Source organism: Myxocyprinus asiaticus, chromosome 23, assembly GCF_019703515.2.
Source record: "Myxocyprinus asiaticus isolate MX2 ecotype Aquarium Trade chromosome 23, UBuf_Myxa_2, whole genome shotgun sequence".
Classification (NCBI taxonomy): domain Eukaryota; kingdom Metazoa; phylum Chordata; class Actinopteri; order Cypriniformes; family Catostomidae; genus Myxocyprinus; species Myxocyprinus asiaticus.
In genome coordinates this window covers 9438242-9509737 of record NC_059366.1, presented here as the reverse complement: position 1 = coordinate 9509737, position 71496 = coordinate 9438242, and the positions used below count along the sequence as shown (strand labels likewise).

The following is a 71496-nucleotide window of genomic DNA, read 5'->3' as shown; positions in this document are numbered from 1 at the left end:
AGTGAGCTGCCAACATAGGCAGCATTGTAACACTTCATATAGTCATGCTCCAGACACAAAAGCTGTTCCAAATGTTAGGCAACTTGCTGCCTCCTAAAATATGTTTTAGCCAGATTCCAAAGCCGGCTTCTCATTGTGTGCAACCTCCAGATACAACAGTCGCAAGACTGTTCATGAACAGCATTGGGAAGTGTCACGTCTCTATTAAAACCAACTGTGTGTCAAGTCTCCCACATGCTGCCTATGAAGAAAGTCCCAGTCAGTCACTTTGAGGTTCCATGACAGTTAGGATGCTGCCTTAAGAGGAAAATGATGTAGCATCTTTTGTGTGCAGAAGCAACACAAATGTTTTGTATCCAATGCAACAGACCGATTTTTCCTTTAGCTAAAAATCAGGCTGTGCTTTCTGAAATGTGAAACACTGCCCCCAGTGGTCAAAAATGGTAATTGTTGTTGGGCATATGGGCACACCTGAGCTCCATTTTCCGGGTGAGAAAACTTGCCAAAAGCACGTTTTGAAGAGAGTTGTTTTCAGCTGAACAGGCTGTAATACAGTGAAGACCCTTACAGAGTTGAGTTCTGGCAAACTTGCTGCAAATTTGTCACTCATTTTCACATGCAAATGAGCTTGCAGCAAACTCTTTATTGTTGCCTACAGGAAGTGGAAGTGTTCTGAAGAGGCTGAATCCTCAGCAAAAACAGCCTTCAGTTCACTCAAGTGCAACAGCATTGCCAAAACAAAATAATGACCAGAAAGAATAGGTGAAGGATTTGTCATAGCTGTAACTAGCATTTTCTGTAAGTAGTGTAGAGGTTATGATGAGCGAAAGAGACTCCTCAAGTTCAAGTGAATATAGAAGATGCCACATTTCTCCACTTGGTAAGTGCTAAAAAGCTTGCCAAAAGTTTTTTGGTGATAGTAATACTTCTGAGAGCAGTGATAGGATGAATTCCTGAGTAGAACTTCACCTTTTGTGAGCCTCAAAGCATGAGCCGTTTCCCATGCAACGGGATGCATTTACAGTACAGTGACGACACAGCACCATCTGCTAGATTGAATACTAACATAGGCACCTCCTAAAGCAAACCCATTTAATCTCCGATATCTTACAAACAATACTGTATCTTGTAACCATACACCAAAACAGAAAAAGCCTTTTTTTTTTTTGTCACACATTATACATTTTGAACATACAGTGAAATTCTTTTTTTCGCATATCCCAGCTAAGCTGGGGTCAGAGCGCAGGGTCAGCCATGATACAGCGCCCCTGGACCAGATAGGGTGAAGGGCCTTGCTCAAGGGCCCCATCAGTGGCATCTTGGCAGTGCTAGGGTTTGAACGCCCTACCTTCTGGTCAGTAACCCAGAGCCAACACTGCCCCAAAAAGCTATGTTTTCTGAGTAGGGTTGCCAACTTCCTACCAGCCAATTATGGGACATTCCAGCTTCAAATGCAGATTTATTTATTTTTTCCAGCAGGTCTCCTGCACGAGATGTTGCGCAACGATTAAAGAGGTCCACCTAGAGCTTGTTACACAACTGAAAAACAGCACAGATGGATGTAAAAATGTGTTCGGTGTGAATGTCCCCTAATGCTCTTAAAATATAAAAACTAATACAACGACCAGGAAGAAAAACATTTCTGTCAGTCTCCACTTTTAATCAACACTACTTTTTGCCAAAAGAAAGCTGCAAACAATGGAGAAAGACAATATTTTCCTGTCAAACATTTTCTTCCACATATTTAAGCTTAAGCAAAGTCTCTTTCAAGGCAAGTCAGTCCACTTTGCTGCATAAAAGTACAGTTCCTATCTACTTGAAATGGGGAAGACTGAAATCTTTAAAACAGTTAGTCAAGAAAATGATCAAAGAAAGAACAGATTTAAAATCAGCAGCAAAACTGGACAACAATGGTCTCATAAATTGTGCTTCTTCAGCTCAGATCACACAAACAGAAAAAAAAAATGCTTATGGGTCATTAAAAAAATAAGGTTAAAAGATATCTATATAAGCTAGTTTAAGCACTTGTGTTAAGTTCTTAGAAATGTAATCTTGTCAAATTTGATTTCATGTATATCTGAAAAACCTTTATAGTATTTTCTACAAAAAAAAAAAAAAAAAATTGTGTTGTAACCATCAAGTATTATACTGTAATACTTTCCTTGCAGCTTAAATACAGGAATATAAACAATTTAATCATTCATTAAAAAAAATAAAATAAAGGTAAAAAAATATTTCATAAACATTATGAATTTGTGAGTCAAAAATATCAAGACGTTTTCTCTGGGTTACACCACATGACCTGAACAAAATGTGCCTTTTCATAATTTAAAAATAAATATCAGATTTTTTTATTTTTATTATTTATTTTATGAAACTTAATGCTCAGTCTTGATGGTCTAAAGGTGCCAGCTCTGTTTTATGGTTTTGATCAACATAAACAACAACATACAGTAGCTACCTACATGTTGTAACTGTAGGCTACACTTGTCATAGCAATATCTTACCTTCTGTTCACTTTTTTTTTTGTTTTTTTTGTATAAAAATAAAAGACAAAAGTTGATCTTGAACTGTTCTCTTGGCCATTTTTAAAAGTCTGCGAACCCTAGGAAGGACAAGTCAACCCATTGTTAAACTCGGTGTTTCCATTACCAGTGTTCTGTCAAAGATTGTTCTCCCTATGTTTCCCCTTAGGTTAGTGTCGAAGTCTGTTTCCCCTATTCAGTCTGAGCACTGATGGAGGGATTGTGTGTTCCTGGTGTAACTCGGGCAGTTGTTTTTGCCATCCTGTACCTGTCCCGCAGGTGATATTTAGATGTACCGATCCTGTGCAGGTGTTGTTACATCTGGTCTGCCACTGCGAGGACGATCAGCTGTCCTTTCTGTCTCGCTGTCTTAGGCGTCTCACAATACGGACATTGCAATTTATTGCCCTGGCCACATCTGCAGTCCTCATGCCTCCATGCAGCATGCCTAAGGCACGTTCACGCAGATGAGCAGGGACCCTGGGCATCTTTCTTTTGGTGTTTTTCAGAGTCAGTAGAAAGTTCTCTTTAGTGTCCTAAGTTTTTAAAACTGTGACCTTAATTGCCTACCGTCTGTAAGCTGTTAGTGTATTAACAACCATTCCACAGGTGCACGTTCATTAATTTTTTATGGTTCATTGAACAAGCATGCAAAACATTGTTTAAACCCTTTACTATAAAGATCTGTAAAGTTATTTGGATTTTTACAAAATTCTTTAAAATAGTGTCCTGAAAAAGGGACATTTCTTTTTTTGCTGAGTTATATATATATATATATATATTAGTATATACAGGCACAAGGCCACATAAGTGCCAGAGTGGCACTGGCCCACCCAGACTGACGGCTGGTCCACCCAATCAAAACTGCAGGAATATACTAACAGTTTGCAAATAAAAAGAAACTGCATTTTGTTGCATGCAAAATAGCTCACATGCAAGATAATCATATTCCTGTTATAAATATAGTTAGAATATTTTTATTTCAAATAAAAAAAAATAAAAAAATAAATAAAAAAAACACACACACATGACGAGTTCTCACTATTTCTTCCCTGTTCGTAATCTGGGAACAATTTGCAAGAATAGTGTCGTCTAAGAGAACGCTGAATATGATCTCAGACCATCTCAGGATGCAAGGACATTAGGACAACAGGTGAATTGTCATGTGTCATATTTCAGTAGCTACAACCTCAGAAATGGTTCTTGAACAAGAAGTTTCTCTTCTGTGCTTGTCTACTCTTTAGCCTCCATTTGAATGTAACTTTCCCCAACTCTATAGGACATTTGTTAAATAGGACATGCGTTTTTCACCAGACCTCTTATTTTACATAGACTACTAATCAAAATAAATATTTTGCAATATTTCAGCATCTCCATGAAGCCCAAAATGTCAGCCAAAGGAGAGTTGTCAGATTTTAAAGATTCGATCTTTGGGGGAATAGCCAACACCTGTGCAAAGCAGGAGGACTGAAAAGTGTCTAATAATGTTTATTGCATCATATCTCTTATTTTAACTTATTATATTTATATGGCCATTTCATTTTTCATTGCATCAGTATGACCCATTAAGGTAAATTAATAATAATTAACTTTATAATTGTTCAAAAACAAATAGGCCTACTTATTGTTATTGTACCTGTAATTATGCAACTCTAGTAAATATAAAGCTAACTGTAAATGAGCAAATATTGACTCATAATTGCTGAAGAAAGGTGCACACTTTATTATATTCACAATGAAATTAGGCACAGAATAGAGGTCCACCCTGTTTTACCAATTTCCACTCATTTGGAAATTTCTGGCCTTGCCCCTGACTGTACAGTTGTGGCCAAAATTAGTCACCCTTGGTAAATATGATTAAAGAAGGCTGTGAAAAATCAAACCATAAATTGAAGTAAACAAATTAAAAGGGGGGGGGGGGGTTAAAATAAATATTTTTCTCCAAAACTTTTGCCAAAATGATTGGCGCCCCTAGAAATTCTTATAGGTAAAATATATCTGAAATATATTCCCATTCATATTAAAAAAAAAATTATTACAACTGGGTGACTAGGAACATTAAATTGTTCAGCCATGACAGCCAGGGGTATAAATATGAGGTAACACACAAGCCAAATTCCCTTAGTCATCCATCAGAACGGGTAAGACCAAAGAATACAGTTATGATGTGCAGCAAAAGGTTGTTGAGCTTCACAAAATGGAAAATGGCTGTTAGAAAATAGCTAAAGAATTGAAAATGCCCATTTCCACCAAAAGGTGAATATTTAACAAGTTCCAGTCAACTGGAAATCGTAAGAATCAGCCTGGAAAAGGACTTGTGTCTATATTGTCTCCTCGCACGGTGAGGAGGATGGTTCTAATGGTCAAACATTCTCCAAGGATCACAGCCGGAGAATTGCAGGAATTAGCTGGGTCTTAGGGTCAGAAAGTCTCAAAATACAATCAGAAGCATAGGCGTAGATTTTTCTTAGACATTGGGGGTTGTAGCCTGAAGCATTTACATGTTTCCATTGATCATGGTATAAATATTGGGGGGGGGGTTGTACTTGCTTGTTTTGATTATTATTATTTACCCCCCCCCTACACCCCTGATCAGACATCACAACAAGTTGTTTGGGAGGGTTTCAAGAAAAATCCTCTGCTCTCATCCAGCAACAAACTCAAGCGTCTTCAGTTTGCCAGACACTACTGGAACTTCAAATGGGACCAGATTCTATGGTCAGATAAAACAAAAACAGAGCTTTTGGCAGCAAACACCAGAGATGGGTTTGGCGCACACAGAGAGGGAACCATATGGAAAAGTACCTCATGCCCACAGTTAAATATGGTGGTGGATCTTTAACATTGTGGGGCTGTTTGTATACTAGAAGTCCTGGACATCTTGTTTGGATACAAGGCATCATGGACTCTATCAAATACCAACAGATAAAACAAAAAAAAAAAATCAAAACCTGACTGAAAGTTTCAAATGAGCCATGGTTGGATCTTCCAGCAGGACAATGATCCAAAACAAACATCAAAATCAACACAAAAATGGTTCACGGACCACAAAATCAAGGTTCTACCTGAACCCCATAGAAATCCTGTGGGGTGAACTGAAGAGGAGAGTCCACCAGCGTGGACCTCTGAATTTGAAGGATCTGGAGAGATTCTGTATGGAGGAATGGTCTCAGATCTCTTGCCATGTGTTCTCCAACCTCATTATGCATTATAGGAGAAAACTCAGAGCTGTTATCTTGGCAAAGGGAGGATGGACAAAGTATTGAAAAAAAGGGTGCTAGTAAGTGTGCCACATATTTGACAAAAATGTTTGTTTTTTGATAAAACTTGTGTTGTGTTTGTAAATGTTTGATATCCATTAGAGGATAGATTTTTGTGAATTTTTTGAATGAAAGATCAAAAGAATAAAATACATTTTCACAGCCTTCTTTGCTCATATTTACCAAGGGTGCCAATATTTTTGGCCACAACTGTATATATAAATAGATCGTACCTGCCTGCTGCAAGGTGTTCATGTCATGTCTGTAATTACAAGATCTGCAAGACTGTAAGTTTTCATAGAACTGGTAATTACAAGTACACTCGGAATTCTATGAAAGCTCTGATTTGACAGTTGTGATGTCCAATATGGCAGCAGTTCAAGGTAGTGAACAAAGATTTCTGTTTGATATACCATTTCAGAATACCATAGATGCTTGAAGTTTTTTATTTTTTGTAAGAACAAACTGTAGAGGTGAAATAATGAAGTGATAACTTTTTTTGCTGTTATCAACAACAAAGTTGTTTTGGTATTATAAGTATTGCCATAGAATACTTAAATAATTTCTGAGGATGTGAATAGCTCAGAGTAGAATCTACGAGTTGCCATTACAGTAATTCCAACATGAATTGAATGCACTATAGAGTGATTAGTCACATGAAATTTACAGCTCAGGTTTTGGCTAAAAAAATATAAAAATACACAAATGTGTAACTGTAAGCAGAGTCCTTCACCAAGAGGAGCCTATAAAGGTTAGCAAAGCAATGCCTAACACAGCGGTCCCACAGACACTCTATGGGTGGTACCCTGACGAGAAGACAGAAGTCGTTTTTTTTAATGGATGTCTATGGAGGAGATGCTTCAGTACACTGAATAAATTGCTTTTGTGAGGAAACAGCTCATCACTTAATGAATTGGCTGCCTGTCCGCTAATCTTCAACATGTTTTATACTAAACAATCTTTTTGGAATTAACTAAGTGTGTAGTTTACTATGATAAAATAGCTGTTTTATAAGACACCGACAATTTTGCGACAGATAGGTGTCAGTTTACCGATCTCTCCATTTATTTGTATTGTATCAGCAATGATGACTTACTGTCATAACACACTTTTTGACAGTTATGCTCTCTCCTATGGCAGAGGTTGTTATCTCTGTTTAGAAGATCTCCACTGAAGGCCCATGAATCAAAGATGGCTGCATTCAGATCGCATACATGCATGCACCAGCTGCCATGGAGATGAATAGATATGCTAACAGACAGCTCTTTCTAGGAAAAATAACTGCTTGGTCCACACAGTAGAGAAAACTGCATTTCATGGGGTTTTTAAGGTAGTGTTGCTCTAATCAGCTTACAGCAACTTTTGTGACTTGATAACTAGTCACATCAGCAGTACTCACATACTATAGGTGTTGTATGGTTATCGGTCAGTTTCATCACAGGATGTGGGAGGAAACCACAGTTGTTCGCTTGCATCTTTCAAAGCACTTCAACACACACAGGCCCTTTCAGTTAAGTTTGAGGAAGCATTCAGTGCTTTTTCTTGATTTCGGTGGTCTCTTTCAAAGTTTGATATTTATAGAAACAAATCCTTGTTGTCTGTTCTAGGAAATCTAGGAAACTGTGACTGAACCAAATCATGTTATAGTCCTGCAGTGTCCTTTACCACAATGGAATATCATAGTTTATTCAACCAGTAATCAACAAAGTTGATTGGTTTCACCTGCGCTTGATCTTGGAGCATCTAGAAGATCCTGTAGGTGTAGGAAGCAATGCTGTTGACTAATGAAGAACATGACTGCACTTTGGAGGACTGCAACACGCTGCCTGGTGGTTGAAGTGTTACTGAACAGGAAGTTACTGAGTAGAATTGAGACAGCTCCAGCAGACATGAGGGTCTCTTGTCATGTTCTTGTCTTGTTTTTCTTAGCAGGCATCTATTCACTCGGTAAGACATTTTCATCAACACTTCCATTGTTTCTTCTTTGAGTGGATGAAGTTGTTTGTTTACTATTCTGTGCTTTTTTTCTTTCTAAGAGTGTCCTGTATGGTAAATAGTTAATAGTAAGGGAGACTGGGGTAAAATGTGCCACTTTTTTTGTTGAAATTCCCCACTAGGGAAGGAGAATGAGATTGAAGTACAACTAATACAAGTAATATCTCAGGATGTCTGCTGTCAAAAAGTGTCTATATTCTGTAACATAGGGACATAGAAGTATGACTTATTAAAATAAGTGGTCCAGTGAGACAACTTGCCCACCTTTAGGGTTAGCTCTGTCATGACGACCTGAATTATTGAGGAATTTTTACACTATTTAGATTTTTAAGTACAAATCAGAACATAAATGAGAAATATTGACTTAAATCTTTCAATATTACTGATTAATTTTAAATTTACTAATACACAATCCCATTCCAAGGTCTTATTTTGCTGCACATTATTCACATTTTCATAAAACAACCAGAAAAAGGTATAATATTCAGAATATTTTAATGTAGTGAAACAATTTTCAATATTTAAAAATGTAATAATATGTGTACTAGTATTTCCTACAGTTGGAGGCATTGCGTACTATCACTATTAGTTGAGCCACTGACAAAACTGCAAAGCCTCACACATTTCACCCCAGAGCTACCATTTTAGGATTTAAAGGGATAGTTCACCCAAAAATGAAAATTCTCTCATTATTTACGCAACCTCTGGCTATCCCAGATGTGTATGACTTTCTTTCTTCAGCAGAACACAAATGAAGATTTTTAGAAGAATATTTCAGCTCTGCATGTCCATACAATGTTATTGAATGGTGATCAAAACTTTGAAGCTCAAAAAAGTACATAAAGGGAGCATAAAGTAATACATAAGACTCCAGTGGTTAAATATATGTCTTCAGAAGTGATATGATAGGTATGGGGAGAAATGGATCAGTATTTAAGTCCTTTTTTACTCTAAATCTCCACTTTCAACTAGCCCTCCTATGCACGTTCTTTTATTTGCACCTACTGGGCAGGGAGGAGAGAGAAAAAAAAGGGAGTGATAAAGGAAAAGATCATATTTTCACAACAGCCAAGTAGGTGGCGATATGCATAATGAATGCGAATCGCCAAAAAACCTCTCGTGAACATGCATAGGAGGGCTGGTCGAAAGTGGAGATTTATTGTATATTTTATTAACCAAATATTATTCAATTAACCATATTGAATGATGTATATTTTAGACCTGGATACATTTGCTTTGACATAAAATTTTACCTGCCATGTAGAAAAGCTTTTAGAATAAATTTCTGATGGGCCCTTTCTAAATATATAGTCACATGATAAAAATAATGCACATTTTTCTAGATTAAAGGAATATTTCACCCAAAAATTACAATTCTGTCATAATTTACTCATGGAAATGAATACCCTCAGGTTGTTCAATCCAAACCTGTATGACTTTCTTTCTTAGTGCAACAAAAAAAAATAATATCCTTGTTGTCATCTCAATACTAATGGCAGTTGATAATTACTCACTTTAAAGCTTAAAGAGAAGACAAGAACTTGCATCTTTTAGCGCTAAAAACAACACAAGTTCTTGCGTGAATACGCAAACCACTGTGAGCGAGCTTCTGTGATAGCGCACATACAAAATGGATGTCGAGATTTTCACTGAAAAATTCTGGTTGTTTTTCACTAAAACCTATCGTATGCCTTCAGAAGACTTGGATTACTTTTATGATACTTTTGTGTCCTTTTTAAGCTTTATAGTGAGACACTATCAACTACTATGCAATTGAGAAGACAGACCAGGATATTCAATAAAACTCATAAAAAAAATCTCCTTTTGTGTTCCACATATGAAAGAAAGTCATATGGGTTTGTAACGACATAAGGGTGAATACATTTTTACCGAATTTTCATTTTTTCATCACTGTTACTTTGAGGCGACACATCTTATCCCACTTTCCCCTATGTGTTGGGATGTACACACCCAAAAAGTCTGTCCTGTCTGGTCCTCAGAGTTTTATGTTCATTTCTTCTTTCTAATGAGTTTAATACTATGCTGCCTATTTCAATATCTGTGAAAAGAACGCTAATGAGTTTTAATGTTTTTTGACTACAGAGGAAGTTCCAGTTCACACATTTTTCAGTCAGCCAATCCCAGGAGCTCTGCAAAATGTCAGTAAGAATGACACCGGGGTCAAGAATGCTGTCTTGACGGGAACCTACTCTTATAACAATAAATCCAACGATGCTTTCCTGTTCAAAGCATCAGCTGTTGATGAGGCAAAAAGACAGGTACAGTTCAACATGATTAATTGTATAATTCTCACTGTATGCACATATAGTACTCTTAATGTAATCAAATGTGTCATCTAGACTCTATTCTGCTAAAGATAGTGAAAGGTATCCGCTACGTTCTGGAAGTAGAGATCTCTCGGACTATGTGCAGGAAGATGCGCAACAATGATGACCTCAATAAGTGTCCCTTCCAGAGAGACAGTCTGTTAAAGCAGGTATGCGTGGGTTTCTATGGAACTTAAAGGGATATATAAAATTTAGTTTCTTTCATCATTTACTCACCCTCATGCCATCAAAGAAGTGTAAGACTTTTTTCTTCTGCAGAACACAAATGAAGATTTTTAGAAGAATATCTCAGTGCTGTAAGTCAGTACAATGCAAATTAAAGTGTGCCAAAATTGTGATGCTCCAAAAAGCACATAAATGCAGCATAAAAATATAATCCATACAACTCCAGTGTTTTAATCCATATGGGGTGAGAAACAGATCAAAATGTAAGTTCTTTTTTGCTAGAAATTCTTCTCCCTGCCTAATAGAGGGCAATATGCATGAAGAATGTGAATCGCCAAAAACACAAAAAGAAGAATTTGAAGTTAAAGTGGAGACTGACTGAGCAGGGAGGAGAATTTGCAGTAAAAAATATTGATCGTTTTCTCACCCACACCTATCATATCGCTTCTGAAGACATTGATTTAACCACTGGAGTCTTATAGATTACTTTTATGCTGACTTGTGTGCTTTTTGGAGCATCTAAATTTTGGCACTCATTCACTTGCATTGTATGGACCTACAGAGCTGAGATATTCTTTGAAAAGTCTTCATTTGTGTTCTGCAGAAGAAAGTCATACACATCTGGGATGGCTTGAGGGTGAGTAAATGATGAGAGAATTTTCATTTTTGGGTGAGTGATTCCTTTAAGAAGTTTAAAGTGCTTTCTTGCTCTGCAATAACTCTTGGGGATTCCCCCACAGTTAGATTAGTTAGACACACAGAATTATATAAAAATCAATTTAGAGATATGCACTCATAAAGAGCATTTTGTAGCTGGTAAAATATTTTAGAGCCGAGCTTAACTAGAAACTCGTTATTCACTATAGAAATGTCAATTACTTTTTAGGATTTCTGTTGATTTCAATTATTTCTCCAGGCCTGGAAATTTTACAATTCTCTGATATTTCCAGGTTTTACATGAATGTGTAAAATGTTCCAAAAAATTCCCAAACTTATTTGTAGAAATATTGTGTGATTCTCTCGAAACCTGTAAAGAAAATGTCCTGTTCACATTTAACCCTGAATCAATATTAAAAAAAATTTCATTATACAGCTCAAAAGTTTGCATACCCTTGGAGAATTGGTAAATATGTACCATTTTTAAAGAAAACATGAGTGAGCAGGCAAAACACATTTCTTTTATTTCTTATGGGATTCATATTCAACTGTAGGTTATAACAGAATGGCACAATCATAAAACAAAACATGGCAACAAAGAAACAAATGAAATGACCCCTGTTCAAAAGTCTGCATACCCTTAGTTCTTAATACTGTGTATTGCACTCTTTTGCATCAATGACAGCGTGCAGTCTTTTGTAATGGTTGTCTATGAGGCCCCAAATTCTTGCAGGTGGTATAGCTGCCCATTCGTCTTGGCAAAATGCCTCCAGGTCATGCAAAGTCTTTGGTCGTCTTGCATGAACCGAATGTTTGAGATCTCCCCAGAGTGGCTCGATGATATTAAGGTCAGGAGACTGTGATGGCCACTCCAGAACCTTCACCTTTTTCTGCTGTAACCACTGGAGGGTCAACTTGGCCTTGTGCTTAGGGTCATTGTCGTGCTGGATGTCCAAGAGCGTCCCATGCGCAGCTTTCGTGCAAAAGAATGCAAATTGTCTGCCAGTATTTTCTGATAACATGCTGCATTCATCATGCCATCAATTTTCACAAGATTCCCCGTGCCTTTAGAGCTCACACACCCCCAGAACATCAGTGAGCCACCACCATGCTTCAGAGTGGGGATAGTATTCTTTTCACTATAGACCTTGTTGACCCTTCTCCATACATAGCGCTTATGGTTGTGACCATAAAGCTCTATTTTGGTCTCGTCACTCCAAATTACAGTGTGCCAGAAACTGTGAGGTGTGTCAAGGTGTTGTCGGGCATATTTTAACTGGGCTTTTTTGTGGCATTGGCGCAGTAAAGGCTTCTTTCTGGCAACTTGACCATGCAGCTCATTTTTGTTCAAGTGTTGTCGTATTGTGCTCCTTGAAACAACCACACCATCTTTTTCCAGAGCAGCCTATATTTCTCCTGAGTTTACCTGTGGGTTTTTCTTTGTATCCCGAACAATTCTTCTGGCAGTTTTGGCTGAAATCTTTCTTGGTCTACCTGATCTTGGTTTGGTATCAAGAGATCCCTGAATTTTCCACTTCTTAATAAGTGATTGAACAGTATTGACAGGCATTTTCAAGGCTTTGGATATCTTTTTATATCCTTTTCCATCTTTATAAAGTTCCATGACCTTGTTACGCAAGTCTTTTGACAGTTCTTTTCTGCTCCCCATGGCTCAGTATCTAGCCTGCTCAGTGCATCCACGTGAGAGCTAACAAACTCATTGACTATTTATACACAGACACTATTTGCAATTTAAAAAGCCACAAGTGTGGGAAATTAACCTTTAATTGCCATTTAATCCTGTGTGTGTGTCAACTTGTGTGTCTGTAACAAGGCCAAACATTCAAGGGTATGTAAACTTTTGATCAGGGCCATTTGGGCGATTTCTGTTATCATTATGATTTAAAAAGGAGCCAAACAACTATGTGATAATAAATGGCTTCATATGATCACTATCCTTAAATAAAAGACAGTTTTTCTTTGCATGTTCAGTCATATTTTCAAAATCAATGCCAAAATGTCACAATTTCTGCCAGGTTATGCAAACTTTTGAGCACAACTGTATTTTGCATAAAGACAATGAAGCCTACATTTAGGACTATTGAGATTTTTTGCATGGTGACATTATTTTCAGGACAAGTTAGGGTAAACCCTTAAGTACATTTGACCCCCCCCCCCCACCCATTTCTCATTGCTGCAACCCATCCGGATTTTAATTTTACTATTCCCATTATTTTCAGTGGTGATTTTCATTACCGTAACAGTCTTTTTTTCTTTTCTTTTTTTACTGTATTACATTAAAAAAAAAAGATGCTGTTGTACAATGATTTTCTAAATTAAAACCAGCAAAAATGTACAGTATGCAGCATAAATGAGTACACCCTCTCTGAACATAAAGATATATTTCTGTTTCTAAATTATTACTATTACAATTCATGCGAAGATGACAAAATTAAACATTTATACTTGATAACAAAATTGAAAGATGTCATCAATATCTGTAAAATAATTAAATTATGCAGCTTTGCTTAAGTAAAGGGTTGCAAAAATCGCAAACCCTTGAATAAATTCAAATAGTGTACAATATTTTAGTCCTTAGAAAGTCCTCCATAACTTTTAAATACTGCTCTGACCCTTCTTGACATCAGTCCATGTCATATTGTCACGTCTATCCTGTTCCACTCCTGGAGGATGACCTCCTTGAGTACTCTGATGTTTAATGGGGAGTGATGCTTGACTTGCACCCCACAGGTGCTCAAATAGGGTTGAGGTTGGGTGGCTTTGTTTATCCATAGGAATGCAGCAGTGGCTTTGGAATAATGTTTAAGGTCATTGTCATGTTAAAAAGTGCCCATGAGGAGAGAGCGTGGCATCTTCTTTTTAAGATTTTGCAGAACATTTGTGAATTCATGTGCAGTTCACCCACACCTTCAGCACTCATATAAGAACTTTACCACCACTGTACATCACTGTGGGTACCATGCACTTCCCACTGTACTCCCATATGATGCCATGCATTTGGATTACATCAGATACAAAAACAATCTTTGGGCTCATGAGACCAGCTTATAGATTCTCAGAGGTCTGCACCTTTGTCAGTATGGGCCTTGGTAAAGTCTAAACAAGCTTTTTTATTCTTTGGGTTTAGCAGTGCCTTCATGTGTGGATGACAACCATGAATTCCACTTCTTTGCAGAGCGTGTCTTACTGTGTTAGATGAAACAGTCACTCTGGTTTGGCTTCCCATAGCTTTTGCCAGCTCTGAGGCACGTGCTTGGCGATTCTTAAATGAGGTCCATTTGTTGTCAGCATTGAGTCTGAGAGTGATTCAATGGGTTATGTAACACATTTACACTTTAACCAATTACATCTATTTGAGTGTGATGGTTCAAAAGAATAATCTGCTGAACAATGTCCCTCTACTAGTACCAGAAAACACTAAGTTTTATATTGTAACTTTCAGAAGGGTGTACTCATTTTTGCAACATGGCCTTTTATCATTTTGATAAGAACATAATTTTTTCTTGTTTAGTACTGACATGTTTCCTTAAGTGTCTGATAAACCAGAGTTGCTTAAACATTGCATTATACATGAACACCAAATATGTCTTATCTGTACAGAGAAAGAGCTGAATCTGTTAGGTTTCAGAGGGGGTGTACTCATTTATGCTGCATACTGTAAAGTGTAAACAGTAAATACTTCACAATTTTAAAAAAAAATTTAAAATGAGAATTTGGGGGTAAAATGGGCACAACAGTAATGCAAATAAAGTCACGGTGTAAAAAATCTTCATGGCCCTAAAAGTATCTTATTTGTTTCTTTTGATTTTGGAGTAAAATAGGACCAAGACATTTTCTTGAAAGGTTTTGTGAGAATCACCCTATTATTGGTGCATTTATAAACTGCATTTTCAAATTGTAAATCAACTCTTATTAACATGATTTTTCTTTTCTTTTTTTGGACTTTTAGACATTTCACTGTCATTTTGAGGTGTGGTCCATTCCATGGATGAAGACAATGTCAACCACATATTTTAACTGTCGTTCTATTGAGAGACTCTAAAATGACCCTTTCATCGCAACATCTTTAACAATGGCTTTCTGAAATGTCATGTAAGGTTAATTTGATACCAAACTGATTGTGAAAATAAAACAAGAAGCAGTGAATAGCACAGTACAGAATGTGATATTAAAAATCTTCAAGTGCGGTGACTGGTTATCATTCATCTCTAGAAACAAGTGACATTCAGTTCATAAAATGCTTGTTTAATCTGAGGCGGGGTGTAAATTATTCAGTGGCTCTTATGAAAAAGGGGCTCTCTGATGTACAGAGGCAGCTTTGAGGTGGTACACTAGATCAGGGATTTATTGCTCCTATCTCAGGGCTCTTTGGCCTTTTTGCCCTAGCAACAAATTGGCACTGATGAAAGACACTTCTAATAAATTTATTCATTATATTTTCACTACTCACTTATTACTTGCTGTGAAATATGCATATTTTTTCCTATATTCATAACTCTATATGGACAATAAATGGGTGCAAACATCTAATAGGACAGTGGTTCTCAACTGCTTTTGTTTCAGGACCAATGTTTTACATTAAGTAGCAACCTAACAAAATTATTAAAACTGTTTTTCATTAAAAAAAAAGTGACAGTCAAACCTAAAATGGATTAATATTTTGTCTAATTTCTCTCCTCATGATTATTGTAATTACCCTAAAACTCCGGCCATTACAATGACCGCCATGTTGGATTGTGATATTTATTGTTTTTTTCGCTGCTACTCCTACAGACTTGGTCCTTTTCACACAAAAAATGGCACCGGTGATCTTTAGACCGAGCCGCACATAAAATCTAATACAGAACTTTGATATTCGCCTTTTTTTTTCTTTTTTTAACTATACCAATTTGAATTTAAGGAAGTCAACAAAACAATGATTAAGGCTGTTTCCCGGCAAAGCTTTGTTCTATTAAAATTAATCTTGGTACAATTCATTAGCACCATGATCTGAGGGTACATGCCAAATTAGGTGACAGCGCCACCTATGGGGTCAAGAAGTCTCAAAAATTGCTATTTTTTCCCAGAACTTTTGAACAGTGTTGCCTAAAATCATGAGGTTGGTGGCTCTGGATTCCTTGGGTCATGAGGATTTTGATGATAGCCTACCAAGTTTTCCTGACATCTGCCATATTTCCTCTGCACCATTTTGGAATGCATACGCCAATATGCATTAACATTAACATAGACTGTTTTGTAACTGCATAAACAACAGCAGAAGTGTAACTGATCAGCCTAACACATGGAACAAACATTGTTTTAGTATTAACCCTATTATTAAGTATCAGATTAATCCAAAATAATGTATTGTTTGATTCGATGCACAACCACAAAAGATATTGGAAGCATTTTCCCCTCCCTTTTTAAAAGTTGATAAACCTAATTACATTTGCTATCCTAACTCCGCAAAATTTTACGGCTAGTTAATTTTCATTATTCGCAAAAGACAATGTTTTTCCCTTTTGTCCACCACCCAATCAGAACAGATCTGGGGCTCATTTTTGGTCCAGTTGAGAACCACTGCAATAGACATTATTGCTGAAAATTCTTTAGAAATCATATGCAATATTAATGGAAATATCACAGAGACTTTTGAGTAAATGTATGCTAAATACTGTAAAGCCAGCAGCATTTATCAGCCATGAATGGTGCAGATTTCATTTTGTGTCATACACAAATAATGATGAAACATAACAATGAAATGGAATTAATAATTTCAACCACTCAAAAAATAAACCATAACCTTCACACATTTTCATTCTAATAACCATAAATAATTATAGCTATATGTAATGTTGCAGTAGTTTATAATATAATATCCTTTCAATTTCCCAAACTACACCTCAATGCTGCCACCCAAGCAAGTTATTACGAGTCATTTTCTGTATCACAGCATCTTTAAGGAAAACAGTTGGCTCTATTTTAAGTGCCAGACAACAGCTCGGTACCAATACAAGAAAAATCTAAGTACAGAGACTGCATATGTTCTCTCATAAATGAGGGAGTCAAAAATAATCATGGCACATCTTTCGATAAAAGAGCTTATAATACACTGCACACCTCTAAAAAAAGCAGCAAACACAAAGTCATTCACATGGGTTAATGGAACACAAATTCAAGCATATTTCAGAGCTAAATTAAAACGACAGGAATCAAATGAAGGAACTCAGTTCATTTGTTGACTAATATGGAAGCATCTGATAAGTGCTCCTGTCGATGATGTGTTGCCAGGGTTAATAGTTTCAAAATCTGTTTGTTTGGAAGCCAAGGTGAAATGACTCAAGTAGAGCAATCTGTTCGGCTCGTGACGCATTTGTCGGAGCATTAGGCATGTTTCACACTTTGCTCAGATCCAGCTTGCACAGATAAGGGGAGCGGAAGGAGCCTAAATACAGGTAGCCGTTGTACTCGTGTGCTTCACTGATGTAGGCGGACACCATGCCGTGTGGATCGTGGAAGCTACGCACACACGTTCCACCATCCTGCAGCTCCACCACCAGACTGTAGCGTGGCACAAATTTCAGTAGTGTATCTTGACTGAAGAGCTGAAAACACCAAATTAAGAGATAAAAGCATAAACATATCAGAGTTATGTCATCATATGGGTTTGAAACGAAGGTGAGTAAATAAGTGAACTATTCCTTTAACACATTAATAAATTAGATATCAGATGTATAAGTGATGAATTCAAAATTCATGGTATACCTTAAATATGAGCTTCTTAATCCAGGGTCTTTGAGACAGGAAGTCCAGCATGGAGAAACCGGGGTTGGGTCGCACAGCAGACATAGCCACCCAGTAGCCACCTGAAGAACTGCGTCGGATGTTATCGGGAAATCCTGGGAGGTTGTCTATGAATGTATCCATGCCTCCTTTATTGAGACCAGACACATGGACTCTGAAGTGTACAAAGAGTGAAGTGTGCACTGCTGGTATGAGTCAACATCAAATGTGCACCACTTTAATATGAGAAGTGGAAAAATTAGGCTGATAAATTGGACAATATTAGGCCATTTCGAGATTAGCCGATTAACAGAAGCCTTCGTTTTCCCTAGTGTCAGTTCCAAAATCTGCTACCAGCCCTGTCATTGCACAATTTTCATGTGAATTCTAGTAATTTTATGAGTAAATGTTATGTACAAAAGTATGTTTATATTTCCGGCGCTTTGCAAATGTCCTTTTCTGAAATCCAAAGACTAATATAGGTACTGTACAACAGAAGAGCCAAAATGTTGAGTCGAAAATTTAGATTTTGACTATTGTTTGTGTGTAAATAAATAATGGTGCATTGCTAGTTTCAACATTACTTGTAGCTTAGACCTCTGTTGGACAAGAAAAGCTAGCTCCATACCATGTTACCAACATTTGGTTTTTGACCACAGAAAATGTGTAAAATGTAAACATTTTTGAATGGAGCCACATTGAGATCCCCATGTCCCTCGAATATGGGGCTTAAAAAAATAGAGATACAAAAAGGAAAGTTTGCTCTGAACCAGAATCTTAAAGGATACTAAGATATCTTTAACACTTCTGAAGTTATCGGCACTTCTTTTAGGAACTTTGGGAAAAACAACACAAGTGTTTTTGTTTGGCATTTACTGCAACAAGAGGTTCTGAATACAACTGATTTAGTAATAGACCTACCTATCTCTGTGAATAAAATAAAGTTATGACGCTGCCAACTTTTCTAAGGTTATTTTATGACCTGTAGTTTTGCTCCAAAATCATAGGTGAAATTTGTCACTTTGACCTCACTCAACAGAATATTGGATTACTCCACGGCATTTATATTTTGGCGTTCAACATTTATGTTTGTCTTTCAAATTATGCAATAATAAAAAAAAATGTAAAAAAGATATATTTTTACGTTTACTAAAGTATCAAGTTATTTGCACAACAACATTCTACCACCAAACTCAATTGAAAAAGCAATAACAGAAAGCAGCAATAACGAGGCCAAGCACCGAAATGGCAAGCATTGTACCACACCAAACAGGTCAAAGCACACACAGACTGAATATATAATGCAAAGCAAACCAAAACCACTTTGCAAACCACCAAAGGAACATGCCAAGCTGAGAGTCAGCACAGCCAAGTGCAGCAATCAACTACTGTAGGTATTGACGTAACTTTTCAACAAAGATGAAAATCAAAATTCTGTGCAGTCATCTCTGTGCAGCTTAGGCAGAAGATCAGCCGAGTGCTGATCTTTTACAGGTGGAGTAGCGAAAAAACAAACGCCACAGTCCAACATGGCAGCAACTGTAATTGGTGGAGTTCTAATGTAAGTGGTGCAATAAAATAAATAATCAGAAATAGTTCATTTTTGAGTTCTGGTGGTGGTGCTATAGAGTTTGGCCTAGAGACCCCATGTTTTGTCTGGGGGCTATTCATATCCACCCCTATCACTGTGCCAAATTTCAGCACTTACCTATGAACGGTTCATAGAGCTGCCATTGGCACTCAGTGGGGAGGAATAATAATAATAAGAAAACTAATGAATACTATAGGTGCCACAGCACCTTCGGTGCTTGGCCCCTAATTATTTCTTGAGTCCACGCTCCCGAGTGTTATTTGTATGCCTATGTAGAGCGTTTTAAATTAGTCTCTTCCATTTCATGTAGGTTGCTGCCTGTGTAAGACAGCAAGGCTGCTCAATAGGTTTTGGAAAAGACAATAAAAAGCTAATTGTGAATGGACCAGACTCACTTTTACCCACTGCTGTGTCTTCAAAATTTAAAACAATCCCAGATCACCACAGGGTAAAACTCCATTAATATGAAACCGTCCATCTAACGGAGACCACACTAGCTTCAGTATGAGTAGAAACATGCCATTCATCTCTCCACACAGAAGCCTTAATGATGGAGAGTGTTGCCACGGCAACTGCATGCTCTCATCATTTATCCAGGTAAGGCTGAGGAGAACAATCTGTGCCTCAAGCAGACACAAGATGTCGAGTACAGCGTGAGTGAGGACTTTGTAATTCAAGGATTTAACAGTTGTGAAGTGACAGGAAGATTTTGAAGTTATACCTGACCTCATTACAAGCTAGCCAAAAGGTAGAATCATGTTTGAAATTAGACCAGAGGATCAGAGTTTACAGAAATATAAGTGTAACAGTGATGCACAGCAAAACATCATTATGCCCATTTTTTTTTAATCAAACATTAACATCCCAGTTAACCCATGGGCTGAAGCTACTCTTTAATAGAGTAAAATTAAAAAAGGGAAGTGCAGGTCTCAGTGGAACAAAAATGGGCGTTTCCCAATCAGTGGATGTTTCAAAACCAGGATGGTCTTTTTTCAACTATCCAATGAAAGTAGGGTCTCTCAAAGTAGAAGGCTAATTGAATAAAGTGGTTGAAAAACACTCACTGATTGGGACATGCCCATTTTTGTTCTGCAAAGACGCCAGTCTCGAAAAAAAGGGAAAAACATACCAAAAAAAACTAGGCGAAGTGTGTACTTTTTTTAATGTTGAATACTTTCTCCTATCCAAGCTTATTACTGTATGCAGAGTCATTTATAAGTAAGCTATTCATAGATTGATCCACTGGTACAAGTATTCAGGAAAACTTTTTGCAATTCTGTTTATGGTGCTGAAATTACACACTGAGGCCACGTCCACACTATTACATTTTTGTTTAAAAATGCATTGATTTCGCTATGCTTTCGCCTCTCATCCACACTAGATCCACGGTTTGTACAGATGCTTCAAAGTGACATTCAAGGACTTTTCAAGCACATTTTTATTTGTTTTCAAGGACTATGCAAGAGATGACATTCATCAAACAAATTCTTCATTAGTCTTTTTCAAAAACCTGCGTCTTATTCACTAACCACCCACAATCTATTTTAGCAGGCGCAATCAGTGCTGAAATTGCGCTGCATCTTCAATATTTAAATGAAGTCACAGACATTGTTTTCCACGCAAACACGCCTCCTTTCTATGTAAATTAGGCTCATTGTAAGTTGCGCTTCATGCGCAAAAATTGCCCACCACAATTTACATCTCGCTATTCCTGCCAAATGAAACAAGGCGGTAAACCAATTTTTTTTTTCCTTTAAAGCCATACCAGCTTCTATGGCTATATTCATGGCGAGAGCCAGTTTAGTTATTCAAGAGTGAAACTAAAAAAGGTGTTTAAGATTAAACACTAAATTTGGATTTACTTGGTTAAAAACCTTTTCAAAAGTGTCAACAGAATAATACAGGTTCCTCAAGTGTGTTGAAGCATTACAGTCCAGTATGACATGTTTAATGTATAGTGGGCTCTGACAGGATGGGCACTTTGGTGAATTTTCTCCAGATAGTAAAAAAGTGGTGTGTGAGCCTTGCGTGTCCTATCCGGCATCGAGTGTAAGTGTCTTGATCCCAACGATTATTAAAGGGAATACGTGTCTTGTCCCAACAAAAGGATTTATTTCCAGTAATTTGTTGGTTAAACACTGATCCCATTCTGACTGCCATTTGTTTTTAGTGTATACGTTTAATGTTGGTTTTAGGTCTGTGAATGGAATAAAGCATTTTACTGGTTCTAAGGATAATGCTTCTTTGGCAGCTCCATCTGCTTATGTGTGTTCATTTCCAGAGATTCCTGAGTGGCCAGGTACCCAGCAGAAAATAATACTAAAATTCTTTGATTCCAGAGATGACACTTTGTTTAAAATCTTCACAATTGTTGGGTGATCGGTTCTTATAGATTCCAATGCTTCCAGACATGATTTAGAATCAATTATCATTAAAAAGGATTTCTGTGGAACAGTCTCAATGAACTTCAGTGCTAGTAATAAAGCATTTGCCTCTGCAGTAAAAACTGAACTTTGATCGGGGATGCGGATGCCTTGACACAGTTTACTTGTTGCAAAGGCACTGCCACTTGATTTCCAGATTTGGATTCATCTGTATATATTGGGATATGTTGTGGGAACACTGCTCTTATATCCAGGAATTGATGGTAAAATTCATTCGGATGAGTTTTTGATTTTTGGTTTCTCGTTAAATCCAGACGGATTTTGGGCTTTTTGAGATCCCATGGGGGGATTTCGCAAAAATGTGTCTGCTCCAGAAAGTTTAGATCCACATTCAGATTCTCCAGATAGGTTTTTACACATAGGCCAAATGGACGAATGTGACTTGGTTTTCTTTCATATAGAATTGAATGTTAAATTGAGAAAACTACTGGATAGGCTGGATTTTCTTTATTTGTTTTCAGTTTGATTGCATATTGTAGGATCAGCTTTAGGCGTCTGATTTCCAAGGAAGGTTCATTGGCTTCCACATATAAACTTTGAATTGGTGATGTTCTGTATGCTCCTAAGGCCAGTCGAATACCTTGGTGGTGAACAGTATCTAGAAGTTGTATATATGATCTCCTGGCTGATCCATAAATGATGATTCCATAGTCCAGCTTTGAGTGAATCAAGGTTCTGTACAGATTCATAAGAGTTGAACTGTCTGCTCCCCATTTGGTTTTGGAAAAAACCTTTAAAACGTTCATAGCTTTAAAACATTTCTTTCAACAATTTAATATGAAGAATAAAAGACAGCTTGCTATCAAAGTTGATACCAAGGAAACTGTTCTCTTTAACGACTTTGATGGGGACTCGGACGGAGCTGACAGAAATTCATACAGACAGTTTTTGTTTGTGAGAACTTGAAACCATTCTGAGTTGACCAGGAGTGCATTTTGTTTATCTTCAGTTGGATTTTTTCACTCGATAGTATGCATGTACTTGCTTCTGTAGCAAATGCAGATGTCGTCTACATATAAACAACAATGAACATCAGAACCAATGACTTTTGCATTGCTGTCTATTTTAATACTAAATAGAGTTACTGATCGAATACTACCTTGAGGTACTCGAAGTTCTTGTTTATGTAGACTGGACAAGGTGTTTGCTATCTTTACTCTTTAAAGTCTGTTCAATAAAAAAATTTCAATAAAGGTTGGCAGGTGACCTCTAAAATTAATTCGATACAGATCCTTTAAAATGGATTTCCATGTCGTGTCGTAGGCTTTCTCCAGATCAAAGAAGACAGCTACAACATGCTCCTTTCTAATAAAAGCATCACGAATATAGCTTTCAAGACAAATAAGATGATCTGTAGTGCTTCTACCTTTCCTGAAACCACATTGGGCATTACTTATGTGATGTTCAGATTCCAGTACCCAGACCAGGTGATCATTGACCATCCTCTCCATTGTTTTACATAAGCAGCTGGTTAAGGCTATAGGGCGATACTTTTATGGGATCACTACGGTCTTTTCCTGGCTTTGGAATGGGTATTATTTCTGCTTCATGCCAAGCGGGTGGGATTTTTCCAGATATCCAGATGGAGTTGAAAATTCTAAGGAGCATTTTCAGAAAGAGGTGGGGTAGATTCTTTAAGAATTGAGAGGACTTTATCTGGTCCAACAGCTGTGTCGTGGGATTTATTTTTATCGCTGTAGCTCTTCCATGGAGAAGGGTTGGTTGTAGGGCTCTGCATTGCTAGAGCCAAAGTTAATCTTCTCCTTTTCATGTTGAGCATGAAATATTCGAAAAGTGGGAAGACAGTTATCAATAGATGAATTGCTTTCGAAAGTTCTTGCTAAAATGTTTGCAATTTCTTGTTTTGACGTCAGAAGTGTACCATGCTGTTTGATGTGCCATTGTTTTTTCCCTTCATTACCCGTATCAAGTTCCATATTTGGTTTGAAGTACTTGTTGTCAAGTTGGAAACAAATCTTCTCCAGCTTTCCTTTTTAACTTTATTTATGATTCCTCTTGCTTGTGCTCTACTCATCTTGATTTTGATAAGATTTTCAGTTGACGGGTGTCTAAAGAAAATCCTTTCAGCTTTCTTCCTCACTTTTATGGTTTCCTTACATTTATTATCAAACCATGGAAGTCACCTATGTTTCATATTTAAAGATGTTCTTGGGATTGTATCATTAGCTATAGCTATAAGCGTTTTAGTAAAATTCTGCATAGCATCAAGGCTGTCTTATGGAAACTGTGCAAGCCTCTCATAACAGAGGGTTTGAAACTGAAACCAATTAGCTTTTTTAATTTGCCATCTTTGTACATTTGTTTCTACCACTTTTCCTTTGATGGTTATAATGATTGGGAAGTGGTCACTACCACAGAGGTCATGCCAGACTCTCCATGATAGGTCCAAGTACAATCCAGGCTGACAAATTGTTAAGTTGATCGCAGAGTATGTTACATGTCCCGGGTGTAAGTAGGTATTTGATCCATTACTTAAAAGGCACAAAATATGGTTATCTATAAAATCTTCAATCTTCTTACCTTTTGTATTGTTGCTACCCCACAGAAAGTTGTGACTATTAAAATCACCCATGAGAATAAAGGGGGGGGGGGCTTAGCAACAAGGTGATCTAGGACCTGTGTGTCAAGTTTGAGTTTGGAGGAATGTAGATAGAAACAGCTGTGATGGTTTTCTGCAGAGTCAGTCGTACTGCTGTCACCTGTAGGTTGTTTTTAATATTTCTATGACTGTGGATCACATCATTTCTTATTAAAATGGCTGTACTACCGGAAGCCCACTTGTCATTGGGACCAAAGGTATTAAAAAATATATATTTTTAAAAGAGAGAGTACAATCTGATGGTAATTGTGTTTCCTGAAGACATATGGCTATAGGATTGGTGATTGCAATTAAACGTTGTAGTTCCGTAAAATTAGCCCATGACAGTTCCATTGGATGATAACATTCTCCATTACCTGTTAGGAAGAATAGGGACAGTTGGTCTGATTTTGCCTTTAGGGTATGGACTTCTACTATGATGTTCCCTCTTTTTCATTTCCACATCTCTAGTTTGCCTGGTCTTTGAAGTTTCATCGTGGGGTGCTTTAGATTGTGAAGAGCTTGCTTTTCTATTATTTTTATTGGCTTTTTGGTTCTTGTTATTGAGCTCTGATTGGAATGGATGTCATTTAGAAGAGTTCCTGTATTCTTCATCTTTGGGGGAGTATTACTATAATTTATAGTTTATCTTTGTGCATCCAGGTAATATCTGTCTGGCAATCTATTGTTCTCACAGCTTTTTTTGCAGCAGAGGTAAAGGTTTTATTCAGAGTAAACACAGGGTCAGCAGCCACCATTTTCTTTGCTTCAAGATAACTGATTCTCTTAGGTGCATCTGATCTTCTGTATTTCTTTTTCTTTGATCCACATGTGACACTGTTTTGATGCAGCTGAGTGGTCACCTGAGCAGTTACAACATTTAGGTGGTTTTTCACAACCCTCTTTGTTGTTGCCCTCATCCCCACAGTTGCAACAGGTATGTTTGTTGTTGCAGCCATTGGATCTGTGTCCATACCTTTGACAGTTGAAACACCGCAGAGGGTTGGGTACAAATAGGTCCACCGGAACACTTAGGTATCCAATTCGAATCTTTTCTGGAAATAGTGGTTTATTAAAAGTGAGGATGTACATACTAGTTTGATTGTTCGCTCTTCTCTCTTGATTATTATTCTTTTAACTTTTGTTACTCCTTGAGTCTTGAGTTCATGTGTTATTTCCTCTTCATCCACATCGTCCAGCTCTCTAGTGCGGATTACTCCTTTACTGCAATTCAGAGTTGGATGAGAGAAGGTCTTTATCTGTACTCCAGCTAATGTGCTGGCATGTAGTAAGTTTTCAGCATTGGCCTTTTTACTGCACTCCACAAGAATTTGACCAGATCGAAGCTTTTTCACTTCTTTTACTGTACCTGCAATTCCTGCAATACCTTTTGTATAGCAAAAGGGGAAAGCTTGCTGATTGGAAAGTCTGGAGCAGCAGCTTCAATAATACATTTTGGCCAGTCATCATTACTCGGTATAGAAGCACATTTGTTTTCTAAAGTATTATCAGTGTCCAAGTCCAAAAAATGCTTTTTTTGAGGTGTTTTGTAGCCATGTTTTAGTTTTTCAGTTTCATAATCTCTGCTCCCTACCCACCTTGGAGCCAAAAAGAGAGGGATGCACAGTGCCGCGGATCTCCAGCAGATTATGCATCAGGGATGCAGGGATGATATACTCAAGCAAACTGAGCAACAAGTTTTACTAAACTGACTCTTAGCCAACGCCTACTGGGAGTATGAGAAATATTTGATGCTCAGTTACCCTACACAGAGCAGTTCCATGGCAAGTCCTGACCAGCCGATTGATTGGATCGAGCCATTTCAATCCCCTGCCTAGGTGAAGTAGGAGCCGAAGTACTGTGTTGAAATAACGGAGTCCGCAGCAAACCGCATTTCTCAGGGACCAGGATCTCTTCCTCCACTGACACGGGTCGCAACTCACGGCAAACGAGTCGTCTCTTATTCCTATTTCTTATAATAGTAAAGAGGTAAAAAAGGGATCTATTAAACTCTGGGTTCTTACAGAGTGGTGGAAAAACCTTTATAGCTGTGACCCTAGCAAGGGGGGCTTAAAGGTTGTTCTCTCTTGCCCAAGGAGAAGACCCTAGCACTACGGAGGGAAGGAGCGCGCCACTGTTCCTTTCACGGGCTACCATCATAAAGATGGGTCCCGTGCCGTACCCGGCAGAGTTTGTCATATAAAGGTTGTCAGCTGCGTCCTCCACTGTACAGCACTTAGAATCGGCCTGCAAGATCATTGCGTGTGCAATTTGCGTTAAGCATATATTCTGTGGGCATGTTTGCGCTGTTGGCTGATCTGCATAATTCCTTTAGTGAATGGCGCGCTAAACCAGTGCAGAGAGCGCGTGCTCATAAATAGCGCATTTACCGGGGCGCAATTCATCCCCCATGTGTGTTCTGTCCACACAAGCGGAAGAATGCCCATTTGAAAACCGCAACCACAAAGAGGTATGCAATAACATATTCATCAAATAAATTCTTTATTCTCTATGTTTCGGGACATAAATGTGTCTGTGAGAGCGAGAAGCAGGAGAAAGAGGATGTGGTGTTTGGCTGTAGCAGAGGGGGTTCCGTACGTCTTTCTGTAACAGGACTGTATCCGTGGTTTTCCAAATATAAATACATTTAAGTTATTTAATGATTTCCCCAACGTATTTAAAGTTTTTTTACAATTCAAGCAGTTTTTAAGTGCCTGTTGGTAAAAAATGGCTGTTTTCAAGGTTTTCAAGGTCTTAAATAAATAAAAAGCCAAATTCAAGTACTTCAAGCACCTTGTACAAATCCTACTAGATCAGCATTTTCCTCCACCGAAACGCTCTTCACAACCCCATACTTTGGAAAACGAAGACGTAAGAAACTTCAATTTAAACGGCTTACTGTGGACGTGGCCAAATGGACTGATTTTATACAATCTGGTGAGATTCACCTCCTTATTCTTGCCATGGTCGTTTCAGCCACTAAAACAGACTCCTCATCAGGGAAGAGTTGGATGCCGTTAGGGAACCGCAAGTTCTCCATCATCACAGTAACTTCCTGGGTCTCTGTATCGTACTCGAGCACACTGCAAACACAAACATCAGCAACCTCAGTCAATGCATGAATACATTACTCCCTAAAAAAAACAATCACTCTTTCAGAAATACTGCAATGTTTGAAGCAACAAAAACTGGAAAACGCAAAAGTCCAAAAAATGCACTGAGAATCAGATGTGCGGTATGCCCCAATTACCGTCCATCTGCAGTGGCTTCCATGATCAGGTGCATGAAATCCCTGCGCTGCCACCTGCTGCTCGAATCAGTGAAGTACACCTTCTTCCCATCCTGAGTTACATCCAGATCATTCACAAAGGCCAGACGTCGACCACCGATCATCTTCCCTGTGCTCACTAGAGATTTTACATCACCTAAAGGCCAAAAAAGGAGAAAAACACAGCAAAAGAGGGAGGGCATTACCATAACACCAAAAAATAACAAGCAAAAAATAAGGTTCACCAGTAACATTTTAGAAGCTTTAGTTACATCTCTTTTTTTTTTTACCTTTAGGTATATATATATATATATATATAATGTCTGTTAAATGTTCGGTTGTGTCGTGTCCCCGTCTTCCGCAACTGTTCAAATTTGTATGCTGACTTGGCATGACACATGACATGACTTTTAAGTGTTTAAGGAACATGTTAAAGGAATAGTTCACCCAAAAATGAAAATTCTGTCATAATATACTCTCTCTCCTTCCAAACACATATGATGTTATTTTTTCTTCACAAAGCAAGAGACATTTTAAAACACTCTCCATTCAGTTCAAAGTGACCACAGTTGTCAAGCTTTGTGTGAGAAACAGAAGAAACTTTGTTATTAACTCATAATCTTCCCCTCCGCTGTAGCTCTCAAATCTCATTCTTCAAACCTGTCCTGACGTGGGTAAATGGGGTGGGGGGTGAATTTAAGAATTTCCTTAAATTTTGGTCAGTTCCTCACACAAATGTTTTGTATGGCTTCCTAAGACTTGGAATATAGGGTACAAGATATCTGGACTACTTTTATGGCTTTTTCTTTTTTTCTTTTTTGGTCCTCTTTGGAACTTGACAGGTCGCTATGAACTGTCGTTGTATAGATAAGAGCAGCGTGAAAATTCTCATAAACCTTTCATGTTCCATAAAAAAAGAGAGAGAGAGAGAGAGAGAGAGAGAGAGAGAGAGAGAGAGAGAGAGAACAGCAGAATTGTTATTTTTGGGGGAACTATTCCTATAAATTTCATATAACCACGATGACAATTTAAAGAAGAATATCTGGATGTCTCATTAAAAAAAAAAAAAGATTTTTCCCTTTTTTTTACCTGTGACAGGGTTGACTTCAAACAAACCCAAATAAGCATCAGCCACAAACAAAGTTCCATTGGGTCCCACACGAATTCCCAGCGGACGTCCACAGATGTGTTCCTGTTCACGAGAACCTTAATATTGGGAAAAAAACAACTTTGGTTAAGTGCCACTTATTATAATAGCATTTGATATCTCAACATAACTCAATTATTATCTTTATTAATAGAACTCTATTGTTATTAGATAACTCAATGTCAGGGATAGACTAGGATTAAAAAAACAGGACCTATGCTGACATAATACTAAATATCGCCTGCTGTATTGTCTAGTTAATTTATCTTTGTATTTTGATATGCCGACTGGCACACCAGGAAAAGTCATAGTTCCTTTTGCCAGTCCATCCCTGCTCAATGTGTATGACAGAATTTATGAGTGTCTCTTCAACTCCAGGCACTTTTCACACTGTGGATTTCTATAAATCAAAGTCTTTTTTTTTTTTTTTTTGTCTACTAACAACGCCAACAGTGTATGAACATGCATCACAGGAGATTTATGTAATTTTTTTCCTGAACATTATGGAAATTCCAATTGTAGAATTTTGTGGTGCAAATGATATTTTAGACATAAAAAGATTGATTCCTTTGTCTTGCTAAGGCTAATTCATAACTAACATTTTATGTATCCTAAATACACACAATTAAAGTGATTATTCACCCAAAAATGAAAATTCTCTCATCATTTACTCACCCTCATGCTATCCCAGATGTGTATGACTTTCTTTCATCTGCTGAACTCAAATGAAGATTTTTAGAAGAATATTTCAGATCTGTAGGTCCAAAATTTGTAAGCTCCAAAAAGCACATAAAGGCAGCATAAAAGTAATCCATAAGACTCCAGTGGTTTAATCCATGTCTTTAGAAGCAATATGATAGGTGTGGGTGAGAAACAGATCAATATATAAGTCCTTTTTTTTTTTTTTTTCCCAATTTGGAATGCCCAATTCCCAATGTGCTTTTGTCAATGTGCAAAGTCCTCATGGTCGCATAGTGATTCGCCTCAGTCCGGGTGGCGGAGGACGAATCCCAGTTGCCTCCGCGTCTGAGACCGTCAACCCACGCATCTTATCACGTGGCTTGTTGAGCGCGTTGCCACGGAGACATAGTGCTTGTGGAGGCTTCACGCCATCCACCGCGGCAACCACGCTCAACTCACCACGCGCCCCACTGAGAACGAACCACATTATAGCGACCACGAGGAGGTTATCCCATGTGACTCTACCCTCCCTAGCAACTGGGCCAATTTGGTTGCTTAGGAGACCTGGTTGGAGTCACTCAACACGCCCTGGATTCGAACTAGCGAACTCCAGGGGTGGTAGCCAGCGTATTTTACCACTGAGATACCCAGGCCCCAATAAGTCCTTTTTTACTATAAATTCTCCTCCCTGCTCAGTCAGTCTCCACTTTCACTTTGACTTTCACATTCTTGTTATGTTTTTGGTGATTCACATTCTTCATCATATCGCCCCATACTGGGCAGGGAAAATAATTTCTAGCAAAAAAGGACAAATATTGACCTGTTTCTCACCCACACCTATCATATCGCTTCTGAAGACCTGGTTTAAACCACTGGAGTCTTATGGATTACTTTTATGCTGGCTTGTGTGATTTTTGGAGCATCAAAATTTTGGCACCCATTCACTTGCATTGTATGGACCTACAGAGCTGAAATATTCTTCTAAAAATCTTAATTTGTGTTCTGCGGAAGAAAGAAATTCATACACATCTGGGATGGCATGAGGGTGAGTGAATGATGTGAGAATTTTCATTTTTGGGTGAACTATCCCTTTAAATATTTTCACATTTTGTGTAATTTGGCAAAATTACAGTTTGATCAGAAATAATGTCCAATAAAAATATTTTGCTCAAGTGATATTTAACTTGTTTTTCTCTGTTTTCTTCAAACATCACTTGTCTCATATTTAATCTCAAGCATGCTCTTCCCTAACACTTTTGTCTATTTGGTTTACAAGTATGCTAACTTGAAAAAACTTAATTAGGGGCAAAATTGTTTAGTGTGATGGAAATGATGTCAAACTGTGGGACAACCGTAATTTTTGAAAAATGTATAGAAATCATTCACACAATAAATATTGAAATTGTTTATTTTACTCTGTTTAGATTATCATTAATAATTTGTATTTTATTAAAGCTGCACTATGTAACTTTGTGCTCTTTAGCGACATCTGTGGTTGAAATTTTAAACTGCAAGCAATTTGCGGAAGAATACTTTACGTTAGTCGTGTTTCAACACTGCTCTTCTGGCGGATGAATCTCATGATTTGAGGTTACCTGGACATCGCCTGTGTGTGATCACGACTGAAAGGTATTCAGAGACGGAGTCATAATGTGCAATTTTCATGTCGATATAATTAGGTTATACGATTAAACATTAAAAAATGAAATATTACTTGCTTTGATGAAGATGAACACCACTTATTTACATATTTTGAATGAATTGCACACTTTTCTGACACTATACTCAAAGCGCTTTTACATAAAGAACAGGGGACTCTCCTGAATCACCACCAGATATGTGTATTTTAATATGATTATTCAAGTGTTGTATCTACTATTAATGTTTGTATTTTACAACACATCAATTTAAGAGGTGAAACCAGTGATATGGCTGATACAAAGCTTTATTATTTTGACATTATGTACAGCCCAGTGTTAATCTTGTCAACTAAATCACTGACGAAAACGTTAGTTGACGAAAGGTTTTTTGATTTAGTCAACGATAATGAAAACGGAGACGAAAAAGGTGCATCATGAAGATTATTCAATTATTTTATTAAAGCATACTGTTGATGAAAATATGACAATAAATATTACACTGCAAGATATTAACAGTGCAATATATAAACAGAGGAAGAACGATCTTGAGAATCTGTAAATACTGTAGAAGATATTATATATGGATTCATTTTATACATTAATCCAATATGTTGGGGATTTCTCCACTTGAGCTGCGTGAGTTGAACGCAAAATGAACCACTTTAAAACGGGGTAAATACTTCATTCAAACACATCCTATTTATACATGAAATTCAGCATATATGGAACAACTTGCATCTGCACAGTAAAGCGGCGTGCTGGTCAAAATGTGCGTAATTTGCGTTGCATAACTTGCGTTGTGAATTCGCCGTTTCCATAAGAAACACGCTACATGCAATGTATACTTTCACGGAAAATTAAATGTCTAAAGCATGAAGATTTCAGAAACAGTAGGCGAACCTCTAAAAAGTAGATTATGTCAGTCTATACATTATTATTTCAGGAGCTCAAGTTTTTCACAACAAGGACAGTATGTACATTTATACTGTATGTTTAATACACTGTTTGGTCTGTTCCAGTTTGACACTATTTTGTCCATTTTGCATGTCATCATCAAGTAAAAGATATTATTTTTGTTGACTTATATGTCAATTATATGTAATTTGTGTAGTAAAACTGACTAAAATGTATGAATATGACATGTCGTAATATTGACTTTTTAAAAGGACATTTATGTCAAAAGACTAAAACTATGACTAAAATGAAAAACTGTGAAAAAATTAACACTGGTACAGCCTTAGTTGATAAAGCAAGTGAAACTGTAATAACACTGTAAACTAAAAACATAAAACGAGCAATAATGATGGGGAGAAAATATACTTTATCAAACGTAAAAATAATATGCTTAAATATGCAATATAAAAATGAAAAGAAGTAAATTTCAGAAGTACATTTAGAATACATGCACAGTAACTTCACAGCACAACATACTGTAGATACATCGCGATCAGTCAAAACACGGGTAATGTTCGATTCATAAAAGCATGGCAACCCTACCAGACAACATACTGTATCCAATTCCAAGCATTATTGCAGGAAAACAACTTTGCCAAATGGATAACAGATAAACATCCAGTCAGACTTCAGCGATGCCATCCTGAACTGTGGAGCACGTGCCAGCCGTTACTTCTTTCCTGTGTTTACGGACATGACGTCATGATGCAAAGAGGAACAACATAAGCCAGCAATTTCATGCCAAATCCGACCCAACATTTTTATAGGCTTACTGTAGTGATTTGGAATAAGGTAAGGACATTGTTTTGAACAATGATTGTTTATGTACTTAATAATGGCAATTTGTTCAATTTGAACCAAAAAACCTTACATAGTGCAGCTTTGAATAGATTTTCATAGTTTATTATTGAAAGTCTGGCTCTGGGACAAGGCTAAAACAGTAAAACCTATACATGAAAGGCATTTGAAAAATACCAAAAATAAGCTATAAAGTCCCGGTAAAAAGGTTTCCGATTCAGTTTTAATGAGACCATATCACGAAAAGACAAAAGTTGAAATAGTTAAATAAATAGAATAAAACAAAAATCAACCCCTGGGACTGAACGTTTTCAACTCGAAAGTTTCCAAAGTTGAAGAAACACCCACATATGGAAGGAATTTATCCACTACATGTCAAAATGCTCTTTAAATGCCCTGTCTCCAGCTTTTAAAACATACTCAAGATCTTCAAACATTTCTATGGGTAGTGACAACACGGCAATTTCTACAAAACATCTTTAACTTGAACTTGCAACATCATTAAAGGTGCTGTAAGCAATTTTAGCATTCTGAAGCTTTCTCGCGACTGAGCTGTTGAATTAGCCGTGCCCCCTCATTCCAAAACCCCGCCCTCCAAAGCTAATTTTGAGACCAAAACCAGGCAAAAGAGCAGAATTGTTTGTTCTTTTGGCTGTCAAATTCAACAGTGGCACAATAGCGCCCTCAACTGACAAACATTATGAATCATGGCCTCAATGATCCGCTTCAAATACAACACTATGAGAACGAGCAAAATGATAGACAGGTAAAAACCGTCAATGTTCGCGGTTCGCGGACACATTTTTGTTTGCCGTTTACAAAGTCTACAGCTGTCACAGAGACCGGTGAGATATCTCAGGACACTTATTTCATTAATATCTTTAACGGAGTAGGACAAATTTTTGCATATTTTTCCATGAAATAAAATCTTGAACATCTATTTGTTTGCAAAATGCCATTCTTTTTTATAAAGGAGTTGATTTAAAAAAAAAAAATTGCAACAGTTAGTGGATCTATTAACAAAGATTCATAACTTGTGCAACAACATCAAGAATCCTGATGTTTTCAAAGGACAAGGTCATTGGTAATGGTGTAATACTACATTACGCAGTCTTTGAGGAAGTAGTCGGGTATTTTTGGTGCTCTTACCACATGGTGGCTTGCCAAGTGTTGTTATAACATGAATGTTCCTTCCCTCGATTTTCACAATCTTTCCATCAGCAGTCCCAGTGTACAACACATCTACAAAACAAGAATGAGTTATGTTTCAACAGCATGACATGACCACTTTGAAATGGGGTAATATACTGTACTATATACAGTAGCAACAATGAGTATTTAGACACTTAAGCTACACTGAATTTAGAATGAATTTACATCAAATATCAAACCATAAAAACATGATCGAACACACACTCATAGTTAACTCATATTTAATCTATTTTGGCCACTGCGGCTGCTGTCTGTCCCTCAGTGTATATTGGCAAACACTTGGGACAAACTGGGTGAAAGGTCAAGCACTGACTCAACTGCTTTGCAAATACTGACCTCCAATGTTAGCGATGGATTCTGGGCCGATAAGCTGTTCCTCAAACAGTCGCTCTGCCTGTCTCAGTTTTAAGTTGGGCTCATAACAGCCGGTCATAAGAGGTGGTTCATTGAGACTGATTAATTGTAATTGGAGGGAGAAAAACACAAAGACACACACATTAGTCAAGCCTCATGTTCAGAAAGGCTTTCAGTTCTGCAGAGAGTCTATGAGCTGCAGTGCCCTATATATTAACTGCACAGCCATCAATTATTAAGCATTGACACATAAAGGAGAAAGCACTGTGGGACTTAAGGGGGTTAAGAATGAATATTCATTATGACACATCATATCACATTGAAGGGGTGTTCCCATTTAGCCTTAAATGAACAATTCAAACAAAAATGACACTTCTAAAAACAATTTACTAGAGCTGTCGATTTTACGTATTTAGTGTGATTAATTAAATAAAACATAACGAACTAAAATGAACACTAATTACATAATAAGGAATATTCCTAATATCGGAGTAATTCAAGACTGAAGTACCACCAGTTTTCAGCAGGAGGCAGTAAGTGAAACTCCAGCTGTTTAGGCAACACGCAGCTGTAGACGACAAACCACACTCAGCTTGACACTACAGACAGCACAAGATGAGGACGAGTTCTTGCGTTCAAACACAGCTAAATGATGCAAATTCCCGAATGCAGGAATATCTAGACATGTTTTCTAAGTTTCAAACTATGTTTAACTTGACACAGCGACCTAAAAACACTGTTTATGATGAAACGCAACCAGATTGACAAACTCAATTGTACAATTGATTGTTGTGGACTGTAGGCCAATGATAGTCTTATATTCAATAATATGGAAATAAACTAAATATTGCCTTCTAAAGCCACTTTTTGTATTGTAATATCAATGCTTTACTCATCTGCCACAATAATGAAATGCATTTGAATGATCTGAATTATTATTTTTATAATATTTACTACATTTATAATTATTTAAATAAAGCTATTTATAGTTATTTAATCATGATTTCATATAGATTTTTTTTAATGCCTTTCTCATCAAATAATTATACATGCAATTAATTTAATTCGGCGTGTCATGTAATTCACTCGATTAAGAATTTCAACTGATTGACAGCCCTACAGTTTACTCATCCCTCACTGTCATTCCAAACATGTATGCTGTTATTTTAGCACAGAAAACAAAAGGAGAAATTTCAAAGAATCTTTACCCAGCTCTTTTCCATCCGACAAATCAAAGTGACCACAGTTCCAAAAAGGACAAATAAATACCTTAAAAAGATCCATAAAATTGGTCCATATGACTCACGCGCTATATTCCTTTATATATGAATAAACAGCACACTACAGTCTTCTGGGGTCGTAAGATTTCTTTGTGTGATGACAATACCAAAATTAAGTCGCTATTCATTACTACTGTAATCACGAACATTCATTACCTGTATCAAAGCTCTGAAATCTCTTTGTGATCTTATTCGGATTCAACAATGGCACATTCACCTTTTTGCAGCAGGTTCGACAAAAGGCCACTGATTCACGTGTGTCTTAATTGAATGCCCGTTTAAACATGCGGAATGGAAAATGAGATTTGCAGTGGAAGGGAAGATTTTAAGTGAATAACAACCTAAATTTGAGTCTTTTCCTCACTCAAAGCTGTTATATAGCTTTAACTTGAAATGTAGCGCACATGCTGTATAAGACTTTTTTTTTTTTTCTTTTTTTTTTTGCCCTTTTTGGAGCTTGACAGCTTTCTAAAGATTCTTCAAAAATTCCAAAGAAAAATAGCAGCATTCAAGTTTAATTTAACATGGGGGAAGAGCAAATGCTAACAAAATTTTCATTTTGGGGTGAACCATTTCTTTAACCATTAAAACAGAAAACCTTAACATGTAAAGTCTAGACTAATGACTTCTTAACAAGACAACCTTTAAAAAACGACTTTCTGAAAAGGTGCTTCTCCTGGATTGCAAAATCTCCAGCTTGACAACATCATTTCACTGTGTTCTTCATGGTATTTTGCAATAATATGATATACGATTGCCAGGGAGACATTAAGCAATAAACGTTGAATAGGACATTGAGAAACAAAATGACAACAGCTCATGGCATCTGTGCAATGCTTGAGGCACATTGTCCCGACTGTATTCTTCGTCGCAATCCTGTATAGAAACATACACTTACATGCTTACCATTGAACAAATAGTAACAGACATTTTTAAGATTGCATTAAATTAATAAAAGAATACAATTTCAGATTTAAAGTTACCTGACATTTCTAGGTTTTCCTGATCAAGGGAAGTAGGTCTATAGCTCACCTGAACGCGTCTGGTTGAATGGGAGACTCGAAGATGAAAATGACCACCAGCAGTGGGAAGAGCAGGAATGCCACCAATGTGAGTAATGTCACACGAAACACCTTCCCACTGTAAGTGCTGCAGTGCATAAAAAACACCAACATGAAAATAAGTGTCACAAACTGCAATATATTATTCCAAGAGGATGCTTTCACATAAATGAATACAAATGCACTCGATCAATGGAGATCTAGAGAAAACATAAATGCAATCTTACCTTGTGCTTTTGTGCTGGGGTTCATGGGTTTCGTCTGTGATGATCTGAGGTCTGTTGAGCTTCCTCAACCGCAGTCCCTCGGGCTCATTCATGCTGCTTGTCTGCTGGATTTCTCTCTTTTTGCGGTTTCACAGCTATGTTCACGGAAACATACAGATAAATAATCGCTGCACCATTAAACGAGGAATTATTCGCTACATTAAAAGGCCAGTGCAGTTCATTACGTGCACATGAGAGAGACCAGCGCGCTCCCGGCAGTGATGTATGAATATGAACATGGACACCATGTGACACCGTCAAAGTAAAAGTCTAGAACAGCGAAAAAAAAAAAAAAAAAAAAATATGAATGTCACACATAATGTCCCTACTACCTGATATATAACTGAAATAATCTCCTGATAAATCCCATCTAGGTGATCAGCCCAGCCCTTTTAGCCAATCAGAAACACTGGTTTACTGCCACTGTGTTGGCTGACATGTCCTTGGAGGACATTTACATTTATTAATTTAGCACACGCTTTTATCCAAAGTGACTTGCAATCTAATTAGTAGGATTGGGTCAAGTGCTTGTGAAAGAGATGCGTCTTAAGAAGTTTATTGAAGGTGGCTAGCGAATCAGCTGCTTGGGTGGAGTATGGCCACCGAGGAACAGATGAAGTAAAGGTCTGGGAAAGTGATTTTGTGAATCTGTGAGATGGCACCATTGCAAGCATTGGCAACCAGTTCAGCAACCAGTGCAGTTCGATGAAGAGAGGCGTGACGTGCACTCTCTTGGGCCCGCTGAAGACCAATCATGCCTCCGAGTTCTGGATCAATTACAAAGGTTTGACAGTAGGCTTCACACAGGAAGTCCTACCAGAAGAGCATTGCAGTAGTCCAGTCTAGATATAACAAGAGCCTGGACAAGGAGTTATGTAGCATGCTCAGAGAGGAATGGTCTGATCTTCCTGATGTTAAACAGAGCAAATCTGCATGATCGTACTGTCCTTTCAATGTAGTCCATGAAGTTCAGCTGATAGTCAAACACAACGGCAAGATTTCTGGCTGTCCTGTCCTGGATGGTGTAATTGCTGATGAGTCTGGTTGAATGGTAAAGTTATGAAGAACTGCTGGGCTCGCTGGAACAACGAGAAGCTCTGTCTTTGCTAGGCTGGGTTGGAGGTGGTGTTCTTTCATCCAACACAAATTTCTGCCAGACAGGCTAAGATCTGTACAGCTACCATAGGTTTTAGTGAGAGGGTGTGTGGTTGAAAGGATGTGGAGGTCTAATTTTGTGGCTAGTATAAGTGAGCAAAATTGCATACAACATATTTCATGATGCAATTAATAAACACACAAACAAAAAATTCATACAAAATTCAAAAGGTTGTGTTCTTTACTTACAATACACATTTATTTGTTTACGATATTTTATTAAAATGTCCTTAATTGTTTTTATTGTGTTATTTTTAAGATAACGTGTGAAGGTTTCTGTCTTCACACCTCTGGTTACAGGCAAGCTCTCTTTCTCTCTTGACCAGTAAGTTGTTTGTGGATGCTTTAATGGCCCTAATCAACACTGGAAACCTTCGTAATACAGTTTGGATGGCCCTCAAGAGGCTTGATCTTAACGGTTTGTTGGAATTTTGTATTTTTATTTTCCTACAATATAACTGCTATTGCTTGACATTGGTCTGTTGGTTGAATGCAGCATAGCATCCTGGTTGCCATGGCAACACGAGCAGGTTTTCCATAGAATCCCTTTTTCCCCACTCTCTTTACATAATGTAATATATATATATATATATATATATATATATATATATATATATATATATATATATATATGCTTATATTATAACCTGAATTACTATAAAATGTATTCATTTTGCCTTCTGCCCACTGTTCCAACAACAGGTGTATCTGACAACACAAGACAAAACAAGAAAAAGCCCTCCATGAGGTTCAAATCCCAAATGGGGTGAAAGGAACCACTATAAAACCAGTATGTTTTCAGTTCTTGTGTTAGTCATTAACATTCAATACAGTCAATAATATCAAATTCATGTCCTCTCTCCTTGCAGATATTAGCTCATTCTTTCAGACTTGACTCTTCTCAGATAACATTTAAGGTATTTTAACATGTACAACCTTCCAGTGCTGATGAAAACATTTACGTAGACCTATCATAGAGATTGTAATGCCATTAAATTATCTGCTGAATAGTCATTATAAATTAATCTTCAGATACGAAACAGTCGAGGATCTCTTATTCCTTTAAACTGCTGCATGCTACCAAACAGCAAACAAATGTAAATCTTTTTAAACAGTCTGGACTTGCTTATTAAATATATAAGGCATTTTTGTCACCTTGAGTGGCATTTTTGCCCCCAGCATTGGTTAATTTCTGATCCTGGTCATTACTGTGTATTTATTATAGTTATTCCTTATCAAATGACATATTTAAGGAAATGACTGCTATTAAAATGTACTATATAAGATAAATGTGATTTGTCAGTTTTCTTTGTACTATAGGCCGTATGTTCTCGAAGTGGCCAGAAATTACCAGCATGGTATGACAAATTAGTGTGGGCTTTTGTAATATTGCTTGTGTTGTAAATAACATTACTACATTATGAAAAACATTTCTTATTAATACAGTCAATCCAAGACCCAGATCCATTCCCATGACTGTAATCAATAAAACCTTGAAATCAAGACTACAGAGCATTGAGAAAAGGGTGAGATGTTTATCATAAATTACTGCTTTACATCTAAAAACAAAATTGTGCAGTGTTTTTTCATAGACATGTTTGATTTTATTTCAGATTGAAAGATTAGAAGAGCTGTTGCCTCAAATCAAACTAAAACACCATGAAAAGATGACAAAGGTGAACTTCTGACTGGAAATTACATTTGATTTAGTTCATTATACATTCCTTACTTTTACTAGTAAGAACATTAAAGACCCCAAATGGCTTGATGAGCTTAATTTTATTTTTGTTTGTTGATGTAATTCCCATTGAAACAGGAAATTTGGGCCAGTTGCCTTTTGTGTATTTCACAGCTGTAACCAGGATTTGCTACTTGCTATTGCTAGTCGATGCCAGGTGGTACACGGGGAGGGGTCATACTTTTTTATTTTATTTTTTCTGGGAGAGAAAGACTACAAATTTTAAATGCATATATCTGCTAAAAGTTAATTTGGTCAACTTTTAGGAGCACATTGGCATAGAGTTGACCTCAACACTGACCTGAACAAAAAGCCACTAAACTCCACTTTTGATTTCATGGGGTTTTTAATAAAGTTATGATGTTAAAAATAATGGTAAATCAATATTTGCCTTTCATTGCAGGATATCGAGTCACTGAACCAAAAGCTGGCATTTCTTCACAAGCGAATGCAGGTAAAATGTTATAGTCCATAAATAATAAATGACTGTTTAAAAATGCCAACATAATTATTACTGTACATTTTTAAATGTCTATAATGGATTCTCGATTTTAATGAACTGTCATGAAATATCATGTGCCAGAATATTGCAGCAATCAGAAAATCTCAGACAACTGTACAGTGTCTGTTCACCTTCCATTAATTTCAGAGTCCTGTTGCTGAGAGGGCACACTGAGAAGAACTCTGATGTGGTGAATGATGTTTCTAATTAATAAAGTCTAGTTGAACTGAATTAAAAAGACTTTAAGTGTTACAAGGACACCTGTCTCTGATAATAACTTTGAGTTAAATGTAGAGATAAATAACACCTCGGAGAGCTCTGAGAGAGTACAATCAATCTGTTGAGTTGTGTTCTGTAAGGAATTTGAATGGTCTTCTTCCAAGTTGTATAACGGTCTGATTATGTTTTTGTTTTTTTATCCCCTTTTCTCCCAATCTGAAATGCCCAATTCCCACTACTTAGTAGGTCCTCGTGGTGGCGTGGTTACTCACCTCAATCCGGGTGGTGGAGGAGGACAAGTCTCAGTTGCCCCCACTTCTGAGACCGTCAATCCGCGCATCTTATCACGTGGCTCGCTGTGCACGACACCGTGGAGACTCACAGCATGTGGAGGCTCATGCTACTCTCCGCGATCCATGCACAACTTACCACGCGCCCCATTGAGAGCGAGAACCACTAATCGCGCCCACGAGGAGGTTACCCCATGTGACTCTACCCTCCCTAGCAACCGGGCCAATTTGGTTGCTTAGGAGACTTGGCTGGAGTCACTAAGCACACCCTGCATTCAAACTCGCGACTCCAGGGGTGGTAGTCAAATGTATTTGTTTTTAATATATTTATACTAAGTAATTAAAAAATATAAAGCATTTCATGTCTTAAAACCCACAGCAAGAAAATAACACAATTACCTCAGTCAGTATTATATGTTTATGACAAAATGTATCAAAATTGCATTAGCATATGGGTAGCTGACAAAAAAATTCTTCAAGATTTTTTGATAAATGTATACAAATGTATAAAGGAAAGTGTATAATTTAGGTAATGTAACTGGTTACCATTTCAGTATTCTCAGTATTTCTCTCATGGTTTTTTGTGAGGTTCACTTAAATAGTCATGTGATGAATAATAATAATAACAAAATTCAATTCCATTCAATTAAATGTGCGGTCATAAAACTGAATGCACAATACACTAAAAATATTTAAGACAAATGGTTTAAATTATTGTAAATATGCTTAACTTTTAACATGTTTTTTACTAGCTTAAATACTTCACATTTATTCTAAAAATCTAAATATGTACATTGATAAAAGATTACTCAATTCAGTTTCAATTAAAGTAATTAAAAACTGTAAATCTAAAAAAAAATAGACAAATATTTTGAGAGGGCTACTTATAGAAAAATGCTGTTTGAAACAGGGTTTTTATAGTTTGGGTTTTTTTTTATTTTTTATTTAGTATTTCTATTTTATATTAAATTTGTCATTTCATTTTAATTTAGTTTTCAAACTTGGTCTGTTATTTTTGGTTTAGTTTTCATTTTCTCAGTGTTTTTTAGTTTCAGTTTAGTTTTTATTTCAGTGTTAGTTTTAGTATTTTATTGCTGCCAAAGCTAAAGCATTTACTGGTATCGATTAAAATGTCTAAAGTCATAGAATTTCTCAGGGCAGTCTTGTTATTGCTATCTAGTAGCATTTTCATGTTTAAGTTAGAATGTAAATGTTTCAAATGGCATAAAATAGGGTAAAGATGGGTAAAGAGGGACAGTGAAGCTTGACCCATATTGTTTCCATATGCATTTCCTTAAATAGTTCAAAATCATTAGTAAACTAATCTTTGAGAAGAAAACAATTAGCTATTTTTGGTTTTAAATTGCTGATTTTACATCATTTCATGACCACCGGTGGGAAAATTAACGGTAAAGAAATTTAAGGGAAATATTTTTACGATTCTAAAATACTTAATGTTTGCAAATGTTACATATGATGATTATGATGTAAAAATGTATAAGAAAATGTAAAAGAAAAAAATAATTTTTCGACATTTTCTATACAGTAATTTTTCCCTCTGTCCCAATTTACCAACACTGCATGGAAAAATCTGGGATTTGGTCAAAAGACGGTATCAAAACATTCTTCTTCTTCCCAGTCTTAAGTATTTTTAATTTTTGTTTTGACTAAGGTAGGAGACATTCTAAGCTTTCTATTAAGGTATAATGTCAGGTTATGTGACATTTGGATCATAATCAAGTGTCAAGAAATGTAACATTTCCAAAAGTGTCCCACTTTGCCCATTTTCACACTATACAGTGTTTAAAAAAAAAACTAAACTCAAATTCAAGATAATTTTTCTAAGTTTTGGAATTTTTGAAAAAGTAAATATATAGTTTTTTTTTTTTTTCAACTAATTCAGTTTTTAGTTTTATTTCAGTTAACGTAAATGTTTTATGTGGTTTTTGTTAATGATAAAGACACCGGTTTGAAATGACTAAATAAATGACACATTGTCATGAGACATGAACAGCCCATTTAAATACAAGAATGTGTTTCAGGTGATAAATTGAAATAAAATGTGTGCCGGCATTTGATATATTTCACAATCACTGAGCAAATATTTCCTTTAACTTCCTCCCTCTTCAAATTCACTACACGCGTAACCATGACATACTCTGGTTATTTCAGGCTGTCATAAGATCTGAGCAATCATTAACTACCTTAATCATGGACTCTGTCACAAGGAAGGAACCATGTAAATAACAATGCCTGCAGTCAGTCTAGAGATATTTGTTTAAATCAGGTTTCACTGCCTGTCTGAACAATCCCAATTTCCCCACAAGAACAAGATTGTTGTGTATTCGTCTCCACTTATTTATTGATACATAAAACAGCTGTAATTTTGAGCAATGACTTATTTCCCTGTACAATCCACGAAGATGTTCTGAAAAAGTACCAAAATATATATTCCAAAATCCATTGTATATAAACCTCAATGAATCAGATGGATGCTTCCAGACCACAGACAATGGGAAAATACAAAACAGAAATGTCCTTTTGCACCGAAGACCTTCAATATCCAACTGCAGTTTACTCGACGGTTGCTAAAAACTCCTGGCATTGATCCCAATGTCAGCCTTCAATCCCTGTAGGAAGTGGTTCTTAAGATTCAAAGGAAAGAAGCTTTTTTATTACAGACGAAAGGATCAAATGACACAAACACATTAAGTTGTTCTTTACAAACATGAAACAATGGAGAAAGGAATGTGTAATTTTTCATCTTAGAGAGCTTTTCAACAGGATTATATCCTTATATGGGTACATCCAATGGCTTCATGAGAAAAACTAGACCACTATCTAATTATTAAAAAAAAAAAAAGAAAAATGTAAAAAGAAAAAAGTATGCTATTTACATAAACAAGGTAATGATTGACTAGACAGAAGTACACAGGCTCATGTGTTATTACGTTTGCTACCATACTGCTGTGTTCATTTCACTGTCAACAAGCAAACGACATTTATAGGCCTGCTGAAAAAAAAAAAAAAAAAAAAATACAACGAAGAACAGAATGGCTGCTTAACAGCTCTAGATGTGTCTTTGAATTGTTTAAAACTAAAATGCTCTTTCTCAGGGAGCCATCCTTAAAATTTTCCCATGTGGTCTGAATTCAAAAGGAAAAAGTGTCCTCAAAATACTCAGCACATTCAACGACAGCCGATCTATTCAGTTTTGGCTTTTTTGCTGTCGCTGCTGTTCTCCTCCGCCACAGTTTCATCTGCCTTTCGCTTCTTTGTGCCCTCGGCCAAATCGCTCCCAAGGTGTGGAGAGAAGGTGATAATGATACAGGTCATGTTGTCACATCCTGTGCCATCCCCTGATGTGTCTGGTGCCAAGCAGTGGTCCAGCAGCTACACAGAACAAATGAAACACTTCAGTTCACTGACTTTTTCTCTCCTGAGATTGGCTTTATTTGCCAGACCTTTGACAATTTCTCAAAAACAAATCCCAGTACTTACTTCCTCAATAATGGCAGACAAGGGTCTATTTTCAACACTGTCTGTTTTGAGTCTCTCATTTACAAAGTCCACCACTTCCTGACTGCTCATCACATTCCTTTAAACAGACAAATTACAAATGTAATCAGCTAGCTATTCATTACATTGTTATGTGAATACGGTGAAAATGCTAGATGTGAGACAAAGCATCTTTGATGGCAGAAACACAATCACCGAGATATAAGATCTGCATTAGACTGAAAGCTAATCATAGGAATATTTTTTTAGGAGAACAACAACGATTTTTAAATAACACCAAGAGAATAATCTAGCATGTTATATCTAAGTTTATGCACAAATCCATCAAACATGAGAGCCTAGGTCAATAAAAACTAGGGATGGCTGATATAGCTAAAGAAATTAGCTCATTTTAAGCCATTTAATTATAGTCAATATACAGTACATCTCAATATTTATGTATTCACACCGAAATGGCGAATACTTAAGGAATATTTCAGGTTTAGCATAATGTTGCTTACCACAATTTATTTCAACTTGTATTTCCTTTTCTTTAAAACAATTAATCTTGGTTCCAGAGAGGCACTTACAATGAAAGTCAATGGGGCCAATCCGTAAACATTAAAATACCCAGTTTCAAAAGCGTAGCCACAAGATATAAATAATGTGTGTGTAAACATGATTTTAGTGTGATAAAATCACGTACTAAACTTTTCTGTGTTAAGTTATAGCCAATTTCACAACTCTGTTGCCATGACAACTAGGGGTGGGTAAAATTATTGTTTTCCCGATTAATCGTGATCTTCATCTGAATGTTCTCAATATCAATTCTTAAATCCCAAGATCGATTCAGATCACTCAATGCGCATCGCTCTACTACAATGAGAGGAAATCACTTGCATTTGCAACCAAATTTCGTGCTATGTGATAAAGTGAATATATTTGGCAACTGGCTGGTAATGTTTACATTTTCCTCACCAGTAATTGTGTAGTTTAGTCGTGAAGTGTTCAGCAGCGAGATCCTTTCACAGCGTATTGAGAGTAAAAGTTGTTCCTTGTAATGTGTGTCCAAGACGAGATCCACTCAACCCATTAGTCATTGAATAAAACTGTCTCTTTTAATACCCTTTCAGTTGTTGAACAAAATTGTTTTATTGATTGAATACATTTATTTGTTCATTTTGAAAAAGCCAAAATGTGACAAATGAAAAAGTAATAAAATATACTTAGTAAAATGTATATTTTCCTAATGTACCCAGTTAAAAGATGGGAGAGAATTTATTTGTAAGCAAAAGGGACATTATAACGGAAATAAACGCATATGAATCGATATTGAAATCTTGTGAATCGGAATCGAACTGAATCGGGAAATCTGTATCAATACCCAGCCCTAATGAAAACGTAACGCCGTAACCCCTGTAATGCCGATTTTTACGAGTTTTAACAGATGCTTTTATAAAATTATAAGCTTAACATTTCTGCCTTTAAACCCTCTAAAAATTGGCCACATTCACTTCCATTGTAAGTGCCTCACTGTAAACTTGAAATAATTTTCTATGGTAATCAACTTTATGCCACAAATGCTGTCGATTGAGCTCAACTTGTATTGAACCTAGAATATTTCTTTAAAAGGGTGATTTTTTTCTAAATCAGAGGAACCATCATTTCAACCAAGCCATTGTAGCTAGTGTAAATTAGACGTTTCATCACAATACAATCTTATATCGATTCTCTTGGCCGATATTTGCCAATACTTCAAAGTCTGCCACGATACTATTTCGATTCGATTCGATTCAGGGCCCTGCGATTGATATTCCGATATTATGTGCCTATTTTACACAATCAATTAAAAACATTTTTGCCCTCAAATGCAGCCAAAATATAATTTGAATATTTTATTGAGCTCTCTGAAATGTGCAAATTTAGTATCCACATTGGGACATCCACAACAAAATAAGATACTTCAGATGTTGAAAAAAATTATACAGATAATAATATAAAAAAATAACATCACACACAAGTGATCATCAATCGTTTGATAGCTAATTTTTCAGTTTGGTCCAATTCAAAGTACTTACATACCCATGACTTGTTCCCAACTATCCGTGCTATCCGCGGTTTTCTTGGCTACAACTTCCACAGTGGTAATGAAAAATTCTGTTACAGTTAACTGGGATAAATGTTAGTAAGGGTGTTGATGTGTAAAGTCTTATAACTGATGTTGGACCGCTCTCCGTTTGTCACTAGAGCTCACATTTTAAGGAGCACCCGGTAAGACGTGCTCGCACTGATCCGGTCAATGGAGCTCGCATTTCACGGGAAGCCCGGTTAGCAGAGCACAATTTGGCTTCAAAGACCCCTGCGCACATCCGTGTCTCACATGAAAAGCGTATTTAGCGCTCAAAGTGAATGTAATAAGGTTTCTTGCGTACGGACATGGCTGACATGCGTGTTAAAATAAAGGTGCATCTTAAAAAGTCTATATCGATATTTACGCGTTATATCGATAACACTGGATCATTGGTTATTGGATCGATGAATTGATCCAGATCGATGAATGGTTACACCCCTTATTGTGGCCAAATTGCTTCAAAATGTTTCAAAGACATTTAATCATTTTCATTCAAATGCTCCAATATAATACAGTAAATGGAAACAAACAACATTATTTTAACCAAAACAATTTAGAACATCACAAATGCCACATGCACACTTCTGTAAACAAGTGATGATGCAAACAAGTAGTCGAATCAAGAGTTTTGCACGGATTCATTAAAAGTTTAAACTGCTTCACAGAAATCACAACTGTAGCAACTCTAACACCATTTTTGCTACTAGTACAGATCAGAGACACTATTAAAACATCTGTCTTAACGCTTTTATATTTGCAAGTGGCAAGAGAAGTTTCAGTTCTTTTAGTTGATTTACAATATCTACTTATTTTTGTGTGGCTTACCAGATGCCATCACAGGCAATAACCATAAACTCATGGTCTTCATTGAGTGTCAGCACTTTAACATCAGGTAAAGCAGAAATCATCTGTTCCTCTGGGGGAAGTGCCTTGTTTCTTTTATAAAAGTGATCGCCTATAAATAAAATCCCAACATTTCAGTGCAGATGCAGAAAATAAACTGAAAGCACATTCTAAAAAAATCAACAAAGGCAGTAATGAGTATTATAGTTACCGATAGCTCTGGAGAGGTTCAGGCCTCCATTGACACGGCCATCCATCGTCACCTTCCCCCCAGCATTCTTTATTCTGGCCAGCTCCAGCTCGTCCTCTGGTTTGTGGTCATAGGACATGTCCACCGCCTTGCCCTTCTCAGACACCACACACCTGGAATCTCCAGCGTTGGCCACGATGAGCTGCTTCCCCCGGATGAGAGCAACCACAGCTGTGGTCCCGCTGTCTGAACCTGGCTGCAAAACAAACGTGCAGAGAGAACTCACATCTTAGCATTAAGGGAGCAAAGCATGGATCGTGTCAAGTGATCTAGGGATGGGCAGTATGACAAAGCAAAATTGCTGTAAATTCAGCACTTTACAAATTAAAAGCATTTCATCTCATTTGATTGTTTTCTCTGTTTATTTGGAACTTGATGGATGCAACCAAAAGATTAAATGAAATGTCAAGGCTGGCTGATGTTTTCTTATTTCAATGCCTAATAATTAAGAGCAAAGGTTCACTGTGAGTTTCAGCTGGTGCCATTATGCCAACACTACTCAACACTAGTGTGGCTGACATTTCACCATGTCAGTATAAAAAGTAGTCTGAACCATTGGGACATGCTTCATTTCAAAAACAAACCCTGTATTTCCCACATTTGGCCACATCTTGGACTACATGATGTGACACAAACGCACCTCTTCTTTTCCATCCATGCCAGGCAGGCACATTTCCTCCTCTTCGTCAGTGTCTTCTTCCTCCCCCTCTTCTGTGTCATCCTCTTCATCATTCTCACTGCTGTTCTCACCATCCTCTTCCTCACTGCAGTCCTGTTGGCCGTGACAAAATAATGTTAGAAGTTAAATGTAAAAGTACAGCTTTTTCACCTAGTGTTGAGAGAGGATGGCAGAATGAATTTCAACACTGGTATTGCTTGCATAATGGATTCCTCTCAGGTGATACAGTGACCTGTGCTGTTATAAGGACTAGAGGTACACCGATATATCGGTTTTACAGATTAATCTGTGCCAACATTTGCTTTTTGGAACTATCGTTATTGGCAAAAATCTATGCCTATACATTTTTTTTTTTTTTTTTTTTTATTCCTTTGTGTTTGTCTTTGCTGGTGGAGTTTTCAGTTAGAACATATAACTTGGTTAATTATTTAATATGTTTTATATCTGTATGTATAGTGTTTAATTAATTGGCGATGTACACTTTAGTTTCTCTTTCCAATAAAATTTGATATGAATTGAATCCACTTAAAAAGATTTTGCCCAAATTGTAATTACATGACCACTGACTTTATGGCATGTATACATATACTTTCAAAGATTAATACCTGTACAAATGTGTAAAATTATGACTAACCAATTTCTTGCAGATAAAGTAAATACATTTGATGATTTATTAATTGTTTGTTATGTATCATGCACCATAATTTAATTGTGATTAAGCACAGAAAACTGTGATTTTTTATTGATTCACAGCCAAATATACACAAAATCCATCATCTGGTGAATATATAGGCTATAAAAAGCTTCATTTGTATATAATTCAATACACAGCATTGTAGTCTTCATTTCAAAATAAAAGTTCTTGGCAAGTCTTGAGTTTGTTAAAAGTCCCGTGTCATGCACCAAATCTTCATTTTTTCTGGTTATTATTGGGATTTTGGTTGAACAATAAACTGCATCTGGGATTTTATTCATTTTGGACTCTTGTAGCCTCAATGTCTGTGTCAGTCATAGTAAGGAAATGTCACTGTTTGTTCATTTAGTTTCTTAAATGTTCAAGGTTCTTTTCAAAGTTAAACTTTTTGTCACCTTTAAAATTAAAAATTGCACATTAAAAATACCATATACTGCAAAAACCCCATTTATTGCAAAAATTTTAGACCGGCATATGACTATTAGTAGCATTAAAGCTGATGTAATTCCTGCAACACCAGCACCACCAAACGAAAAAATATATTATATACAAAAATATATTTTTGTTTTTTTTACAAAACAGCTTTCTGAATACGCCCCCTCCCCCATCTGTCGTTGGTCAAACAAAGAGATGGTCCCACCCCCAACTCACGCCATTGGGTCTAAGTGGGTCGCTCAAAACAAAGAGCAATTTTCATAGTGCCACAGAGACACAGTACTTCCAGTTTGAGAAAGTTTACCTATGAATGGCTTATTATAGTTGTCTCTGCACATTAAGCTTGGATAGGAGAAAGTATTTTACACAGAAAAAGTGACATCCTTCGGTAAATAGTTACATACATTATTTTTTCCCTAGAGTCTGACACACATAGTAGAAAGTAAACTAGATATTCATGAGAGGAATTTTGTATTACAGTCTTTTGAGTTATGCTTGAAAAAGATCAGTATTCATTACATTTGTAGAAGTCTCTAGACAATTTTTTTTGGTGTTTTCTGTCTGTTTATGTGATATTAACTACTCTGGATAAATCTACCTCACGGCCACTGATATATATATATATATATATATATATATATATATATATATATATATATATATATATATATATATATAAAGTAGAACTGGATTGCACATGACATCATATCATTGCAGCCACTGCGCCGCCATATTGCTATACCCAAATATTCCAATGTCCCTACTGACTTAATAGGATATCCTCTCATTTCAGCGAGTAAACAGTCATTCAATCACTGATTTTATATCTGAAATCTTTTCTTGAAAGCCCGAGAGAGTTGTGTATCTACACTGATCAGCCCGTCTGGCACCAACAATCATTCCACGGTCCAATTCTCTGAGATCACATTTTTCCCCAGATGGATGCGAACATTAACTGAAGCTCCTGACTCGTATCTGCATGATTTTATGCACTGCAGCCACATGATTGGCAGACGGGCTGGTTTGAGTATTTGTGTATCTGCTGATCTCCTGGGATTTTCATGCACAACAGTCTCTAGAATTTACTCAGAATGGTGCCAAAAACAAAAAACATCCAGTGAGCGGCAGTTCTGTGGACGAAAATGTCTTGATGACAGAGGTCAACAGAGAATGGCCAGACTGGTTCGAACTGACAAAGTCTATGGTAAGAATAGCATCTCAGAAAGCTATTCTGATGCGCGGGTTGGCGCCGTTTTGGCAGCATGAGGGGAACCTACACAATATTAGGCAGGTGGTTTTAATGTTAACAGTATCCACCACTAACAAACTTCATTGGCAAACAGATCAGCTGAATCTAAAGTTCACTGAAACTGCGGTAAGACATTTTTAGACTTATTTGTTGTGAACATCAAAGTGTTTGTTCAGAGTTACTTGCTTTATGTTTTCATCAAAAAGTGTCTTTTTCAGGGGGCCTTCGCAAGTTCAAATCCAGGGCGTGCTGAGTGACTCCAGCCAGGCTTCCAACCAGTTGGCCCGATTGCTAGGGTGGGTAGTCACGTTGGGTTAACCTCCTCGTGGTCGCTATAATGTGGTTCTCGCTCTCGGTGGGGCACATGGTGAGTTGTGCGGATGCCGCGGAGAATAGCGCGAAGCCTCCACACGCACTAGGTCTCTGCGGTAACATGCTCAACACGTGATAAGATGCGTGGATTGACAGTCTCAGACGCGGAGGCAACTGAGATTAGTCCTCTGCCACCCAGGCTGAGGTGAGTCACTATGCCACCACAAGGACCTAGAGCGCATTGGGCATTCCAAATTGGGGAGAAAAAAAAAATAACAAAAAAAGCGTATTTTTCTCACGGTCACTTGAATAAGAGCGTGCACTCTCTCTCTCTCTCTCTCTCTCTCTACACATGCAGCAGGCATGCAGAGAGGGAGACAGGCAAAGCAAAATTGGTTACAATTAAACTGATACGCTAGGTTTAAATGGCAAAGGAACACGTACTTTATGTATCCATGTATGACTACAGAGAGCACATCAATACGAAAACAGGCAAATACCGGGCATTTAAGACGATTTAGAAATCCAGGTCTGATATTTTTTAAAGTCCCCTTCGGAGGTAAGGACATATTCTAAACAAGCAGATATTACAGCTTATTACATTAGACTTTTTCAATAGTTTTAAGGAGAAGATTTTTACTCAAAGTGATTTGCAGTTTAATAATCATATTGTGGGGGAGGTGCATTACTCAAATGCACAATAGTGCTAAGAGCAGCAATTAGTGACACTCCAGTTCACCTCAATTTGGCCATTACACCAACCCAGCCCTGATTTGCCCAAATGTTTTAATTCCTAAATTCCTCCCCTCACCTCTACATCGCTACCCTCCTCTTCTTCATCTACTCCCTCCTCGGACTCATCACTGTCCTCAAAAAACTTGGATTTGGTACTTCCAGGAGCAGGAGCTTCAGAAGAGGAGCAGGAAGGTCCAGCATCCCCAGCAGAGCCTGTAGAAGCAGAGCCACTTCCACCAATGGAGGCTGCTGCTCTTCTGCAGGACCTCATCTTCGAACCCTCAGCCGCACCTCCAGCACCTCCTGCCTTCTCATTGCTGTCTGCAGAAGCCCCACATTCAGTCTCACCGTTGATTCCCATCTCTGTGCGAGACTTCTCTCCATCCTCAGAGTCTTTAGAGGCATCCTGACATGGCTTTTTGGCATTTTTGTTCATATTCTGTCCGTAGCGGATGAGCAGCTCCTCTATTGTCATGGTGGCCTCTTCATGCAGTAGAGCTGCTTCGTCATTATCAACTGACAAGATAGATAAGTAACAATAATGAATAATAGTGAATAACAACTTAAAATTCAATCTGTTCCTCACACAAAGCTATCCTACAGTGGTGGCCAAAAATATGTATAAGCAAAGAAGGCTGTGAAAAAAAAATCTGCATTGTTTATCCTTTTGATCTTTCATAAAAATAACAAATAAAAATCACAAAAATCTAACATTTAATTGAAGTAAAACAATAGAAAGAGGGAAAATATCTCATTAAATATTTTTCTCCAAAACAAGTTTGGCCACAATTATTGGCACCCCTAGAAATTCTTATAAGTAAAATATATCTGAAGTATATTCCCATTCATATTTTACTTTTTTTAGGACACCTGGGTGACAAGGAACATGAAATTGTTCAGCCATGACTTCCTGTTTCACAGGGGTATAAATATGAGGTAACACACAGGCCAAATTCCCTTAATCATCAATCACAGTGGGTTACAATAAAGAATATAGTTCTGATGTGCGGCAAAAGGTTGCTGAGCTTCACAAAATGGGAAGTGGATATAAGAAAATAGCCAAAGCATTGAAAATTTCCATCATCAGGGCAATAATTAACAAGTTCCAATCAACTGAAGATCTTAAGAATTGGCCTGGAAAAGGACGTGTCTATATTGTCTCCACGCACAGTGAGGAGGATGGTTCATGTGGACAAAAATTCTCCAAGGATCACAGTTGGAGAATTGCAGAAATGAGATGGGTCTTGGGGTCAGAAAGTTTAAAAAAATATCAGACATCAACTACATCACCACAAGTTGTTTGGGAGGGTTTCAAGAAAAAAAATCCTCTGCTATCATCCAACAACAAACTCAAGTGTCTACAGTTTGCCAGACACTACTGGAACTTCAAAATGGACCAGGTTCTATGGTCAGATGACACAAAAACAAAAAATAGCTTTTTGGCAGCAAACACCAGAGATGGGTTTGGCAAACACAGAGATGAAGTACCCAATGCCCACGGTTAAATATGGTGGTGGATCTTTAACGTTGTGGGGCTTTTTTTTTATGCCAGAGTTCCTGGACATCTTGTTCAGATACAGGGCATCACGGACTCTATCAAATACCAACAGATAAAAAAAATCAAAACCTGGCTGCCTCTGCCAGAAAGCTTACAATGGGCCCTGACTGGATCTTTCAGCAGGACAATGATCCAAAACAAACATCAAAATCAACACAAAAATGTTTTACTGACAACAAAATCAAGGTTCTGCCATGGCCATCCCAGTCCCCTGACCTGAACCCCATAGAAAATGTGTGGGGTGAACTGAAGAGGAGAGTCCACCAACATGGACCTCTGAATTTGAAGGTTCTGAAAAAATTCTGTATGGAGGATTGGTCTCAGATCCCTTGCCAGGTGTTCTTCAACCTCATTAGGCATTATAAGACGACTCAGAGCTGTTATCTTGGCAAAGAGAGGTTGCAAAAAGTATTGAATAAAAGGGTGCCAATAATTATGGCCAATGCATTTGAGAAAAATATTTATTTAATAATGAGATATTTCCCATTTCAATTGTTTTACTTCAATTAAAGGTTAGATTTGTGCGATTTTTTTGAATGAAAGATCAAAAGGATAAACGATGCAGATTTTTTTTTCACAGCCTTCTTTGCTCATATTTACCAAGGGTGCCAATATTTTTGGCCACAACTGTATGGCTTGGAATACAGAACACAAGGCATTCATACATATGTAGTACTTTTATGGTGCTTGACAGCAGTCACTTTGAACTATCATCGCATGGAAAATAACTGCATGAAAATACTTTAAATGTTATTTCTGTGTTCCACAAAAAAGATAACATAATGGTCTGGAACAAAATGAGGGCGAATACACAATTTTCATCTTTGGTTGAACTATTCCTTTAAATTTTGATAGGCAAAAATCCTAAATATAACCATGAGTTGAAGCTGAATTGAGAAAGCATTTGCAACCCACATGACTGCATACTAACCATCATCTTCATCCGCTACTTTCTCGGTTTCTTCCTGAGGACGTCCAGCGATCTGAACCAGCTCCTTGATGACTTCTTCTGTGGTGATTCGGCCATCTATTGCCAGGAATGCATCCTCCAGAGCCTGGGAGGAAGCACCCAACACAAACACAATGATAAAGATAATGATGATACCCATTTTCAGATGCAAAATACTCAAATCAGACTATGGAAATTTGGAAATCCACAAACAGGGAATAACTGCCATGGAAAAGAGCACAATTTACAGACAAACATAAAACAGTGGTTCTCGACTGCAGTCCTGGGGATCCACAGCACAGTACATTTTGGATTTTTCCTTAATTATTCACACCTGATAAAACTAAGTAAAATGTCAATCAGTTACATCAATAAATGTGTATGATTTGCTCTTCATTTAGTTGCATTAGGGCTTCCTGTCTATGGCAAGAAGTGAAGAAAAAAAAAAGAACTACGATATTGCCTAATGTGTCCATTTTCAAATGAAAATCTCTTGACCGCACGTTGCCGTTACATGATAATTACAACTTCCGAAGTCTTAAAGGTATCGTCAAACCAAACGGGAAAATGTAGTAATTGGTGGAAATGTGCACAAGTAATCAGACATGCTCATCAATAAACAACTGCGAGAGGTGAAGTAATGTTTACCTTTTGCAGCTTGCCATCCTTATATGTCTTCTGCTCTTTAATGATGTCTGGCAAGTATTTGGAGCAATACAAAGCAACCTCTTCACCTAGTAAAAACACAGTAACAAAGATTCTAACTAAAAATGATCATCAAATTAATAATCTATCCATGTACACTACTGGTCAAAAGTTTAGGGTCACTTATTCTTTATTTTCCACATTTTAGAATAATAGTAAAGTCATCACAACTATGGAATAATAGAAATGGAAATATGGGAATTATGTTGTGACTAAAAAAAATCCAAAATAAATCAAAACTGTGTTATATTTTAGCATCTTCAAAGTAGTCACCCTTTGCCTAGAATTTGCAGACATGTACTCTTGACATTTTCTCAACCAACTTCTTGAGGTATCACCCTGGGATGCTTTTTAAACAGTGTTGAAGGAGTTCCCATCTATGTTGGGCACTTATTAGCTGCTTTTCTTAATTATTCGGTCCAAGTCATCAATTTAAAAAAAAAAAATTAAAAAGTTTTTTTTTTTTTTTAAATAATTTTAGTTTTATTATTAAATATGTTGCCACAATTATATTTTTGTCTACAAAACTAATTTCAAACATTTAAGCATACGCCTTCAGATCAAAAGATTTTTAAGATCATGAGAAACATTTCAGGCAAGTGACCCCTAACTTCAGTAGTGTATATTTGCCTTCATAAAAAAGGTTATTTTCATAGATTTTTTAAAATATTTTTTTTATAAATTTTTCCTGAGGGACACTTATTTTATTTGAGGATTTTTTGTACCAAACAGTCATGACTTAGTTTATGAGTATGACCATTTTCCACCCTCTCTCTGTCCCAGATATAAACAGGCTATTTTTGCCCCTATGCCTTATAGCCGTGGTCACACTAGACTTTGAGCATGGAAAATTACTTAGGACAACAAGTGATGTCATGCTCGTAGGCTTCTATAGGATTCTATAAATGATAATCAAAATTACTAATATGCTTTTCAAAACGATACACCTACTCACTTTTCTGCAACAATAAGTCGCAGCTTTAAATATGCATTCTTCGCATTGAGTCAAGAGGTCAATGTGTGACGTTTCCATCATCTATTGGTCAACCGTCTTGTCGTTATATGAATTCGCAGGTTAGAGTCCACCAAAACTTAAACTTTAGTGTGTAGCGGAAAGCGAAATTTCTTCTCATGATCGTGTGTTTCTGGTCTTTTGCGCTTGTTACACTGTGACGGTATCACGAATCAATCTGCACTGAAATGTGCCGCATTAACTTTTTGGACTAAAACAGTGTTCATAAACCCATTATTGAATGAAAATTAAGGACTTTCAAGTAGTTTTTCCAAAGGGATATTTCACACAAAAACAAGAATTCTCCCATCATTTACTCACCCTAATGCCATCTAAGATGTGTATGACTTTCTTTTTCATGCAGAACACAAATGAAGATTTTTAGAATATTTCAGTTCTTTTGGTCCATACAATGCAAGTGAATGGGTGGCAAAATTTTGAAGCTCCAAAAATCATATAAATCAGCATAAAAGTAATCCATCATATTCCAGTGGTTAAATCCAAAGCGAAATGATAGGTGTGGGTGAGAAACAGATTTCAAATTCTTCTTATGTTTTTGGTGATTCACATCCTTCATGCATACCACCCCTTTCTGGGCAGGAGAAGAATTAAGCAAAAAAGGACTTAAAGGGGCCATTAAATGCTTTTTTATAGTTTCATTATCTTCCCTGAGGTCCACTGATGTGTTAAAGTTTTTTTCCACTAAAATATAATTCATGATTTTGTAATACATGATCATTTTCCACCCTGTCTCTGACCATCTTTCTGAAAACAAATTTCCTCAGCTCCTCCTTTAAACTTCTATGTAAACACACTCTGTTATGATTGGCTAACAGCGTGCAGCCCCTCAAATTCAGCCATTTTTGAAACTCAATCGGAAGAGAATAAACCAGCACCAAAACATATTTCACGGTTTACACAACGCACATCTAACACATTGCATCCGAATACATTACACTATTCATCTCAAGCACAACTGTTAACACTCATACCCTGTCTACACCGGACACTATTATCAATGATGCCATCTACCATGGAAGCATCTGTTGCGGCACGTTACTCCAACAGTAAACAAACAGGTGTTCTGTTCCATTTTGCGCTGGTGCTACTACTGCCAACAACACAAAGAAACAATTCAGAATGTTTGTGTCGTCGCGCCCGGTGTAGACAGCCTCAAGCTGTTGCGTCACATCAATGGGTGCGTCTGGTGTTGACAGCGTGTCAGCATCATAAACAATCATGACATTTGAAATATTGGAGTCCAATAGTGTTTTTAACTGCCCCATATCTTTCAGTGACAACTCCTTGGCAAAGACTCATTTTACGACTGCTTCACAAGAAGCACACATCCAGTTTATCATCCTACACTGAGGTGCACATCGCCAGAAACAAATAAAAATGGTCATAGACGTCCATCTAGTGCACATTTACATACACCAACAATTAAAAATAGCGCTGATAGGCGAATTAACAGTTTGTTGATCAATTTAAGCAACAAAACAACAGGAGCCACATCAGCTGATGAAACGCTTCTTCTCTTCAGAGTTGAAATTTGACACTGTGTCTTTAAAAAGCATGCCAGAGACATGACAACAGTCAAAGCCGTCTGTGTAGCACATGTTTGTATACAAAAATAATTCAATATAGTCCAGATGGGTCCTCTTTCGTGTTCAGGAGTAGTGAGGCCACAGAGAGTAGGCCTTTTGTCCTTCTGTCTGTCTCGGTTTACGAGCCAAGTGAGCACCAGTGCGTGGGCCCATGGGTGCGATGATTTTAAAATAGGCGTTGTTGCTGCACTTTGGCAGCTTGGTTTCAATAAATGCTTTTATTGCATTGGGGATTAAGTTGAGTTCTGGAATTTACAGTATGTTTTTTATAGTAGAATGACCTCTTATGTCAAAATATCAAGGAAAATTGTATTCCTCATGACATGGCCCCTTTAAATATTGATCTGTTTCTCACCCATACCTATCATATCGCTTCAGAAATATGGATTAAAACACTGAAGTCGTATGGATTACTTTTGATGCTTTTAGGAGCGTCAACATTTTGGCACCCAATCACTTGCATTGTATGGACCTACAGAGCTGAAATATTCTTCTAAAAATCTTAATTTGTGTTCTGCAGAAGAAAGTCATTCACATCTGGGATGGCATGAGGGTGAGTAAATCATGAGAGAATTTTCATTATTGGGTGAACTATCCCTTTAAGGCCCAGGAATACATCGTTTTTCTGAGTTCTGGATTCGATCCGGTCGACCACGTTGTCTTTCAAAGCAAACTCTTTTGACCGTGCGCGAATGCGAACACGTTCAACACATGCGTGACACTCTTTTTGTAGGGAAAACAGGCAGGTTGCGCACAAACAATGACTGTCCACGTCAAGAAAATCTGGGTCGCACGTGGACAGTCCGCACAGATGATGAATTTTGCGTTATGCATACAGTGTGCGGAGTGATCAGCAACGTGGACAACTGAAGTATCGCCTACATTGGCCTCAGATTTTTCTATTTTACTGTCAAGCACTTATGCACTTTCCATCAAACCATGGTGAATTTACAGTTATTCCAGTACTTACATTTCTAAAAGCTAAATTTGAGCACTTTAAGGACCTTGTGCGCACGGATCTTGTAATCATGGCCGCCTGCAGGATTCATCTAAGGGAATGAACAGAAATGTGCCCAATACAACCTATCTAGGGTGGTCCGGGAGCATGCTCCACCATGAGATATTTTTGGCAAAAACATCACAAGCATTTTTTTTCCTCAAGTGTGAGTAGCGTTCATGTAACTATTGGCTAAAGCATTTCTTCCAGTAATCGTTCAGAACAAATGCAAATCGCACCACAACGAAGAGCAGAATGCAGGTGTCTCATGACACATTTCAATCAGTTGAAGTTCTTTTTAACTCGACACTGTGTCTAAAAATGCAGCGCTCCTGTGAGAGATGCTAAAAACACAGTGAAACGTGCACAGTTGTCAAAAGACATCTAACTAGCGAATGTTTACATGGAAAACGACTGAAAAACAGCGTGAGCAGATGCAAAAACTCATTCAGTTTGAACAGCCCCTTGTTCACATGACACAGCACTAGCTGAAGTTTCTCAAAGTTACCTCTCAAAAAGACAGCCTTTTGTTTCAGTCGATTTGTAGGTAAATTTACACTGTATCCAGCGCTGTTTGTTCTGCATTTGTAAATATCCCGATACTGTTTTTCTGTGTGAGAAACCGCTCCAAATGATTCAGTGAGAGAGAGCTCTGAACGAATTGTACCGAATCACGAATCGATTCAAACCGTTTTGCAAGTCCGTTTGGCCAATTCACTGAAAAGTACTGACTCAAAAGAATTATTCATTTGCAACTTGGGCATCGCTAGTTATTTTAAATAGCCAAAAGAAATACAGGACACACTTCATTATTGATTAAATATTCTGAGAGTAAATGTTTCACATGTCAGTCAGAGCGCTCATGGTCCACACAGTGCGTACACCATACAGCTGCAGGCACCACTGCTTGTGATCATAAGGAATCATTGATTTCAGGTTACTTACAAACCTTTAAATACAGACCTACCATGAGCTCTGAGGTTGTTCACCAATGGTCTATGCTTCTGTTGAAGCCATCAGTCTGCATTATTTCAACTTCATTGTAAAAACATTGTGTTTAATAGCGGAGTTCCTGGTGAACAACTACTGTACATTACCCATGATCCAGCAGAGAAAGATCCACCAATCAGAGAACTGCAGCCAAAAAACCCCACCAAACAAGCCTGGAAGAGACCGCCCACTCCCCTAACACACAGTGAATGACACTATGGAGTCAGTCTCCCTTCACTTACTTATATATCTGCATATATAGGAATATTTTGCTATTAACAAACTACAGTATATTGTTTCTATACTTATAACCAACAACCTAAAAGCACCAGTTTTATATATTTCCTTCATTTTATATTTGATTACATCATTTGCAGTGCTTCATGGGATTGTAGTTCGTTCCCATGTGAAAGACGATAAGTACACAGTCTTGTACATATGTCTTTTTGTCTGATTTTCACATACTTTTTTTCCTTAAAATTCACCTCACACCTGGTGGGTTTGGTTCATTGCTTGGAACTCTTATGAAAAGTCCATGGATGGGGAAAACACGGCTGAAAAAGGGCATGGGCACTGTTGCGCTCTATTGCTAAATGTGGGTGGTCAAGTGTTCAAATGCATCTGACATTAAAAGTTGTGGAAGTTCATAAGCCATTTTACCATTAATAGTGCTTTGTCAGCAGAGAGGAAGTTTTGAGTTCTGAAACTTGCTATATGTTTTCAAAGTAGCTCAAAAGATCATGAAAAAAACATGATTCCTCAAATATAAGCCCTTTCAAATCCTTTGTTCATGTTGTGGATTGCAAGCTTCTTTTCAGCTTACCCCCATGGCCATCATAAACGGCAAACATAGCAGTCTCATCATCCAGCTCCGGGATGCAATTGTGGGCGTCCTAGGAAACAAAACACACGATAAAGAGAGGTCGAGGCGCGAGTCACCCTCACTGGCGCCAAAACCCACACGTCACGTTGCACTCCTGTCTCAACACATAACACAGGCTACAAAACTAGTAAATACACAGCTCTAATAATCATTTAAAGGGATCCATTCCTGTTAAATTAATTACACCTGGAAATGGCCGTTCCTTCATTTATGTTGCCCCCTTAAACACATTAAGCAAATCGCCCAGCGAGCAGCAGCGCAGTGTGAAAGTGAATGTTTTACCTCCATTGACACTCTCCAGCCCTGCATGGCCGCGAAGCCATAGCTCATGTTTTTATTCCCGCCGTCGGCCGTACTTTTCTCCGTGTTGGGTTGAGACAAGTAAGCCCCCATGATACAATACAACGAGATTAAGTGAAAGAAAAGCACGTATGAATATGAAAATAAAATCCTTCCGAATCCGACTCGCTGAGTTTGAATACAGGTGGTGTTTCTGGGCAATGCAGGTATCTCTCACATCTCAGTGTGTGGTGACCCGTAGATGAGAGTCGCCCGGGGGGTTACCCGGTACTTTTAGCCTTATGTTGCCGCTGCTAGCTGCTAACACTGGAGATGCTGCTGGAGTTTCTAAATCAACAATCAAGGATGAAAGAATAGTTCGATTGAGGCTTTCAAAATCTGGACCGAACTCACAAGAACCGTGGACCAATCTGAGCCTCTTTCAAAACACAGAAAAGCCCCTAACACGTGTGGACCAACATAATCAACAGTCCAGCTGCAGCAAACCCATTTCACAGAGGGCGGACTTCAGAGACGGAAACGGAAGTGTGCTCGGGACGAGGCTTCTTCTTCTTCTTCTTCTTGGTGTTTTTACGGCGGTTCGCAAACCCATTGGTGCATTACCGCCACCTATCTTCCTCTGGACCATCGACACTCTATTTACCAATAAACTAAACTTTCACCTTATATTCTATTAACTAGCCCAGAACTTTCCAGATATTTCATCACTATAGATATTTTATTACTACCTATTTGTGTATTTAACAGATTCTTTAATGTAAGCTGTTCTCCCTTTCTACTTAACTCTTCTATTAAACTCTTTCTTTCCACTTTATATTTCCTACACTGAACAATTACATGCTCCACCGACTCACTGACTCCACACACTTCACAAAATCCTGTTGGATGTTTGCCTACTAGGTATAATGTACTGTTCAGCCCTGTATGACCCACACTTAGTCTTGTTATTATATTCTCTTCTCTCCTTCTCTCTCCTGATAACCTACCCTTTCCTACTGCTGGCTGAATTGCATACAAATGTCTGCCTTTTATTTCATTATCCCATTGCTGTTGCCATGTTATTAATATTCTTTTGATGATTGTTTTTATCTCTGATATACTAAAAGACACTTTGATATCCACTGTTTCCCTCTCTAATGCCTTCTTAGCCAATGTATCTGCTTCTTCATTTCCTTTCAACCCCACATGCACCGGAACCCACAAAAACTGAACATGTATATTATTCTGCAGTAATCAATATAAATCCTGAAGAATCTCTACTACCAGATCCTGTCTTGTATCTGATTGCTGAACATTCAGACTATAGCTGAGCTAGAGTCTGACCATATGTTTACACGTTGAGCTCTAACTTCACTTACCCACTATACTGCCATCATTATAGCAATCATTTCTCCAGTAAACACAGATAAATTATCTGATATCCTACTTATCCTAGACACTTTCAACTTTGGAATTGTGTATGCAAACCCTACACGACCATTTTATGTACCTTTGAAGCATCTGTGAAAATGTGTGTGAAATCCCCATATCTCAACCCCACATACTCCTTAACCTTATACACTTCTGATTCACTATGTCCTTCATTTTGTCTTATTTCTAATAAAGTTAGATCAACATTGGGCTGTGGCATGACCCATAACGGCACTGGCGGCAAAGTTACTATTGATGCATATCTATACTCCTCTAATCCCATGTCTTTAACTAAATCTCCAACAACCCAACCAAAACTGGTGTATTTACTTTTCCCATGTTCCCAAATAAGACCCACTACCTTTTTTGTAGGATGACTTTCACTCTGGCCTCCTAAATTTGCCCAATACGACCCTATTAACTGCTGTCTTCTTAATTGTAGAGGCATTTCACACATTTCAATTTGAAGAGCTGAAACTGGAGATGTTAAATATGCTCCACAGCAGATTCTTAAAGCTTGAGACTGAATTCTGTCCAGTTTACTTAACTGAGTTTTACTTGCTGATCCATATACAATACAACCATAGTCCAGTACAGACATATCATTGATGTATATATAGTCTTTAATGCCATTCTATCTGCTCCCCATACTTGACCTGACACACACCTCATTACATTCAATATTCTCTTGCATTTCCCAGCCATCTTATCTATATGTACTCTCCACGTTAATCTGCTATCAAACCATAAACCCAAAAATCTTACTATGGGTACACGTTCTAATTAATTTTAATTTTACTTCCATATACTTTGTCTTATTAGTAAAAAGGATAATCTGTGTCTTTTCTGCTGAAAACCTGAATCCCTCCTTTATCGACCATTCCTCTAATTTATTTAATGCAGACTTCATCTTCTTCACATTATACTCTATATTTCTTCCTTTATACCAAAGAGCCCCATCATCAGCAAACAATGACTTACTAATTGTAATATCTAGCTTTGAAAAAACATCATTTATGATAATGATAAACAACAGAGGACTTATTATACTACCTTGAGGTGTTCCATTATCCACCACCCCACTAGAGGATATGGCTACCCCAGCCCTCACCCTAATTCTTTTTCCAATTAAAAACTCTTTTATCCAGTTATACATTCTTCCTCATATACCCATCCTCACTAATTGTATTAATAATCCCTCTTTCCATAACACATGCCTTTTCTCTCTAAAAAAAAATAAATAAAAAAAAATACATTAATAAATGCCTTTCTAATATCTGCCTCTAACAATATCATTGGATCCAGTGTCCCTCGCCCACCCCTAAACCCACTCTGATATGGAGAGAAGTAATTTATTTTTTCTAAATAATATGTCTGTCTATCAGTAACCATTCTTTCCATAATTTTACACAGATGGGGAGTTAAAGCTATCGGGCGATAGTTTGTAGGGATACTTGGATCTTTGCTTGGCTTCACTATAGATATAATTAATGCCTCCTTCCAGCTCTTTGGCAATACACCTTCTGTCCATATTTTATTATAGAATGATAACAACACTTCCATTGAAACATCACCAAAATGCTTCACCATACAGTAACTAATCCCATCCTGCCCCGGGGCAGTTTGTTTCATTCTTCTCACTGCTCGTTTTAATTCTGTCATAGAGAATGGAACATACAACAAATTATCCATTGCCTCTCTTTTCCTCATTAATTCTGGACATTCTTTCACTATATCGTCTCTTAATTTCTTATTCTGGTCTGTTAAATGATCTGAACTATTTACCCTGACAAACACCTTCAGAAACATTTCCACTTTATCTTCATCCTTCACTGCTATATTGCCATCCAAATTTAAAACTGGGTACCCATACTCCTTTTGGATTCCACTCATTTTTTTTAATCAAGTTCCATACTTCCACTGGCGTACTCCTCCCTATTTCACTACAAAATGTTCTCCAATATATCCTCTTAGCCTCTCTTACTGTTCTTCTGACATCTGCTTGAGCCTGTTTATACTCATCAAATGCTGAAAATTATGTGATTTCCTGATCCTCCTAAATGCTTCTTTCTTCCTTCTTATTGCATTTGTACACTCATCATTCCACCAGGGAACTATCTTAGTTTTCCTCCTACCTTTACTCATTGGAATATACTTTGTTGCTGCTGATTGTATAACTTGTAATATGTGTCCGCTAATCATCTCTACTGATCCATCTTTTCCTATTTTTATGTTATTCAACCCTTCTTCACTCACATTCATAAATGCCTCCCAATTTGCTTTATCATACCTCCATTAGCTACCTTATCTTGTCTCATGTCTATTCTACCTACATTTACCATATTGAGCTTAATATTGGACAATGATCACTTCCTACAGTACGCTCTCTTAAAACCTTCCAATTAGTGATCCCCCCAAGAGAATCAGATACCAAAGTTGGATCCAATACTGATTCCTGACCTGTAACCACATTCACTCTTGTATATCCCCCATCATTTAGGCAGACCAAATTCCTTATATCCACCAAATCTTCGATCACTTGCCCATTTACATCTGTCATTAACCCCCCCCCCCCATAAAGTGCTCTGTGCATTAAAATCCCCACACCAAATCACCCTATTTCTCCTTTGACACTCTATTTGCTCTAGTTCACTCAATAACATTTTCTGACAAGGATTGTAAAAGTTTATTATTACATAATTTTTCCCCTCTACCCATACTTCCACAACCACATACTCCCTATCTATTCCTCTACCTACCACTCTATAAGGTAATCCTTCTTTGATCAAAGTGATACAACCTCCACCATTACCCTCCTCTCACTCACATAACCTTTTATAACAAAATCAAACCTAGGCTTAATCCATGTCTCTTGTATACATAACACATCTGGTTTAATTTTCATATCATTAATGAAACCTTTAAACTCCAGCCCATTAGCCACAAGACTCCTCGCATTCCATTGTAAAATTAAAATCATTACAGCTATTAACCAAACTACAGTTCTTGATTTGCCTGTGTATCCATCACCAGGCCATCCCTAACAGTTTCCCATGTCATCCCATTCACTCCTAAGAATCTCTCAGCTGCTCTTACTATAATCTGAATCTTTACCATCTCCCTTTCTGTCTGGGCTGTACAACTGATTACTTCTGCCATGAACATCAAAAAATTAATTTTACTCACAATCATCATATTTTCCAAGTCTCTTCCCACCACCTTTGAATTTCTTAACTCTTCAATAACTCCCCTTTGCACTACTCCTTCCTTTGCCTTATCTTTGGATCTTGCCTCTACTGCCTTCACTGCTTCTGCATACATTTTATTATTCCATGCTCTCTCTTTCAGAATCAGAATCAGCTTTATTGCCAAGAATGCTTACATATACAAGGAATTTGTCTTGGTGACAGGAGCTTCTAGTGTACAACAATACAAAAACAATACAAAAACAGCAGCAAGACATAGATAATAATACAAAAAAAAAAAAAAAAAAATAGTTATACACATACGTACATACACACACAGACACACACATACATACACACATACGTAGTGCAATCTAATACAATCTGTTATCTGTTATGTACAGTGCAAATACAAATTTGTTATGTAAAGTACAAATGGTTTTTTTTTTAGAGGAATGAAATGGCAGAAGAGGTTGGATGTGTTGGATAAATATAAAAAAAGACTAAACTGTGTATTGCACATAGTTATTGCTCAATGGGGCAATTTAACTGTTCATGAGACGGTTGACACCCCTTGAGGTGGGCCAACACCAGTCTCTCAAATGATTTCATGACCACAGACGTCAGGGCAACAGGTCTGTAGTCATTAAGTCTTGTGATTTTTGGTTTCTTTGGGACAGGAATGATGATTGAGCGTTTGAAGCAGCATGGGACTTCACACTGCTCCAGTGATCTTTTGAAGATCTGTGTGAAGATGGGGGCCAGCTGGTTAGCACAGGAGTGAAGACACACTGGTGAGACGCCATCTGGGCCTGAAGCTTTCCTCGTCTTTTGTTTCCGAAAGACGCCGCTCACATCATCTTCACAGATCTTAAGTGCAGGTTGAGTAGCAGGAGGGGGGAGGAGGGGGGTTGCAGGAGGTGTTGGTGTTTGTGTGAAGTGAAGGTCAGAGTGGGTGTGGGGTGTGAGACTGGGCCTTTCAAATCTGCAGTAGAACACATTCAGGTCGTCAGCCAGTTGTTGGTTCCCTACAGGTTTGGAGGTAGGAGTCCTGTAATTTGTGAGTTGTTTCATGCCACTCCACACTGATGCAGGGTTGTTAGCTGAAAACTTGTTTTTCAGCATCTCAGAGTATCTTCTTTTAGCCACTCTGATTTCCTTGTTCAGTGTGTTCCTGGCCTGATTGTACAAGACTTTATCCCACCCCTGTAAGCATCCTCTTTGGCCTGACGAAGCTGCCTGAGCTCTGCTGTAAACCACGGTTTGTCATTGTTGAACTTCAAATAAGTCCTAGTAGGAATGAACATATCCTCACAGAAACTGATGTAACAGTATATGTGAGCTCATCCAGGTCTGTGGCAGAAGCCTCAAAAACACTCCAATCCGTGCAATTGAAGCAGGCTTGTAGTCCCCGCTCTGCTTCATTGGTCCATCTCTTTACAGTCCTTACTACTGGCTTGGTTGATTTTAATTTCTGCCTGTAGGTTAGTAGATTTGTTATGAAACATGTTCAGGGTGGACTCACACTGACTGATCCAATCACAATGGAGATTCTTTTGTTTACAGAATTCTTGAGATGTAATGAAATGCCAAATGTGATTGAAATTAACAGGAAATAGTCCCTTTTCTGAAGTGGTTCTTTTGAATTGGCATTATAGGTTCTTATTTAAAAAAAGCAGACTTTTGCTGTTTCAAAATTGTTTGCATATGTTGACAGATTTTGCCCTATAACTATTGCCCCTATATTTACACTATATTACTATAACCCCTCCGGGTAAGGGTGGAGTTACGATTTCCGAGGCCCCAAGCATACATCCAGCTGAGGGCCCCCTTTTGGCGTACAACCGGGGGAAATTAGGGGGAAAGTGATTTTAAAGAATAATTTTTAAATTATTTCTAAAAGCTATTGAAGTCAAGTACAAAATGCTTAATGAAATAAAAATCTAGTTAAAGATAGTGAATGCATGTTTTTCAGAGTTTTTCCACTAAATAAACACATGGAAAAGTGGTATTTAATTTATAATATAATAAATAAATATATTGTAAAATGTAATAAATATAATGTTAATTATGTATTATACCAATATATGTGTTAGTGTTTTTTTTTATAGGGTGTGCAAAAACCATAACTTCGCAAATATTTTGCAACCCAGATGAATATGATTTATTATTGTCCAGTCAATTTAATTATTATAATATGACACTAAATTATTATAATTTTTTATTGGATTTGTTTTGTACAATAGTAATATATTTCTGTGGTATTTACTTCCTTCGCCTGCAGCTTTTATTTTGACGGAAATATGATATTGCACTCCAGTTTCAAACTCCTACATTTCTGTGATACTGTGGCTGTGTCTCGTTTGGAAGGATGCGTCCTCTGGAGGTCGCATTTGTCGGCCGCATACGTCATCGAGGCTGTCTCGTTTCAGAAAAGCGAGTAGGACACTTCGAATGCGACCTTCTTTCATGGGAATTCAGAGGATGCATAAGGTGTATCCTTCATGGCCACTCACAACCCACAATTCTTTGCTTCAACACATACCTGATGGTGTGGTGGAATTGTGTGGCATACCAGTTAAAACCAAGTCTCTTATTTGGGGATCAAAATATGTAAAAATCAAAAGGAAAGAATTGATTTAAATGATCTTCCATTAATTGATAAAGTACAAAAGAAATGTAATGCTTGGTTAATTAGAGATTTATCTTTGACTGGTAGAATGTTGCTATCAAAGGCTGAAGGGTTGTCAAGATTAGCTTATACAGCAATGGTTTTAGATGCTCCAAAGTCAATTATTAGGCAAGTTAATAAGAAAATGTATAATTTTATTTGGAAGAATAGGCCACATTACTTAAATAGAGGTAGATTAGGTAATCTATTTCATCAAGGTGGTTTAAATGCTATTGACTTTGAAGTTTCTAATACTATCTTTAAAATTAAATGGATTCAGAATTGTATCAAATCTAATAACAAATTGTGTATTATATCCCAAATTTAGTTTTTAACAAAATTGGCGGTATTAAGTTTCTCCTCAGTTGCAACTTTGATATTAATAAAATCCCCATTAAACTGTCTAACTTTCATAGACAAGTTCTGTTATCCTGGTTGCTGGTGTACAAATACAATTTCTCTCCCCACAAATGTTTATGTTGTTATGTTAAAATATTAAACATAAGATTAAAACACTTTTTTTTATATATATATTGGTTTAGAAATAATATTTTACTGATGACGCAGATGCTTCGCCATGATGGTCACTTACTTTCATATGGAGAATTTCTAGATAAATTCAAACTTCCAATATCTGCAAAGGATTACGCAGTTGTTTTTGATGCTATACCTTCTGGACTCCTTCAATTGTTGCGTGTTGCTGATATTGTTGATTTGAATATAACTACTGACCTCAATTTAAAATTAGATGGTATAAGTATTGTTGATAAAAAAATGCAACAATAGTTTCCTTAGACAGATTTGTCGGTCTATTAGGATACCCCCAGCTAAGAATTTCTGGAATTCATGCTTCCAGGACATTAAGTGGGAGGAGACTTTTATGGTTTCCAGGAGATACTGTGTCATCAATAAGATTCGAGAGGTTTCATTTAAAATTATTCATTGTATTTACCCAGTAAATCAGGTCATAAACTAAATTGTTCTGGTGTGATTTTAAGGTCTTTTTTAAGGAGATTTCTGGATCTGATATTATTTTGGAGGACAAAATAAATAAATAAATAAATAAATAAATAAATAAATAAAAAATAAAATAAAATAAATAAAAAAAAAATATATATATATATATATATATATATATATATATATATATATATATATATATATATTACGATAAGCCTTTAGAAAAGAACATTTGTTTTGTTCTTAATTTGTTTATTATTTTAGGGAAATATCACATTCATAAATGTCGATGGTCAAAAAGTACACCTAGTTTTGTACAATTTAAGTTTGAGCTTTGTCAGTATCTTAAAGCATTGGAGGGTGTAAAGAACACCAAAGCAAAAAATACTATATATTGTTGTAAAGCCTTGAAATATGATCCTTTTTAAGGTTTTTTGTATTTATTTTGCAATAAAAGATACGGATTTGATGTATATAGTTCTTAATTTTTGTATTATTTTGTTGTTTATTTGATTTATTTATTTGTATTATGTTATTTTTTACTGATTTTCTTGCAATTATTGTCATTGTTATTTTGTATTTGATTATTGTGTGATTTGTTACTAAACAAGGCTTTTTTTTTAAATAAATAAATAAAAAATAAAAAAATAATTCTTTGCTTCAACGGAAATGTCTGAATGACGCCAATTTGCCCGTAAATATGAAGTTCAAACGCAAGTAATGTTAATTATCAAGTTGAAGTACCTCAGTAGATGGGTGCAGAGTATATAATATGTATAATTATATTAATATATAATTAAAATAAAGTATTAGACTAAAAGTACAAGTGTAAAATCTATTTTCTTTTCTCTTTACATCATTATAAGTCTCCTAAAATGTACCTCATACATTCCCTTCCAGAGGGACTTTGTTCCCTTCTCACTCAAAGCGCTCGCGCTTGTTAAAGAGTGGCGTGCTGTCATAGCAACCATGATACGTTTCGTTTCCGTTTGTCCTACGAAGTCCGTCTCTTTAAACGAGACTTGTTTAAAGGAGGACACTCGGTATACTGCAGCCTTCAAAGGACGCGTCCTACCTAGAACGCAGCCTTCGAAACGAGACACAGCCCCTGTAACGTTTTTAGATTTGCATAGTAACTTTAAGCGGCATCAAATGTTTAGAATTGCGGGAACGGGTGCACCTGCTTGTTTTGATTATTGGGGGGGGTTAACTAAATTAACATAACATAGGTCTCTTATTCCTTCTTAATACGATAAACAACGTATCTTCTTCTATTGGAACTATACATTTTTATATTCAAATCAAATAAATTAATTTCTCTAACAAAAGAGACGCGTTAGCAGTTTTCTTACAGATGCTGTAAGCGTTTTACATGTTGGTGTAGTAGGGAATAAGGTGGCTAACAGAAAGTGTGTTGCAGAACTTAAAATGTACAGTAGGTGGCGGTAATGCTCCTACGGAGTGAGCAGCCACAAATCAGAAGAAGACGCTTCGAAGGCCGGAGGACACGCATGGTATCAAATCTGCATTATATGCAGATGATGGGGCTATATGGATAAGGGGAAGAAATGTGAAATATGTAATAGGAAAATTAAGAGAAGCAATAAAGAAAGTGGGAAAATGGTCATTTAAATGGGGGTTTAATCTGTCAATGAGTAAGTCATGCTATATGATATTTACAAATAAGCAAAAGATTGATGTTGAGAAGCTGACACTATATGGGAAGTCAATGCAGAGGGTGTCTGAGTTTAAGTAGTTAGGACTATGGCTAGAAGATAAATACACATGGAAAGTGCATATTAAAGATATAGAATCAAAATGCAAGAAAGTAATACATTTACTAAAAGCAGTGGCTGGATATGATTGGGGGGCTGATAAGCAGTCACTAATTGATATATACAGTGCTATTATGAGATCGACAGTTGATTATGGATGTATAGTCTATGGAGCAGCAGCTAAGACAATACTACTAAATATAGACAGATTACAGTATAGAGCTCTACGGCTATGTATAGGAGCCACAAAGTCAACCCCCATTAATGCTGTCCTAATAGAAGCAGGTGAAATACCATTGGAGTTCAGAAGAGAAAAATTATCACTTACATACTGGATTAGGTTAAAAGGAAGTGAAGAGGAAAACCCCACAAAAATAACAATTCAGAACTGCTGGGAATATGACAAATTTAAGAGAAGTGGATTTGGGTGGACATCGAAAGAAAGAGCTAGTGAATATGGCTTGGTGGCTTTAGAGTTAACTAGGACTACCCCAAATAGTAATCCACCATGGCTTTATCCAGCAACAGAAGTAGATATGAATATATTAGAGAAGAAAAGAGAATGGCTAATGAATGAAGTGGGTAACAAAGCAAGTTAATATGTAAGAAATAAGTATTTCAGCTACCTTAAAATGTACACAGATGGGTCAAAGAATAAGCAAGGGAGTGCGGGAATTGGTGTATACATCCCTGAATTTAAAATAACTATAGCTAAAAGACTTTCAGATTATTTATC

At 37.1% G+C, this 71496-nt stretch overlaps 3 protein-coding genes across 4 annotated transcripts; 1 reads left to right on the top strand and 2 right to left on the bottom strand.

The window, feature by feature from the left end:
- The first annotated feature begins 7335 nt into the window (after window positions 1-7335).
- Window positions 7336-15225, top strand: LOC127413715 (cystatin-F-like). Its single transcript, XM_051651079.1, has 4 exons — window positions 7336-7732; window positions 9884-10059; window positions 10158-10277; window positions 14921-15225. The coding sequence occupies exons 1-4, from the start codon at window positions 7570-7572 to the stop codon at window positions 15011-15013; spliced, it is 552 nt and encodes a 183-aa protein (XP_051507039.1). The 5' UTR covers window positions 7336-7569; the 3' UTR covers window positions 15014-15225.
- Window positions 15226-15374: 149 nt separating this feature from the next.
- On the bottom strand, window positions 15375-37265 carry LOC127413707 (adipocyte plasma membrane-associated protein). Its single transcript, XM_051651063.1, has 9 exons — window positions 36990-37265; window positions 36734-36850; window positions 34404-34519; window positions 34005-34097; window positions 28725-28841; window positions 27618-27792; window positions 27316-27450; window positions 17716-17908; window positions 15375-17555 (listed from the first exon to the last, which is right to left on the bottom strand). Exons 1-9 carry the CDS (start codon window positions 37079-37081, stop codon window positions 17346-17348), a joined length of 1248 nt encoding a protein of 415 aa, XP_051507023.1. The 5' UTR covers window positions 37082-37265; the 3' UTR covers window positions 15375-17345.
- Window positions 37266-43251: 5986 nt separating this feature from the next.
- On the bottom strand, window positions 43252-61269 carry LOC127413701 (protein phosphatase 1G-like). Of its 2 annotated transcripts, XM_051651049.1 has the most exons (10): window positions 60742-61269; window positions 60400-60469; window positions 54914-54999; window positions 54248-54371; window positions 51835-52274; window positions 48295-48426; window positions 47616-47850; window positions 47387-47516; window positions 44434-44530; window positions 43252-44325 (listed from the first exon to the last, which is right to left on the bottom strand). In XM_051651049.1, the coding sequence occupies exons 1-10, from the start codon at window positions 60850-60852 to the stop codon at window positions 44137-44139; spliced, it is 1614 nt and encodes a 537-aa protein (XP_051507009.1). In that variant the 5' UTR covers window positions 60853-61269; the 3' UTR covers window positions 43252-44136. The 2 variants fall into 2 exon arrangements, with proteins under 2 accessions (XP_051507009.1, XP_051507010.1); XM_051651050.1 differs by lacking the exons at window positions 60400-60469; window positions 60742-61269 and adding an exon at window positions 59684-59702.
- Between the last annotated feature and the right edge of the window lie 10227 nt (window positions 61270-71496).

Coding starts and splice junctions, on each gene's coding strand:
- LOC127413707 (XM_051651063.1), bottom strand. CDS start 37,081: ATGAATGAGCCCGAGGGACTGCGGTTGAGGAAGCTCAACAGACCTCAG. Junction 34,520..36,733: donor ATTCAACCAGACGCGTTCAG/GTGAGCTATAGA, acceptor ACAATTAATCAG/TCTCAATGAACCACCTCTTA. Junction 27,793..28,724: donor TGAAGTCAACCCTGTCACAG/GTAAAAAAAAGG, acceptor TTTGGCCTTTAG/GTGATGTAAAATCTCTAGTG.
- LOC127413701 (XM_051651049.1), bottom strand. CDS start 60,852: ATGGGGGCTTACTTGTCTCAACCCAACACGGAGAAAAGTACGGCCGAC. Junction 55,000..60,399: donor CGTTTATGATGGCCATGGGG/GTAAGCTGAAAA, acceptor TGTTTTTACTAG/GTGAAGAGGTTGCTTTGTAT. Junction 44,531..47,386: donor ATTGCCTGTGATGGCATCTG/GTAAGCCACACA, acceptor GTCTGTTTAAAG/GAATGTGATGAGCAGTCAGG.
- LOC127413715 (XM_051651079.1), top strand. CDS start 7,570: ATGAAGAACATGACTGCACTTTGGAGGACTGCAACACGCTGCCTGGTG. Junction 7,733..9,883: donor AGCAGGCATCTATTCACTCG/GTAAGACATTTT, acceptor TTTTGACTACAG/AGGAAGTTCCAGTTCACACA. Junction 10,060..10,157: donor TTGATGAGGCAAAAAGACAG/GTACAGTTCAAC, acceptor ATTCTGCTAAAG/ATAGTGAAAGGTATCCGCTA.